The 72089-nt window shown below is 43.4% G+C and overlaps 1 long non-coding RNA gene across 2 annotated transcripts; it reads right to left on the reverse strand.

Annotated features, from left to right (window-relative positions):
- Positions 1–29418: 29418 nt before the first annotated feature.
- LOC109280832 (uncharacterized) lies at positions 29419–46104 on the reverse strand. 2 transcript variants are annotated; one of them, XR_009461049.1, is made up of 3 exons: positions 39885–46083; positions 37260–37508; positions 29419–29481 (listed from the first exon to the last, which is right to left on the reverse strand). It is a non-coding gene; the product is annotated as an uncharacterized LOC109280832 (long non-coding RNA). The 2 variants fall into 2 exon arrangements; XR_009461048.1 differs by lacking the exon at positions 29419–29481 and having other exon boundaries at positions 34592–37508; positions 39885–46104.
- Between the last annotated feature and the right edge of the window lie 25985 nt (positions 46105–72089).

The following is a 72089-nucleotide window of genomic DNA, read 5'->3' on the forward strand; positions in this document are numbered from 1 at the left end:
ATGGCACAATATTTCACCATCAGGCAGAAATGTAGGCATCTTGATATTCTTAGAGCTCATGCTCCAATATATAAAGTCACTCAGTATGGAGTTAATGTATTGTGCCTTTCATCTCAAAGAGGAGAAATTAAATATGGACAATTAAAATTCCTTGCACATGATTACAGCAACATAGCATTTAAAATGTATTTATGAAACAAAAATACTAGATTAAAAAAATGTGGTAAGGCAAATATTACCCGTTCACTGTTACAGAATGTACAGCTTCACCTTCATACATTCCAACTGCAGCTAAATTATGAAGTCAGAATCCTTTTTTAAAATGGGAATTGTGGGCAACCACTTTTGCAAAATATTACATTTTTCAAAAGACAAACGAATATTCATTCAGAGATACATACAAGAGATAGGCAAAGGCCTCTTCAAGAGGTAGACCTCTACCACACAGTCCACAGAATGATGGGTTCAGTATATGAATCTTTTTTACAGAAACTTATTACAATTTGGTCTACAGTTTGATTCATCCACAAACTTTATGCAACTGTATGCAAAAATCTTTATGCAAACTGGATGCAAAAATCATAGGTGACCTAGCTCCCTCAATAGAATTAAAAAACAGATTTTTCAACAAATAGCTCAATGGTTTAACTTTGTCAGCCAGCTACCAAAGAGCTCCTTTCCACATCTCATTCTTCTTTTCCATGCAACTGGACTGGAAACTTCAGATCAGAAAGCAAAAGTGCCATTTTCTGCCTTCTGCATTTGTTGCAGGAAAGCTTTCTTTCCTCATCCATAGAAACTTTGACCTTCTTCAGAAAGAGGCCAGCCACTCTCCTTGCAACATCAGCAATTCAAGCTTCAGTACTGTCCATTTTAATCTGTTTGGTATATACACTTCAGATTATTAAAATAAATATTAGGACGTGTCCCAGAGCACAGGATGTCTGAGGTGCTCCAAAATCACAGGACTCTCTGGAAAAGTCAATATTGAAGAAACTAATTTGGGTGTAGGACCCTGAACCAACTAACTAAATGTGAATGAAGAGATTATACCACATTTCCCAAATATAACAAGGATTTGGGGCATGTTTGCTTAAATTTGTGGATGGATCTTCTCCTTCTCCTTCAAAAATGTGGCCTTTACAGCATACAATGCCTCACTTTTTCAAAGATTTATACCGCATCTGTATACTGGGCTGTAATATAATGCTATACAACAGGCAATATAAACCCAAAATGTTTCTCTGAATCTTCTTTTTTTAAAAAGGGCTAAAGTCTTTTCTTAGTTACACTAATACAAATCTAGAGAAACTCAGGCGAACTAAGTAATTACTTTTGGTCCACAACAAGGTAAATGATGTAGAATCAAACGTATAGCATAAAGTATTTATAAAATCGTATCTTTGAATCTAGTGGGCCTCAACGTCACAGCCAAAATCACTGCTCAAAAAGTTCTGGCTGCAGGATATTATCCATGATGGAGTCTCAGCTTCAAAATTCACTCCATGCCTCTAACAAAGACTACAGTTAATGGTCTTCAGGACACAACGTGAAATTCTGTTTACTCCAGCTCCTCTGAGAAAAGTGATGGAGAGAGGTGTGTCAGCTTAATGCTACTTGCCTACTTTCTTACTTTCAGTTCACCCTGTAATGGAATATGGACCAATATGTGTCATGTTGGGCCTTCAAAGGGGCACTCTGCATAGTGAAAGACAGTGAGCTAGTCCTAAAAATATGACTATGTGAAGAACATTGGGAGAGGGAGCTTCAATATCCAATTACAAAGGTAGTTTTAACTGACAAATGTTTTCAGTCCCTTGTGAGACTATGCACATATACCTTTTATTTTTAACATTTTTCTTATCAAAATCTAAAAAATATTAAAAGTTTGATATGGAGTGAAACATGCCATCGGTTCTATGATGAATAAGAAATAATGAATGCTTTACTTTCTACAGATATAATATTTTTCCCTTTTCTTCTAACTCCATCTTTCTTCTAGCAGGGATGTCCTGGTGTATGCTATAGTAGGTCTTAAGTTGGTATAACATTTGCTTGTATTCCCTTGACCAAAGTTTGGGTAAGAGAAGATTAGGCAAAGGAAATGATTAGGCCAGAGGATGTCACAAAGTGTGAACCATTTTAGAAAATGTGAGAAAGAAGGAATGAAGAAAAACCCAACTATATTAAAGATCTCTCTAGAGGTCACTTAAAGTATATTTAGTGGCTAGACAAGCCTACCTTTATACAAGATATATAGCTCACATATGGAATAAAAATAGGCATATGAATATTAGCTAGAGTAACACCTATTAGAAATTAATTTATATTTTTCACCTTATTTAGTAAGCTTTTCAATATTGAGCCAGGTAATCTGGGTTCCTCTCAGCATCTTTGCTCTCCAGCCTTGAACTCCAGTTCTAACTGAATAGCCCATCTGCAGATAAGCTAAGTTAAGCATTCTTTCAAAGCTTAATTTGAAACGGAGATGAGAAGTCCTTTTCACTAACAGGCTGGCCACCTGATAGATGATTTAAGACTTAGGAGACTTAGAGGTTTTAGGACTAAGAGAAATGAATCTTAAATTCTCTCAAATGTTAAGATTATTAATTATTTAGATGAATGTACATTATATAAATCTTAAGCTTTTGCTTAATATGCTTTCTCTGTACTGTTTAGTCTTTTATATCTTTTCTTATTGAAATTTTTATTAAAAATTTAGGTATCCTTATGTTTTGGGGTATTTAATTTTGGTGGGACTGGCTCTTTAAAACTTTTTTGACTCAGATTATATCTGAGGGTGAACACCAACTATATAATTATTTTCTTTTCTCAAGAGAGAAATGGTGATTAGTTAGTCTGTAAAGAGATGTTGCCAAAGGAAGCATATCAGCTGTGCCAGGATGTGTCCCAGCATAGCTGATCCACTTCTTTGGATGAAGCAGATGTCGCCCATTGTCCACAGGGTCAGAGCCCTGTTGCTCCCAAAACCCTGCTGCTTCCCTGCAGAGACACATCCCACGTCAGGGTGCAATAGCACAATACAAACACCTGGGGAATCCTCTATCAAGGTATTCCTAGGGTGTGCCAATGGGGAACCCAGGCAGGCACTTCTGCATCTTCAGGACCCCAATACTGCACACCCTAGGAACATGAATTCTTGGGGCATGCAGGATTAGTCCCTGAAGCCCCAGGAGTACTTGTCTGGAGGGGCTAGAGAGTGTAGGCACCTCTGGGCTTCCACTGTCTCCCAACCAAAAGCAAAACAGACATCTACCGCAAAACAGTGGTACAAATATATACTAGCTATTATTGCTGCCACAGTTTTTGGCATTTTTGACACAATAGTCATGGGCATCCATTTTATTCACCTTTGTGCCACCATAAAAATTTTGTGGTGGCACAAAGACGATATCTGTTTCCAACCTTACAGCTCAGGTGAAGGATCCTGTTGAGGTGCTTTCTTCACTGTGTTGCCTAAAGATAACCTCTTAGCTATTTTTGAGCTAAAACAGATTGAGCCATTCCAGGAACCAGTAGCAGCAGATATGCTGGTTGAAATTAAATGAATTTATCTTTGCCTTTTTGTTTTAAAAATTTCCCCAGGCAGTGGGAATAGGAACCCGTGAATTTCATCCACAACGCATCTCTTGTTCCTGGCTATTCATCTAATTAACCACTTACACTTTTAGGGTAAAAGGCAGTAAATAAGAAAATAGCATCAGTTAAAACATTTCCTACAAACTAAAAACCTTCTCGCTTCTGGCCAGATAAAAATGTCATTAACCCATCCATGATGAGGTCTTTAACGTTATCAGGAGCCATTGAATGGAAAGTATGAATCATTCTAAAAGGATTTGACCCAAGACTCAAACTGTTTTTAAAAATCTGCTATGCCAAACCTCATATACCCAGGCATAGTTTTCAAATGACTGGGTGGAAATTGTCCCTTTGTAAAAATAATTATGCATCTTATAATTAATTTAATTTAACTTATTTAATTTCTTCATAATACACTCTATGGTAAGCATTAAGCCCTTCTGGTTGGGTCAATATAAACACCAAGATTGTAACAAAACAAAGAACCAAACGATGATTTATAGAATATGAACATGCAAAAAGATCTGGCATTTCTTGAGCACTGTTATAGAAGTTCTTTTTATGAATACTCATGCAGATACTTATTCAATCATGTCAGACAAAATAGGCAGGGAATGGGAAAAGTCATACATACTCAGAGATTGAAGAAACACCTGCATTTTTGTTTAATTTACTGTACAAGAGCTACTTGAAAAGTCTTCCTTACCTTGAAGTACCAGTTGAATTATCAATCTTTGCTTCTCATTCAAATATCATAATAGTAAGATCGTTTCTTTTTCGCCTTGGTTAACTGTTATCCAAGAACAGCAAGGAGAACAGAACATTAAATAATGGATCTGAAAAGGAAGGTAAACTATCAGCTGGTTACATGTATATGGGGCAGAAACCAATATCCAAAGTGGGTCCCTTGGTGAAAAGACTTATCTCCTGAATGTCAGCCATCATTATGGTATCTACTTCTCCAGCTCCCATTACAGATTTTTTATTCTGGTGGGAAATACCTGATTATTAATCTCCATAAAGATGTTTTTTGCAATGGTCTCTCATTCATAATCTTGTTCCCTTCCAGCTGACCCAAAAAGCTGCAGTGAGAACCATTATTCTTTCTCATCATTCAGATCATATAATGCTGTTCCTTCAGTCCCCTCATTAGATGTGCCCCATTTCCACAAGTTCCTTTTCATCATCAAAACTGTGTACAACTTTACTCCTACTTACATCTATGCTCTCATTTCCTTTTATTTCCTTTTCCTTCTTACTAAAATCTTCCCCTAAAGATTTCACTTGTTTCCTCCCTTCACTCCAATCATCACAAACTCTCATTTTGCCCTTATTCTTGGTATATTGTCACTGCTTTGTGGTCAAAGAGTCTGAACTCAAATCTTAGTGCACAGGAAAAAATGACATTACAGCCCAGTTGAGCCATTAACCTGGACATAAAACTAGCTGCATTGCACTACTTGCTCCACAGAAGGAAATATTTATAATAAACACTGCACAATATTTAGTTAGAACAGCTCCAACAAGGGGGATTGAGACAGCCCAAACTGAAATACCCAATAGAATGACAGACATAGATTAGATAGATGAAAGATTTGATAGTTGATTTTCTGCTTCCCAAGTAAATGATCTAACCCCTGGACAGAATGCAAAAGGAGACCCATCACCACCTCTTTCTCCTCCTGACCTCCACTCCTCAAAAAATTTTGAGAGAATTGATGCCTCTTCGATTTTTGAAAAAAAAATGCTTAGACACTTAACTCCAGAAGATGGATAATGGCTGTGAATCCCAAGTGAAGATAGGCCTCTCCCTCCATCCCAGACCTAAAGGAAAGTAATTCTCCAGAAGCTGCATGGCTGCATGACTGTCTTTGGCATTTCCTACTTGTAACAAGGCAAGGACAGCCCTGTTCCCTTGATGTTACAAAGGTGCGAGTGCGGGGGAGAGTCGGGTCAGGGACAGGGAAAAGTTAATTACTTAGTAGACACAGTTGCGAAGGGGATTGCACCCAGGGTGAATGTTGACTGATCAGGAGCCATCAGCTATTTAAGTCCACAGCAGGGAGGTTTCCTTTGCCCCCTGGGGCAGGCATGAAGAGATTCAGTGGGGACGCCAGGAGCAGCAAACCCAGCACTAGAACAGAGTGCTGATAAGAGCGGTGACCGGGTGAAGGTAACCACAGTGAGCAGCGAAGCAAGGAGGTGAGGGAGAGAGAAGAGACTTACCGGATGGATCCTCCTACTGAGAGAAGATCCCACAGAGAAAGGATCCGCTGGTACCTGCAAGAGAGAAAAGAAAGTGGGACTGGAGTCGAGCTGACTGACTCAGGGGAGAGGGCTGCATCGTGGTGGAGGGCGAAAGGAAGACCGCAAGCTGTGAGAACAGCCAGGGTTCTCTACAACCTGCGGTGAATTCACTAATAAACCAATTTTCTTTTATCCTGTTTCTGGGGTGATTTACTACACCCTCACTCGTTGGGGAATTAACTTCTTATTCTTCCATCATTCCAAAGCGTGGCAGGCAAGCCCCAGGGAGAGAGCTTTCATTATTCACCCCCACCCAGCCACACTACTGATTAATTTTAGTGGCTCCCTGCTCAGCATGTTGTCTTTTATTAATCCCATTTTTAGGTGTCAAACTTTCCCTATTCCTCGTATAATAGAGCTTACCTTAGGCTTGTGATTTCCACTAGCCAGCAGGGCATATACAAATTAGGGACTTGCATTCTGATCATTGTGATATGTTTGGGTATGGGCACTGTAAGGTAGCTAGAGTGTGGCTTTCCAGCGCATGGGCTTCTCTGTGGTAAGCATCTTTCTGCATGCACTTACTACACGATATATGCTCTTTACATGTATTACAGGGTAAGAAATTGCACACCGCCATTTATTACAGAGCAGCTGTCATGCTATAAATTCCTATACTTTACATTAATGCAAGGTTTGTACTTGTATTCATTCTAAGATTACAAGATGATTCTTTAAACAACTCAATAAATTTAGCCTACATTTAATTCTTATTCCAGATGACCAGTAGAAGTTTACTATTTACCAAATGTATTGCTTATGACCAAATGAGTCAGCAAACAGCTTTAAAAAACTGTTACTTGAAGCTCTGCATTCTAATTGCAGTAGTTAAAACAATCACAAACAACTTGAGGACTATAATTTTACCACTGCTTGCTGAATCTTCCAAATTGAGGACTATTGATCTGCAAATGTAGATGATTTTCTTCTGATGATGGCTATTAACTGTATACGGTTGTATACTCCATTACAAATGATGAAGCAGGCAAATACGTAATAAAGGATTGTGATGCATAGTACATTTCCCAAACTTAAGCTAAGCAGAACTCTAAACCAGGGGTGGGCAAAATGGTGGATCCAGCTGGCAGCTGGACTCCATTTCCCAGCATCCCCTGCCCACATTGCTATGGCCAGTTACCATGGACACCGTAGGAATGGCAGGGTCATGACAGTGCAGGTCCAGGGTTTCCATGGAGACCGGCCCCAGCAGTGCTGGTAAGGCGCGTGGCTGGGCAGGGAGCTGCTCCGGGGCCAGAGCTGGAATATTGCAGTGGTAAATGCATGGTTGGGAGCTTGGGGCAAAGATGCAATCTGGTACCCACATGCCCCATATTCACCTTGTGGTCCACTGTAACCCCAAGATCCTTTTCTGGAACTCTATGTCCAAGACAATGATTTTCCATTTTATACTGGTGCATTTTATTGCTTCTTTATAAATGTAATATTTTGAATTTCATTCTATTTATAATGAACCCACTTTGTAGTAGTTAGACCACATTTCCTTAGCTTGAGAAGACAACAACAAAGCCTCACAAATGTCAAACTATAAAAAACATCTTACGATTGCTTTGCTAATTTTCTTATTATAACCTTGTTAAAATTTCCCATGTTATCTTATCTTACTAGACTTTTATCCGTGTCATCTTGCTCTTTATATGTATCTACACTTTTGTGTACATTCTCCACTGAACCTAGCTTAAAGCCTCCTGACTAGGTTAGTGGGTTGATGTGTAAACATTTCCTCTCCCTCCTAGCTAAGTGGGATCCCATCTCTGCTTTTATATATACAATTGCTCTTTGACTTTTCTTGAGCCTGTCAAGAAAGGACATTATTAGTGTACATTACCTGGTGATTTTTAAGATGTAGACACTTGCCCACTTGAAGCTAGACTGAAACCAGTAATCCATTAGACACTTGTCAGATAACAATGATAATGACAATTTTTGGATGTGGCAATCTAATATTCATTTGAAATAGTAACTTAAAAGTAAGGAGTTCTCCTTCAGCAGCCCACAGATAAATCCAGTTGCCCATCCTGATATTTTTACTAAGTGAAACATTTTGGATCACATCACTTAAATTTCTTTCAGATATAAATCTCAAATTGGTAAAACTACCTATGTGAAATACATATCAAGAAATACCTTAGACTTTATTAACCTAAGTGATTCTAGGAATGGCAGGTTCTTATTCTACTTGCGGTATTTTAAATTAGACCCAACTAATGTATGCACTAGTAACAATATACAAAGTGAATTCTATTCACTGAATTATGCAATATATTTATAAAATACATCCTGCATCTTTATTCTAGTGTTGCATGACTTATTTTGATTTTTAAGTTTTTGCTGAAACAATTGATGAGAAGCCCTTAAAAGAATTTAGATTTCTAGAAATAATGATAAAGAGCTTGCTGAACAGGTCTTTACCAAAACAAGATTGCTATGAGTAGTTCAGTACATAAAGATTCTGAAAAGCTCATTAATTGAAGCTGTTAAATCATTTTTAGTTAAAGACAAATAGCCTTGGAAATATAAAAGACACATTAAACTAGTGTATAAAACAGTAGATTTAAATTAAGTGGATAAAATAATGCCTGTATTTAATTATCTATGCAAGATAGACAATTTAGTACCGGATCTTAATTTGAAGGCTGCCTTTGGAGTAATGTATTGTTTAAAAACAGATTTTTTAAACAATTAACATTTACACTTAATCACAGTCATTTCTTCATCTTTCTTCTCATTAAGATGAATATCATATTTACTGCAAATATGCAAATTCCAATTACCATATTATGAGATTTAAAACACATTCCTGCTGGTTTTGTAAATAAAACTGTAACTATGCTACAAAGGATCTCACACTCCTTTAATATTAAAGTTAGGAACTGAACTTCTTTCCAAATTGTTATTAAAAAAAAAAGCTCTGTATAACAAAATACCACTAAACTAACAGTATAGTATCTGAGAGTGACATTTTATCTCTTACAGAGACATGTTTTAACTGTTGGTACCATACCAGCAACATGTAGGTTTGCATGGAGTTTCAGTCTATATGAACCTGAACTTCCAGCTTTTTTCTTTATTCATAGGTACTGGCTCTCCCACCAGCACTCTTCCTATGCCTCCAAGACCAGAACCAGTCATTATCTTTTGGTTGTCTTCAATAACAAGGTAGTAGCCTGCATCATCTTGTAAACTCCTGGAATAGGTAATCCTTTAAATATTTCCTGAGTCTTTAATAAGAATTGCATGGATATGCTCATCATTATGTTTTTGATAAGTTCCCCATCAAGGACTACTGGCTTATTGAATACAAAAATGTAAATTCTAGGGGAGTAACAAATACCCACTCCACCCTGTATAATGTTACTGGAGTGAAGAAAACACTTCTCCAACTACTGTCTAGTTTCTGTTCTGAGAGTTTTCTGACAGTAATAAGTGAAGGTGAGACCCTTCCCTTTCTGATGGCTCCTAGTAACTTCAGGGCATCTCTTTAGTTGTCTCAACAGAAAGCCAAGTGACAGCAAGAGAGTTTTTCTCTCCACTCCTGCCAACTAGCAGTTCAAGTGGCCTGTGTTCCACCAGGAAAATTTGCCACTTAACAATCCATGGACAGGAAAAGTCAAGAGGGACATGGGCCCGTTTCCTCCTTGATCATCCTGAAGATCTGAAAATGTAACAGGAAGCAGGTTGTGAAAGTTTTATTAGCCAGTGTCAGGATTTTTTCCTGAACTTTGCCAAGCTCCTGAACATAGGCACACCTCCAAGTCACCATGATTTGGGGGTTTCATAACAACTTAGTTGTTTCTTAGTTACAAATTGTACCTGAATAATTATAAAATTGGAATTATAATTGCAATTGGAAGAGAAATATCCAAACAGTCCAAGTTTAAAAAATAAATGCCAAACTACATATTTTGTATCCTATTACTAAAAAGAAAAATCATTATTCTCTGCTCAAATTCTGTACTAGGAGAGATGAGCTCTTTCTTGACTGACTTAATTATCTTTTTTCATTAGAATTTTAAAATTAGAGGATGAAAGGAATACAGTAGATTTAGCATATTTGGATTTTAATAAAGCAATTGACATTATGTCTCACATTATCTAACTTGAAAAAATAGTTCATTGGCTTGAAGCAATAATGTGATGAATTATGACCCAGAGCATCTCTTTTAATTACATATTCCAATAAGTATCAAAATGTTATTTATGTGCTTGACTTCTGCTTGTGTGCTACATTCACACAGTTTCAATTCACTCCACTACAAAGGGAAACAAAGCCATAAAAAGAACCGGGCAATTATTTTAAGGAGAATTCATGGACCATCATTAAAAAAAGAACAATACATTTGTTTCTTCATACAGTTTACATACATTTTAGGGCTTGTGAAAGTTGTTCAATCAACTGCATTGAAATTAGGTCTTTTATCTATATGAAAATATGACACAGCTGTGCAAAATCCTACATATTTACCCAAAGTGCCTAATCTGTTCTATGAAAGGGTCAGCTTTCTAGTTTGGATCAGGAAAATAGCTCAATCACGAGCTTCAGGAATCCTAGCAATTATAGTGAATCCATCTAATCTCTGGTTTCAGTTAAGCTCGCCAACAAAACAAGTTGCTTGATGATTTTCAGATGTGGATAGTTACCCACCAAAACTTAGCTGCCACCAAGTCCTTTCAAAAGAAATCATTCAACCTGCAAATGATGATGACTTTTGGATCCTGGAAACCTGGGATTTATTTGAATCAGTGACCTAAATTAAAAGAAAAGGTGAAGTTAAAAGCCAGTGATTAGAATTTTTTATGATCTAACCACCCCAGCAATACAGGTGCAATCATAGGGGCATCTCATTAATAGGCTGTATTTGAAGCTTCTGCCAGCTGAGACAAGAGTTTTACAAACCAGAAGACTTAATACTTGATTGAACAATATAGTAATAGATTTCCTTCTAAAATGGGAGTGCCTCTTTTCTTCTTAAAACAGACTATTTTAGGAAGTGAGAAAAGAAAAAGAGCAGTAAGCTATACTGTCAGTTATAACCAGGGTCACCAAAGGACCTTAATTTCTAGAAGAATGAGAGTTGGCTCAGTTCTGTTTCTGTAACATACCAGAAGCAGCTATCCAATATAGCTTGCAATGAATCCTAGGGATAGGTGGAAAATAAAAATGCATGTAGAGTCAGTTTGCTGTTTCTGCACAACAAACTATGCATGCGCTTGCAATGGGGTAAGGGAATAAGAATGGACAATGCAATCTTAGTACTCATGCAGGTATTTTGTCATGAAGTAGGGATGAAGTACCTGTTTTTTTCCAAACACTTCTAGCACAACCTCCACTTGGGACCAGACATAACTCATGGATCCTTCATGTTAAAGTTTCATGTGAAAGATACCCACTTTAGACATTTCTTATCTTGATTAAATAATTAGCTGCCTCTTCCTGTAATATATACTTTGGTGGATCAATAATATCTAAGGAAAGGATGGGGATATTCACTAGCCACAAAAAACCATTAAGTTTTTGGAAAAAAATAAATACTGCTGGTTGCTCTACTCACTTTGAGTATGGACACAGGTACATTTGAAGCCTCCTGAAAAGGGGAATGTTTCAAAAGCTGTCACCTTCTAATTGTTATGTCTGGATGAACTAATGTTGAAGTTGTAGCAGTTGGCTTCTATAAATTTTATAGCTTCTACAGGTTGAACTTACCTGCTCATTCATTAGAAGAGAAACACCCATCTTCTGAAATGATCTACTAGATAATCTGAAAGAAGAATACAGTTAATTTCCTGGCCTTCCATACAGGTTTTTATCCCTCAAAGAGAAACCATTCAACCCTTAGTCTGGATTTACATTCTAAGAAATATATTAACAAACTAGATGTTGGAAAATGTAACCAAAATAAATAGAACTAAAAAAGGAAATAAGCTTGGATGAATTCTTAAGAGAGCTAAAACACAACCATTATGGTAAAGGAAGAGACTGAAAGAAAGGCTAAGCATCACAGTATGAAAGAAAAAATATGCAGAGGATAATTAAACTATAAAACAAAGAAAAGGAGTTAAGTAACAAATAATATTATGTACAAGACAATTGAAATTTAAGAAGCAGAAAATAATTATGAAGGAGTAAGGCAAACATTCTTATTTCATCCCATCCTCCCTCTACTCTTTTTCCTGCATGTTATTTATGTAGTTTGTTATTTTCAGGAGACATGAATTAGTCCATAATATATGAGACAGCTGTGAAACGCTATAGAAATAATGAACATCCTGCTAACTTCCAGGTCATAATTCCAGAATTTTATATAAACAAAGCAGTTTAGGTGTCTGTATCAAGAGGTAGGAAGATCATTTTCTTGTGGGAAGATCATTTTCGTTCCACTTGGGAATGAATGACACAGCCAGGGGCAGCCCAGACCGCATCATGAGAGACTACAAGGCTCTAGGGGCAAAGCTCAAGGAGCAAGGGGCACAGGTGTTTTTTTCTTCTATCCTTCTAGTGAGCAGATGCAGATGGCACCAGAAGACATGCATCGGGAAGGTCAACCGGCAACTTCGGAGCTGGTGTTACCAGGCGGGCCTTGGGTTCTTGGACCATGACCCGCATTTCCGCACAGAGGACATGCTCAGGCAGGATGGGCTTCATCTCTCCCCAAAAGGTAAGGGGGTTTTTTCTTCCAGGCTGGCTGATCTCGTACAGCAAGCTTTAAATTAGGTTCACCGGGGGACGGGGATGCAGAGGAACATGAGGACACTTCGCCGTCAAACCAGGTAATGTACACAGGTAGTACCCAGGTAAGTGACAGGGGCCAGGACAGGCTTAGGAACAAGGGGGCAGCACAGGCACCTATAGGAGGCCTCAGATGCCTCTACACAAATGCTCAAAGCATGGCAGGAAAGCAGGAGGAACTTGCCCTACTGCTAGCTAGCAAAAACCCAGACCTAGTGGGGATCACAGAAACCTGGTGGGATTTCTACCCATGACTGGGTATTTGACATCGAGGGATACAGGTCATACAGGTGAGACAGAGCAGGGAAAAGATGGGGATGCAGCACTATATGTCAAAAAGCAATAAATATCCTCAATGATCAGGATAGGGTCAGTGGAGGGGCAAAATGAGGCACTCTGGGTAAGAATGCAAGGGGGGTGTGAGAAAAGGGACTTGATAGTGGACATCTACTACAGACCGCCTCACCAGGGGGACAAGCTGGATGTGGAATTCTCAGGTCAACTCATGGAGGCAGTAAAAGTCAAGGGATGTGGTTGTCATGGGTGACCTAAACTACCCAGACATCTGCTGGGAGGAGCAGTCAGCCAGGTCCGACCACTCACATAGGTTCCTAGCTGTGATACAGGACCTCCACCTAACCCAGGAGGTGCATAGTCCCACCAAGGGAAATGTCTTGCTGGAGTTGGTCCTTCTCACAGGTGACGACCTGGTGAGGGGTCTGCAGGTACTCGGCCACCTGGGTGACAGTGATCATCGCCTGCTGGAATTTAGTATCCAGTGCAGGGTGGTGAAAGCAAGCAGCAAGGAAGAGGTCCTTGATTTCAGGAGGGCCGACTTCTGTAAGCTAAGAAGGTTAGTAGGAGAGGCGTTAGGATGTCGGAGCTTCAAAGAGATGGGAGTACAAGACAGATAGTTGTTCCTCAAGGAGACGATCCTCTGAGCTCAAAGGGAGTCAGTCCCAATGTGCACCAAGCAGGGCAGGAGTGCTAAGAAGCCCCCATGGCTCAGCAAAGGCATCCAGGGATGACTAAAGGCAAAAAAGGAGGCATACAAACAGTGGAAGCAAGGGGCTACCACCAAGGAGGATTACACTTCCATTGCTCAGGACTGCAGGGAGGCTGTTAGGAAGGCCAAGGCAGAGATGGAGCTAGGGCTAGTGACCAGAATTAAGGATCATAAAAAGTACTTTTTCAAATACATAAGAAGTACGGCAGTGGCACTGAGTAACGTGGGGCCCCTACAGGATAAGCTTGGCAATCTGGTGATTGTGGCAAATGAAAAAGCTGACCTCTTCAATGAGTTCTTTGCCTCCATATTCCTGAACTGGGACTGGGACATCTCCCCAACTAGAATTGCAGATGGACCCAGGGGAAGCACCGCCATGCCTAGGGTCAGGGATGACCTAGTTAGGGGATTTTTGGAGGGGTTAGACGTGTTTAAATCAGTAGGTCCAGATACTTTTCACCCAAGGGTGCTGAGGGCATTGACGGAGGTCATAGTGGGGGCCCCTGGCACAGCTCTATGAGTGCTCATGGGGCACTCACAGGTACAAGAGGATTGGAAAAAGCCAATGTGGTCCCCATTTACAAGAAGGGGAGAAAGGAGGACCCTGGCAATTATAGGCCAGTCAGACTTACCTTGGTCCTTGGGAAGACCTTTGAGAAAATTATCAAGGAGCACATCTGCAAGAGCCCAGAAGGGGAGGTAATGCTCAGGGGCAACCAACATGGGTTCAGCCTGACTAACCTGGTTTCTTTTAATGATCAGGACACAAAATCTCTGGATGAGGGTGTCAGGGTGGATGTCGTCTTCCTGGACTTTAAGAAGGCCTTTGACACTGTTTCCCACCACATTCTCTTAAAAAAAAAACTAGTTGACTGTGGCATTGATGCCTACACAGTCAGATGGGTGGCAAATTGGGTAGATGGTCACATCCAGAGAGTGGTGATGGATGGGTCATTTCGACCTGGAGGGATGTGGGCAGTGGAGTTCCCCAGAGCTCGGTCCTGGGGCCTGTACTGTTCAACATATTTATCAGCGATCTGGATGTGGGTGTGGAATGCACAGTGTCCAAATTCGCTGATGACACCAAGCTGTGTGGCAAGGTGGGCATGGTGGAGGGGAGGGACAGAATCCAACTAGAACTAGACAAATTACAGAGGTGGGCAGATGAGAATAGGATAGAATTCAATGCAGACAAGTGCAAGGTACTGCATCTAGGGAGAATGAACCAGCAACACACCTATAGGCTGGGGTACACCCTTCTTGTCAACATGGTACAGAAAGGGATCTTGGAGTCATGGTTGACTCCAGGATGAACATGAGCTGTCAATGCGAGGAAGTGGTCAGTAAGGTTAACTGCACCATGTCATGCATCTACAGATGCATCACAAGCAGATCCAGGGAAGTGATCCTTCTCTCCTATGTGGCATTGTTCAGGCCATAGTTAGAGTACTGTGTCCAGTTCTGGGTGCTGCACTTCAAGAGGGATGTGGCTAGCATTGAGAGGGTCCAGAAGAGGGCCACTCACATGGTTCAGGGGCAGTGGGGTAGGCCCTACAAAGAGAGGTTAAAGGGCCTGAACCTATTCAGCCTCCACAAGAGAAAGCTGAGAGGGGATCTGGTGGCCATTTACAAACTCACCAAGGGGGACCAGCGGGAATTGGGGGAGGCCCTGTTCCCCCGGGCACCACCCAGGATTACTAGGCATAATGGCCACAAATTGTTAGAGAGAAGGTTCAGGCTGGACATCAGAAGATGTTACTTTATAGTTAGGGCTGCCAGGCTCTGGAATGGGCTCCCAAGTAAGGTGGTACTACCTTGGGGGTCTTCAAGAGGAGGCTGGATAGATATTTGGCTGGGGTGATATGACACTGGCACCCATTCCTGCCATGGCCAAGGTTCAGACCTGATGATCTGTTTAGGTCCCTTCTGACCCTAAGCACTATGATACTATGTTAGGGACACTGGGGAGTGGGAAATGGACAGAAATGGAATTGGTAATAGGAAGAAAAAAGTAACAGTGTAAGAAGCAGAGGATGGTAAACAGGAATTTTTTTCTCACAAGGGGTAACATATATGAAAGAAGCAAAAGAGGTTTAGGTTGGATATTAGGAAAAACTCTCTCACAAGGAGGGCAGTGAAGCACTGGAACAGGTTACCTAGAGAGGTGGTGGAATCTCCGTCTGTGGAGGTTTTTGAAGCTCAGCTTGACAAAACAGTGGCTGGGATGAGCTAGTTGGGGATGGTCCTGCTGGGATGGTCCTGAGCAGGGGGTTGAACTAGATGACCTCCTGAGGTCTCTTCCAACCTTAATTTTCTATGATTCTATGATTCTAAAATGTTTGTAATTAGTGGGATTGTAACACTTCATGTATTCTTGTTGTATTTTATTTAAATGAGGGCTGTCCAACTAGCAGCCCACATGCAGATCATGAGGGGTTAAGTTGTAACCTCTGAACTCCCACCTGGGTGCCACTCCCCACCATCACTCTAGGTACTACAGCAGCCAATCTTCCCTCCTCCAGCTTCAAATTTCTGGCCCCAGGAGGTGGGGCAGTACAGTACAGTATGGAGAGCTGGGTGAAACTGTGGCCATGTGGGTGCATGGTATAGCAGTGAAGTGGGTGCTTGTGTAGATACATGGTGCAGCAGGTGACACCTGAGTGGGTGCATGGTGCAGCAAGGAAAGGAAGGGGACATCTATGAGGTGTGGCCCGCTCTGCTGGAGTCCATGCATCCTGCAGCCTCCGTGGCATGTGGCCCCAGCTGCTTGGAAGTTGGATAGCCTGGAATTACATAAAAAACAGAGGATGTTGTATTAAATAAAATAGTGATCAAGTTAACATGTGAAGGAACAATAAAGAAATACTCACCAGTCTGTGTGAAAAACAACCCCAGATCTGAACAGGACCAAAGCTTTACTAAGCCAATAGGGCTTATGCATATGTATAAAGTACAAAAGCATATACATTACATAACCTTTCAAATTTGCACTTAGAATGAAACATGGTATAAAACTGTCAACACAGCACACAAATCAGAATGATTTTTTCAAGGGAATATAAATGACATTCTTGTCTGTTTTCTGCAAATAATGTTATAAAGATGTATTTTCAAACTGTCTCTCTAATGACTTGCTACCCTAAAACTGCAATCAAAAATCATGATTTGTCAGTATTTTTACCAAAATATGGAGCCAAAAAGAATAAGTATACCACAGAGTCATATAAATGTATGATGACAAATCCTCAGTCATGTTAGACACAGTATAAACTTTGGGGCTACACCCTTATTTGGAATATAAAATAAATTAGTTTAGGTTTCAGTATTGACACACTGATATGTAAGGCCTGTCAAACCTTTCCATCTTGATCTTTTAGAAGAAAATGGATGAGTAAATGCAGCTGATTTGGGATTGTGGAGAGTTCACACTAATCCCATGGAGTCTGTAAACCACAGTTGAATAATGTAGGTAACAACTAACCTGATTATTCCTCTTTTTGTACTTTCAGTAGTGACCCCGAGTCCCACCTGCCACATCTTGTTGAAAAATTTATTTTTTTCGGGAGGCTGTAACATAAACGCCACCGAGTAATAAAATATCAACCTAATTTATCAAGGTTTTGATCTTCGCTCACAACGCGGGAATCTTCATTTATTTATTTTTCTTTTTAAAAAAAACCAAACTCACAGGGTGTTCTCTTTACGCTAAGATTATTAGTTATCTATCTAATTTTTATATTTTTTTTATTTTTAGGTCTCAGCGTCTTCTTAGCTGGCTGGATTAATGGAAACCAAATTCTGTTTATTTATTTGGTGACAGCTTGATGTTTTCTCCAGTAAAGGTAAGTATTATGTCTCTTATATGATTTTAATATTAAACAAATTTAAACAGCATAAAATACGAATAAGGTTTTCTTTTCTTTTTTTTCTTTTCTTTTTATAGGAACTTCTCAAAGAAAACAGGTTGACTTCACCTTTAAATACTTTAAAGATAGCTGGGCTTGTATCTTTCAACTTTCTTCTTTTTATTTTTTTATTTATTTATATTTTCAACCTTTCAAAAAATTTTTACTTATTATCATTGCTCTCTATTGATTCCTCCTGTCTGCTCCTCTGTGCTGAACAGGACCACACTCTGGAAAAATTCTCTCCCTTCTTTTTTTTTTTTTCCTTTATTCTGCAGATGTCATATCCTGTTCTCTTCAGCTCACCCCTCAATGCTGCCTCTCCAGCGCTGGCAGCCCACTCCTCCTCCTGATCGGCTCCCCACATCATGTGCTCACTCCAGCCCGCATCCAGGTCTCTCCTTCCTTCGCTCCGCTTTCGGCAATGTTCCAGCTGCATCAAGCAGCTGATCCGGAAGCACGGCTTTCTGCCATCCTCTCACCATCTCTGCCGGCTCTCCCGTTACTCCAATGCCGACTCTCTCTCTCCATGACAGGGATAAATAAAGTGCCAGCGTATTATAGCTTTATGATAAAGTGGTTTTATTAATCCCCTTTTATACTTTGGGGGGATTGGGACAGGGAGTTTAAGGCCAAAATTTACAGAAGCATCCACCAATGTTATATGCTGCAAGGAGAGTATACCCAATGTGAGATGTCTAGGCTCTCATTCTTAGTTTTTCTAACCAACTACTCTTCCCACTAAATTCAGGGCAGTTATAGGTGTTCAATTCTTTTATTAATCAGGATTAGGTATTATAAAGAAGACACAATTAAAGAGCCACTCAGGAAAGGTCCTACAAGGACAGATTAAGGGATCTGGATCTCTTCAGCCTCCATAAGAGAAGGCTGAGAGAGGATCTGGTGGCCATCTACAAATTCGTTTGGGCAGGGGGACGGGAAGCAAGGTATAGGAGATACTCTGTTTATCAAGGCATCCCTTGGAGTAACTAGAAACAATGGCTACAAACTGACAGACAGCAGATTTAGACTAGACATTAGGAAGAACTTCTTTAAAGTAAGGGTTACCAGAGTCTGGAATGGGCTTCCAAGGGAAGTAGTGCTCTCCCCTACCTTGGAGGTCTTTAATAGGAGACTCAACAAACACCTGGCTGGGGTCATCTGACCCTAGCAGTCTTTCCTGCCCAGGGCATGGGGTTGGACTTGATCTACTGAGATCCCTTCTGACCCTAAAAATCTATGAAATCTATAGATATATTTACAATTTAAATCAATTTGGAAGTCTACCAGTGCCTCTATCATCATAAAATGAATTCTAAATATCTATACACTCTTACATTTTCGTTGGGTTGTTGTTTTTTTTAATCATAGAAAAAAATCAGAGCTGCCCTCCCCACTTTGCTCACCAGGATATGGGGCACTGAGCAACACTGGAATGCTAGTGCCCTGCCCCTGCCTATGTCTTTGCCCCTGACTCCCAACCTACAGCCCACCAGTGCCCCTCACTCCTGACCCACAGCCCCTGCCTGCCTCCCCCTAGCTCCCTCCCAGCAGCAGCTCCATCCCAGCACCAGGACATGGGTCTACCTGCAGCTGTCCCACCTGATGCTTCGTGGCTCTGAGCAGTGCCAGCCCTTGCTGTTCTGCTCCCTGTGCCTGTGCCCAGACCCCAGTGATTCCCATATCATTCCTGGGAAGCCCTCAACTGGGGTCTCTGGTGCGCCGGCTCAAGGAGCTCCAGGCTGCAGTCCAGAAACTGCATGCTATCAGGGATGGTGAGCAGGAGATTGACTCCTCCTGCCAGGCCCTTCTCCCCCACGAGGCAGAGGGTAGGCCACAGTCTCCCTCCAGGACAAGGGAAGACTCAGGGACCTCCCATTCTGTCCAGCCACGGGGTTGGACCAATGTGGTCAAGGGCCCCAAGGCCCACCGCACCAAGGCCCCCACCCCACTGGAGCTTTGCAACAGGTACAAACCTCTTGCAGCCCCAGCAGAGCCTGCTGAGTTGCCAGCTTCTTCAGGCAATACAGGAGCTACTGTAGCTACTGCCCCCGCTCTCCCCAAGACAAAACGCAAAGTGTTTGTCGTGGGAGACTCCATCCTGAGGGGGACCGAAGGGGTAATCTGCCGCCCTGACCCCTTAGCCCGAGAAGTTTGCTGCTTCCCAGGAGCACACATCTGAGACATTGCGGAGAAGATCTCTAAACTCTTCCAGCCCACTGACCACTATCCCATGCTCCTTATCCATGTGGGCACCAATGACACGGCTCAGAGTGCTCCCAGCTGGGTCATGAGGCACTACAGGGATTTGGGAGTGGGACTTTAGGGTCTGAGGGCACAGGTGGTGTTTTCTTTGATCCTCCCTGTCTCAGGCTATGGACTGAGGAGGGAGAGGAGGATACAGGTAGTGAACCAAAGACTGTGGTGCTGGTGTCATCAGGAAGGCTTGGGCTTCCATGATCACAGCCCACTCTTTGGTGAGAGGGGCAGCGAGCTGCTGGGAAGGGATGGCCTCCACCTCTCTCTGCTGGGGAGGAGGCTCTTCTCAGCCAGACTGGCTGACCTGCTTCACCGGGCTTTAAACTAAGCCCTCCAGGGGATGGGGGGACTACCACCACTGCTGGCCCACAAAGCAACCCTTGCAAAGCCAGCAGACTAAGGTATTTAAGGCAACTCATCCCTGCCCCAGCTCTGGAACAATCTGTAGGCAAGGGCCCCCCAAGGGGACACTTGCATGCCTATACACAAATGCCAGGAGCTTGGGGAATAAACAGGAGGAACTTGCCCTCCTGCTAAATTCAAATAACTATGATGTCATAGGGATAACAGAGACCTGGTGGGATTCCACCCATGACTGGGCCACAGGTATAGATGGCTGAGAAGTCAGAAGAGACTGAGTGGACAAAAGGGACAGGGCTGTAGCTCTCTATATCAAGGAAAGCTACGCATCCCTGCAAGCCGACATTGTCACCCATGGTGGACAACTTGAGACCCTCTGGGTTAAAATCTGTGGGGAACATGGCACAGGGGATACTATGGTGGTTGTCTACTACAGACCCCCTACCCAGGGTCAAGACCTTGACCAAGAGTTTTCCAGAGAATTGGCTGAGGCCATGTGCTCCTGGTGTATGGTTGTCATGGGAGACTTTAACTACCCGGACATCTCGTGGGAGGAGTGCTCAGCCAAATCTGAGCAGTCGCAAAGCTTTCTCTCATGCGTGGATGACCTCTATCTGACACAGGAAGTCTACGGGCCGACGAGAGGTAAAGCACTGCTTGACCTCGTACTGGCAACCGGGAACAACCTAGTCAGTGACCTAATGATCAAAGGGAAGCTGGGTGACATTGATCATGAGCTGATCACCTTCACCATCTGCCATAAAGCTGGCAAGTCAGTCAGTAATACAGAAGTACTTGACTTCAGGAAAGCTGACTTTGACAAGCTAAGGAGGCTTGTCGGTGAAGCCCTAAAGGGCCACAACCCAAAGGGGAGGAGAGTTCAGGACATGTGGTTGCTCCTCAAGGGAGCAACCCTGGATGCGCAAGCAAAGTGCATCCTCTCTCAGAGGAAAGGTACCAAAAGGGCACAGCAGCCCCCTTGGCTCTCCAGGGAATTGGTGGACCTCCTGTATCTTAAAAGGAAGACCTACAAAGGATGGAGGACTGGAACCACCACTAAGGAGGAATACTCTGCTCTGGTCCAGACCTGCAGAGAGCAAACCAGGAAAGCCAAGGCTGCAATGGAACTCCAGCTAGCTACAAATATCAAAGATAATAAAAAGTCCTTTTTTTGGATATGTGGGGAGCCAGAGGAAAAGCAAGGGCAACATTGGACCCCTGCTAAACCAGATGAGACAACTGACAACCGATGCCCATGAAAAAGTAAACTTGCTAAATGGGTACTTTGCGTCAGTCTTTCATCAGTCCCATGGAATGCCCCTGCCCACCGTGGGTCAGAGAGGCCTGGGTGAGGGAGATTCGTGACCCTTCATCGAAGCTGACCTTGTGAAGGAACACGTTGACAGGCTGGATAATTTCAAGTCAGCCAGCCCTGACAGTTTACACCCAAGGGTACTCAAGGAGCTAGCAAGCATCATAGCTCAGCCCCTGGCACGGATCTTTGAGAACTCCTGATGCTCTGGTGAAGTACCCAAAGATTGGAAGGAGGTCAATGTTGTGCCAATCTTCAAGAAAGGGAGGAAAGTAGATCTGGCAAACTACAGGCCCATCAGTCTGACATCTATCCTGGGCAAGGTCTTGGAAAAGATTATCAAAGAGGTCATCCTTAACAGACTAGCTGACGGCAATATCCTGAGGGATACCCAGCATGGGTTTGTTGCAGGTAGGTCTTGCTTGACCAATCATATTTCCTTTTACGACCAGGTGACCTATCACCTGGACAAGAGGGAAGAGATTGATGCCATATATCTTGACTTCAAAAAAGCCTTCGATCTGGTATTCCATGATCACCTCTTGACAAAAATGGCTAACTGAGGCCTCGACCTCACCACAATCCGCTGGCTGGGGAATTAGCTCTGCAGTAGGACCCAGAGGGTGGTGGTTGATGGGAGCCAATCGTCTTGGTGTGCAGTCACCAGTGGGGTCCCTCAAGGCTCTGACCTACGGTCTATACTGTTTAACATTTTCATCAATGACTGGCCAAGTTCACCGATAACACCAAACTCTGGGGTAAAGCATCCACATCTGAGGACAGGAGGGCAATCCAGGCAGATCTTGACATGCTCATGAAGTGGGCAAATGAGAACCTGATGGTGTTCAACACCGAAAAATGCAAGGTTCTCCACCTTGGGAAGAAAAACCTGCTGCATGGTTATAGGCTCGGCAGTGCTACACCGGTTAGCGCTACAGATGAAAGGGACTTGGGGGTCATGATTGACCACAAGATGAACATGAGCCTTCAATGTGATGCTGTGGCTAGTAAAGTGAGCAAAATGCTGGCTTGCATCCATATATGCTTCTCAAGCAAATGCCGGGACGTCATTCTCCCACTGTACTTGGCCTTGGTGAGGCTGCAGCTGAAGTACTGCATCCAGTTTTGGGCTCCACAATTTAAAAAGGATGTGGAGAAGCTTGAGAGAGTGCAGAGCAGAGCCACACGCATGATCAGAGGTCAGGAAAACACACCTTATGATGAGAGGCTGAGAGCCATGGGACTCTTCAGCCTAGAAAAGTGAAGGCGCAGGAGTGATCTTGTGGCCACCTATAAGTTAAATCAGGGTTGCTCATCAGGATCTGGGGGAACTGTTTAACATCTTCATCACCGACTTTGAGATGCCACAACAGGCACATGCTCGCTTATCTGGACACAGCCTTAGAGTCCAATCCAAGCGCCAACTATATCACATTAAGGCAGACAGTTAAAAGATCCCATTTGGAGTGTGGCTTTCTGACCAGATCTGTGCAGTGCAACACAGCCTGGAATATCTGCAGTGCTTTGTGCTTTAGCCCTGTCCTGACAAATTTGTCTTATGCCAGAACTCCAAACCCAGCATTCCTCCTATGACAAGAGTCTCTAGGCAGTTCCCAGGGGACAGATTTCTAGCCGTCTTCTTCAGTACATGTTCTGAAACAATTCTCACCACAGCCAAGCCAGCTACAGGACATGAAGGACGTTCCTTTATGCCACTCTAACCCTTTTACATGACATGAAGTATTCAAAGCAGGGATGAATGTCTTATATATAACTCTCCTTCTGAATCTTGAGAAGTGTGCTCAGTATCTGTATGCCAGGGCATTTTCAACCAAACATCTGTGAACAATTAAATTTGACACTTGGTGCTTGTTGAATTACTGTATAGCTCAAACCTTTCTTCTTCTGATAGCACTGATTCCTGTGTACCCAGAGACGTAGTGAGGCTACAATCCTGCTAATATTTGGTGGCATCCTATGATGATATCAACTACTTAGAACTATTTAGTCCCTTCCATTTTATCCCTACTGCTTCTGATGCTGATGGCATAATATGAAAAGAAACTTATAGTGTGACAAAGTCATTTCCATGCTACTTTAAAATATTTAGGATCAACCTCCCCCCATATCATTGCAATGTTTACAGCCTTTAAAGTAGAATACTATGATGCTTCTTTTTATATAATGGTGATAATTCACTACAATTACCAAGTAGTCTCAGTAAGTGGAATGACATTAAAACTAAGCTTTGAAAAAAATGTTATCTAGCTAAGTTATCAGCTGTCTGTGTTCTGAATGTCAGAGCAAACATATCTGTGTTGATTGTGCAGTAAAAGATGGCATCTCTCAGTTATGATAAAAATTAGATAGATTTCTCTCTCTGAATGTCTCTTAACTTCTCATTAAAAATTCTGCCACAAGCCAAAAGCTTCATGAGCAACATGAAGCTACAGAAATTCATTTCAATGTAAATGATCATGACTAGCCAAAGAAATGAAGGTCTCATCTGCATTTTACCCTTTTTAACCTGCCTTCACATGTTTTTGAAAGAAGGAGCATGTAATTATGAAGTCTAGAATGTATATAGAAATTGCAGCCAACAGAATTTTTTTGACTTGACAACAAAGTGCTTCAGATATAAGGGCCATGTAGCAAGCACAGGTCAAGTTGATAGATTTTTCATTTATCTTCTTTTATATGCAGTCCAGTATACATTGTTGATATGTAGTATCCATTTTCAACCATTTGTAGTATGAAAAGAGATAATACCTATTTCCTGTTTGTAGCCATTTCATATTACCAACACTATTTTGCACTAAATAATGAAGTTTTCAATTAGCCTTTTAGACCTCAACTCTTTCCAGAACATTTTAGGCTCAGCAAGCAGTAAATGAAAATTAAACATAAATATATTGATAGCATTGTATTTAAGGGTGAATAAAAGAAATTGTAGTCTTGTTAGTTTCAAAGTAACAGGAAAACACTGTTCCTGCTGAAATGACTATAAATACTGCTAAACCCTTTCTACAAGGTTAATGTAAATATTTGCTGCTTCCGTTTTCCATGTTTAAAAGGCATTTACTAAATATTTCGGATTCAGTTTACAATTTATTCCTGGGACTAATTTTCCAATATACCCAACACAAATGTCATACTTCGAGGTACCTATAGTAGGAAACCTAAAATTGAAGTGAAAACTTTGTGTCTTTTCTTTTACTAGCTCACATATATCCATGGCATATTCATGGAAAATTAGAAGAAAACCAAAATGGAAAAAATCATTTTGACTTCTTCTACTAACAAGTATATCTTTAAAGCTTCTAATGAACTAGAAGGTGACTGTATACAGTCAAACAAGTATAAGGAAGAAACCAGCCAAATACAACTAACCCTTAACCAAGGAACCTGAGCTCAAGAAGCCTGAAACCCTCAGACAAGGTTGTGCTACCAAACATATTGTTTCCTCAGCAGAAGAAATGTTTAGTCTGATAACTATCAGTGGCTTTAACATCCATAAAAATGGTGAGTTCTTCAAATTATCTCAGGATGTTTTGGTCAGTATCAGACTTTGGAATTGTCCCAAATGGTGATTGCAAAATTATCAGCACTGATGCAGAAAAGCCTATCAATAAATATTGCTTATCTTCTTAAAGTAGATGCCCATACTAATTCAAGACATTCCAGGATTATTCTGCTGCCTATCAACAAGGATCAGGGCAAGCAGCAGGGAAAATACCGCCTTCTCTGTAAAACCAAATTTATTACATCCAACTGTTTTTGTATAGATTCTAAATTACAATTTTTATAACTTCTATCTTGCTTTAACTTCCTACCCTTTATATAAACTAGGTTATTGTAATTTTATTTTTGTATAAAATATTTAATAGGAATCTGTAGTTGAATGTTGTAAGTATACTGCAAATGGTAGGTCATAAATCCAAAGACCTTTTTTTATGAAACAGTAATAAATTATAGCGTCTTATAAAAGATCAGAGCACAAATGTTGTTTAAAATATTACTTGGTACAAATGTGATCTTATCTGCATGGAGAAGAGGAGGAGGACCTATAAGATATGTGTTTTAGGAAATTCTTAACTTCAAAAGAATGTAGAGGCTCTCTGGTAAGATACTTTATGAAGGAATGCTAAAAGAAATTATGAAAAAAATCATGAGAATAGCAACAATTTGTAAAAAACTGGACCATCACCCCCGTCACCCTAATACACAGGGGGGAGGGGAATAAAGCTTTAAACCCTTAGAAAAATTCTGCTGAAAGTAACTTATTTTCTAAGCACACTAAAACCAATTAATCTTTTGGAAATATGTATAGAAAGTGCTGTTTACTCCTAACTCCTGTTTCCTTTCAGTTATTTAAAAACACCTTGTTCCTTAACTATAAAGTTCTCTTGAGATGTATATTGCAAACAGAGTGTGTGCACAAGCCTTGATATAATAGCTATCTGAGTTCCCTTTTATGTGAATAGTGAGGCAGTTTATGTAGAAACCTTTATTGACAAAAGGGTTTTGGAGGCCACATCTGGTCACTATATAGCTAGGGGGGAATGACCTGGCCACCACCCCAGGCACTGAATTGAAGGGTCTCTGCAAAAACAGCAGCAGATGCTGCTGGTAACAAAGCCACAGACACTGCATGCTGCCATGCACTTGGCACCTTGTTACAGTACTTAAGAATCCATTTAAACCTAAAATGTGCTATCTTATAAGGGCTAAGCTACTTACAAAATTCAGAAAGACAGCAGCCAACACTTTCCAAAGAGTGTTAAGAGAATACAATACCTTCATAATGGCTAGTTAACCTTCAAAACTTCCTTCAAAAATAAAGTTTAAAAAAAAAAAAATGTATTTCAAAGGACTGAAAAACTTTTATGAAGTAAAGGTGTTAGAATTTATTTGAAACAGAACCGCAGCTCCTACTTAGCTCATGAAACTCAAGGGATCTCAGAAAATAAAGAAAAGCAAAGAAAGGAAAAGAATCAAAACTCCATATTCAAGATGCTTTGAGAATTTTCTGCCACAAGGACAAAAGCAGTGGAACTATCAAATTGATGAAAAATTATAATAGTACTGAATATGTATGAACAAATTGCCTACTCATGAGCTGAAACTGCTAAGAATTCAACCCAGGAAGGAGATGAGCCATCGAAAGGATAACTGTTTGTTTCAATCCAATCTGGCCTTGGCCTGCAGCAGGTCCCAGAGCCCTACCCAGGGAGCAGCCTGGGCCACAGCACATGCAGCCAGTCCTGCCACCCTCAGGTGCACAGCAGGGCTGGGGTGGCACAGTGGCCAAACTCAGCTTTCCAGCAGGCCCAGTGGTGGCAGTGCCTTTCCTGCTGCCACTGCCAGTGTCACCACAGCTAACAGAGCAAACCCCACTGCCCGGGCACCTCAGCCCATCTGCCCTGCACCCACCTCTGGGCGTGCCACACAGAGCAGGCAGGTAGGCAGGGTCTCCATGAAGACCATGGGTGGATGGGGAGTAGCATCTAGAAGTGGCATGGGGGTGTGGGGCTGAGGCAGGGCTTGGGTCAGAGCCACGATCTGCTGTTGCCTGCATGTTCCTGTGATGGGTGCCGGTGGTCGACAGTGGGGGGAGCAGGTTGCAGCTCTGCCCCAGGCCCTGGGCCTGCACTGTCAACACCCCATGATCCTGGCTGCAACCCTGGCCCTGCCTGTCCATCCTGCTCCTAGATGCTTCTCCACACCCACCTATGGCCCCATCCCATCCACCCAGCTGAGCATGCCTAGCCCATGTGGGTCCTAGCCTGGTTTCCATGGAGACCCCAGAATTGGGGCTGGGATCACTGGGTGGTGACAGCATGGGGCTGGGTCCCAGGGCAGAGCTGCAATCTACTTCCAGGTCTAGTAATCTACTACTTATGGAGTTTTGATGAGCTGTTGTTGGGGAAGGAAGGAGGGTGCTGACCCAGCTGGCAAAAGTTCACTAAAACTCCCTAAGTGGTCTTCAGGCCCAAATAATTGCCCACCCTAATCCATTGGCAATGCATAGGGGGTGCACGCATGTGCACATGCACCCCCTGAGATTGGCCCTGCCCCCCTGAGAAAAGTGCTGGTGGCACTTCTGGCCACAAGCTGCTACAGCAGGAGAGAGGGGTGCCCTGGGCTCGCAGCTGATCCAGCACAGCAAGCAGGTAGGTAAGGTTTCTTTCTTTAATTTTGGGCTGTGGGGAGGAAGATCAAGCCCCCCACAATGCAGGAGGGAGCAGGGTAGGGGCATGGGGAAATCATTCACCTGCACCCCAGGCCCATTCCCTGCTGCACTGTGGGGATTGCCCCATGACCCAGCCCGGTCAGGTTATGGAACAAGCGGAGCTCGGTGTCTCCTGCAGAGTCGCAGCACCAGGGAACACATGCCCCCCCCCACCCTGATCTTTGCATGGGGCAAGGGCAAGCTGCAGCTGTGAGGCAAGCTGGGCTCTGCCTGCTCTGTGCCTCACTGCAGCCTTTGAAAGTGGCGTAGCACAGCGCCATGTGCCTCGCTGCCCAGCCCACCCAGCAGTGGGACGCACATGGTGGTGCGCTGCTTTCAAAGGCTGCAGCAAGGCACAGAGCAGGCAGAGCCCAGCTCACCTCACAGCTGCAGCCCACCCTTGCCCTATGCAAAGACTGGGGGGGGCACTTGCCCCCCTTGATTCCCCAGCACAGCGACTTTGCAGAAGCCACCATGCTCTTCCCAAGGATGACTTAGACAGGACAGGGCAGGGAAGGGTGGGCATCCCGGGGGCTCCGTCTCCTCTTGCCCAGTGGTGCAGCTGACTGGCCCAGCTCCATCTCTGACCCTGCCCCCAGCAGTGCAGGGCTAGGGCCAGACCAGGGCTGGTGCAGGGAGGCAGCCAGAGCCAGCACAGGGCTAGGGGGAAGTGGACGCCAGCACTGGGCAATGTCCCCTGGGGCAGGGGAAGGGGCAGCAGCAGGGATGCAACAGACCCCAGTCCCAAGTCTAATCCCTGCCTGGTACCAGACCCAGCCTCACTCCCTCCTCCCCTATGGCCTTTTGCCCTCCCCTGCCCCTTCCCCCACAGATTTTCATGTGGAGGGGGAACCCTCATGTGGAGTGTACATACACACGCACTCAGCTCCCCCCCCAAAAAATGTTCTCCCTCTGCCTCCAGCCCCCCAGTTGGCAATGAGCCACTGCGGGACCACCCCTGCCCCAGTCAGCAATCAGCCACTGGTGCCCCACTAGTATTAGGAGGTACCAGTTGTCCATGCCGCAATCTATATCTATCAACAGAGAGAGAGAGATTTTTGTTTTCATTTCAAAAGATGCTGACTCTCCAATGAGCTGTATGGAATAACTGATGAGCTCCGGGTGAATACAGAAGAGCCCTTTGAATTAAGAACTTCAGCGAACAGCTGAATGTCTTATCCTTAATTCAGCATCCTGCTGCAAATTAAGTGGTTGCAAACAATTTAGGATCTACAGCAGCTTCACCTTCAATGTCTCTTCTCCTTGATCACCTCTAACGCTGCTGTTGTAGTCCTAATATTAAAGAAGAAAGGGCAATAATCCACCAGATCTTGAACTACAGACTTCTACTATCTCCATCTCACAACAGGTCTATAGCATTGTTAGATATTATTTGCTGTGGATAACTTTACGTATACTGATTACATTTTATGAGAATTACATTAATGCCAAGTGTAGGGTACTTACAAAGTCCATTCTAGTACTAATACAATTACTGGTTTCAGGAACATTCTCTAGAGTTAAGCGGGTATTATCAAGAGGACTTGTAATTTCTTTAGGATACACTTTTTAAGGATACCCACTGTTCTTGAGGCAGAGACAACCCAAATTCTTTTCAAATAATATTACGCACAGCCTTCATGCATAAAACAGTATCATAAGGATACACCACCCATTTTATTCCCCAAGTTACCTGAAACATGCAACACTGCTGTCATTTAATAAAGAAGTTCATTCTCCCGTCTTTTAAAGATTCTGGGGGATAAAAATGAAAATTTGCATTAGATAAGTGCTGATTATTCTGTCATGTTAATTAATCTGTTACACTTTCATTCCCACATAATTGCATCCAGAAAGAAAAGAAATAGTAGACCATCAATAAATATTATGTAGCTGTTGCCATTAAGAAAATCTGGTAGGTTTCTTTTTCTTATTTAGGGGTAAAATAGGGAATGAGGGATGTACATGAAAGTCTTTTATAGCTCTGCTAACATAAATTGACAGTCTCTTTCATAATGCTGCCAAAATGTAAATTCTTGAGTCTATTAAAGGCTAAAAGTTTCATCTGTATAAAGATGACAAAATACATCACACTTTAATTGGCAGAACAGCTATAATGTAAAGGAGATGTGGTTTAATTAGAGCTCTCCCTCAATAGGTTGAGCTTGCCAATGTAGTTTTAATTATTTCTGTCTATTAATCCTAGTCACCTATTACTATCACTATATATTACATCAGAAAGCACTCCCTGCTGTAAAGTATTTTGACTTTTAACAAGGAAATACTACTAACTTTCTCCCCTCTACATTCTCTGTCCCATCAACCTCCAAAAAAACACTCTGGCAATAAATTCACATTAATAATTACTGCCCAATGGGACTATAAATCCAGTAGTGAATTATGAATAGTTAAGTTGAGAAATATGGCAAAATTATCTATTCACTAAGCATAAGAGCAATAGGCCAGATCCTCAGTTACTCTGCAATTGTGTAGCTCCACTGACCTCAGTAGACTTTCATTAAACAAGCTTATGGCCCATAAACCTGAAGAACATGACTAGTGACAATGAACGCAAACTTCTTGGGAGTAATTCCATTGATGTAAGCACACACACATACATACATATATGATTTACATAAGATCAAGGTCATAGTTTCATAGTTGGTCGGGTCGGAAGGGACCTGAGCAGATCATCAAGTCTGACCCCCTGCCATGGCAGGAAAAAGTACTGGGGTCAAACGACCCCAGCAAGGTGTTCATCTAACCTCCTCTTAAAGACCCCCAGGGTAGGAGCCAGCACTGCTTTGCTTGGAAGTTGGTTCCAGATCCTAGCTGCCCTGACTGTGAAGTAGTGCCTCCTGATGTCTAGTCTGAATCTACCCTCTGCCAGCTTGTGACCATTATTTCTAGTCACTCCTGGTAGTGCTCGGGGGAACAGGGACTCCCTCAATGCCTGCTGGTCCCCTCTGACTAGTTTGTAACAGGCCACTAGATCCCCCTTCAGCCTTCTCTTGCGGTGGCTGAACAGGTTCAGGTCCCGTAGCCTCTCCTCGTAAGGTCTTCCCTGCTGTCCCCTGATCATGCGAGTGGCCCTCCTCTGAACCTTCTCAATGCTGTCCACATCCCTCCCGAAGTACGGCGCCCAGAACTGGATGCAGTACTCCAACTGCAGCCTGACCAATGCCGCATAGGAGGTAGAGGATCACCTCCTTGGACCTGCTCGAGATGCATCTGTGGATACATGACAAGGTGTGGTTGGCCTTCCTGACTGTGTCCCCACACTGCCGGCCCATGTTCATTTTGGCATCAATAATGATTCCAAGATCCTTTTCTGCCTCTGCACTGATGAAAAGGGAGTTCCCCAGCCTGTAGGTATGCTGCTGGTTCTTCCTCCCCAGGTGCAGCACCTTGCACTCGTCAGTGTTGAAACCCATCCTGTTCTCATCTGCCCACCCCTGTAACCTGTCTAGGTCCAATTGCAGCCTATTCCTCCCTTCTAGCATGCCCACATCCCCCCATATCTTACTGTCATCAGCAAATTTGAACAGGGTGCTTTTTACCCCCTCGTCCAAGACACTGATGAAGATGTTGAACAGTGCAGGTCTGAGGACCAAGCCCTGGGGGACCCCACTGCCCACATCCCTCTAGGTTGAAAATGACACATCCACCACCACTTTCTGGGTGCGGCCCTCCAGCCAGTTAGAGACCCATTTGACTGTGTAGGTGTCAACCGTCACAGTCCCCAAGTTTTTTAATGAGAATGGGGTGAGAGAGAGTGTTGAAGGCCTTCCTGAAGTCCAGAAAGACTACGTCCACTGCTACCCCTGCGTCTAAGGATTTTGTGACCTGGTCATAGAAGGCCACCAGGTTGGTCTGACAGGACCTGCCTCTAATGAACCCATGTTGGTTGCCTCTAAGCATAACCTCCCCTGCTGGCCCCTCGTGGACATGCGCCAGGATAATTCTCTCAAAAAGCTTACCCAGGATCGAGGTAAGACTAGATGATCAATAACTCAGAATAACAAACATAAAAAGATTATTGCTAAGTGACTGACCTGCCCTTGGTGCCCTTTAAACAAATAATAAATAATAGTTGTTTTAGACTCCTATCAGCAGAAATGTTAACTACTGCTATTACAGCAATTAGTTAATTAATTAATTGTTCCTTTTTGTAGCAAATATTGGCATATGTGTGATAAATATCAGGCATTCAAAATGATAGCATCTTTGTGAGTGCTACTGGCTGATACCATAGCCATAGCAGTCAGTATTCCATGTAATCATAGAAAATTGTATTTTAAAATAATACTTCCAGTAACAGCCATACCCAAAACGGGAACACTCAGTGATATCAGGGAACACATAAGCCAGAGCTCTGCTTTTGCCATATGTAAGAAGAAACACTAGTACAAAGTAGCACAGTTGCTCAAAATGCAAACATGCTTTGGGCCAGGGACAGGCAATTATTTTGGCTGCTTCACAAGTTTTGGTGAGCTGTCAAGGGCTGCATGGGTAGCCCTTCCCCTTGACAGTTGCCCTGCCCCTTGGTTGCCATCTTGGGACCAGAAGTCCCACCCTCCAGACCCTGACTTCTGACATCAAAAGTCCCTCCCCTTGCTCCCAGAAGTACTCCTTTTTGGGAGGAGGTAGATTGGTCTTAGAACTGGAAGTTACACCCTGTCACATGGTCTGTGTCATAAGAGCCACCCACCCAACACCAAACCTTGCCCCACTCACCACATCTCTCCCAGAATCCCCTGCTCTCATCACATAATCCCTGACATCAGAAGGTCTACCCCTTGACTGGGAAACACCACCCCACCACAGGGCCCACCTTCACAGTGCATGGCCTGCTCCTGGGGCCCCAAGATTTTTGCCCTCTAGGCCATTAGCACAGGCACAACTTGTCAAATAGCAAGGGGCTGTGACCCCTCTAACATCCTGCCCCATCGCTGAGGTTTCAGGGGTATTAGACCTCCCCCAGAACAGAGCCATACCAACTGAGTCAAGGACTGCACACACAGTATCTTTCAGAACAAATCATTTTTAAAAGTATAGATAAAGTATCATGTACTAAAAATTAAACATCTACTATAACAGATTTTAATTTTATTAAAAAATAAATTTGAGTACTGATCAACTTAATGTACCTTAACCCAGCCCACCCCATCTGGCCCTGTGTGGCAGCAAAAGCTGGCCAACCCCCACCTCCTTCACTGGCACCAGCATAACCTGGCCCATCCCAGCCTACCCCATGCAGCACAGCAGAAGTGGGCCCAGGCCCAGGTTCCCCTCACTGGTGCTGCAGGACCCGTCCTGTCCCAAGCAGTACAGGGCTCAGCAGCGGCTTCCCCTTCCTGATGCTGGCCCAGCCTGTCCTGAGCAGCATGCAGCTCAGCTGGCTCAGCCCTGGCTTTCCCTCCCTGGTTCTGACCCGGCCAGACCCGACTTGTTCCAAGTAGCATGCGGTTGAAGCCTAATCAGCCTCTGCTTTCCCTCCCTGCTGCTGGCCTGGGTGGCATGCAGCAAAGCCACAGCTTCCCCTTACCTCCCCTGGCCTATCCCACCTGGTCCCAAGTGACACGTCTCAGCTGCTGCTGCTGCACACTGGTTCCCCACGTGCCTCTCAGGATAGGATGGGCCTAGCCAGGTCGGTACTGGCAAGGAGAAGCAGTGGCTGAGCCATGCACTGCTTGGGACCAGCCCAGCCAGGCCAGAGTGGCACACGGCTCAGCCAGCTCAGCTGTGCCTTCCCCTTACCTGAGCCCACCTGGCCTGACCAGTCCCAAGTGGCATGTGGCTCAGCCACTGCTTTTCCTCATTGGTACCAACCTGGCCAGGCCTGTCCTGGCACATGGGGAGGCAGCAGCTGGGATGGCTTTACCGTATGCTGCTCAGGACAGGACAGGCCTGGCCAGGTCAACACCGGCAAGGAGAAGCAGCAGCTGAGCCATGCACCACATGCCACTGGGCCAGCTGAGCCACATGCCTCTCAGAACCAGCTGGGCTGGGCAGATGCAGGTAAGGAAAAGGCATGGCTGACCCGAGTGCTGCTCCGGCCTAGCAGGACTGTTCCTGAGTGGCTCATGGCTCAGCCACCACTTCTCCTTGCTGGTACCAACCTGGCTGAACCCATCCTGTCCCAAGCAGCACAAGAAAAGCAGCGTGCCGCTCGGAATGGGACAGGACTGGATGCTACAGGCCTGGCTGAGTCAGCACCAGGGAGGGAAAGCCGCAGTTGAGCTGGTCCTGAGCAGCACATGGCTCAGCTGTTGCATCTCACCAGTACCTCCTCACTGGTGCAGCGCAGCTCAGCCCGGCTCCATAGACCCCTGCCAGCATGTGCCCCACACTCCTACAGCCCTGCTCTGGGCCCAGCCATCACTGGCCCTAGGACCCTGGCGCAGGCCCCGTGCTCCCACACGCCCTCTCATTTCCACTCCCCACCACTGCTGCTTTCCCCACTATCCTGCCTGCCGGCTGTTCTGTACCACATGGCTCCTGGCTGCATGGACAGTATGTATGCGTGTGTTTGGGGTACTTGGGATACCCGAGGGAAGGTTAAGGTGAGAGAGAAAGTATAAGGAATGAAAGTTGCTGGAACCAGGATTAGAACCGGTAGACTAGAGAAAAAATGGGCTGAGGAACTGAGACTTGGGGTTACTTAAGGTCAAGTGGCCCCAGGGTTACTCAACATCACTGATGCAAGGGAAAAAGCCCAGTGGCAAGGAGGAGACAGCCAGGAAAGAAACTGAGGCAGAAAGCTGGGAGTTTAGGGCTGGAAACTGAAGCAGAAAGCTGGGAGCTTGGGGGGGCAGATAAGGGGTGACAAGAAAGAAAGTCAGAAAACAGACAAAAACCCAACTCAAGGTTTCAAAATAACAGGTTTATTAAACAGACAACACACTACACAGCCCCATGAAGTTATTGGTTCCCACATACACACACACAAGCACTCAAAATGGCAGCAGGAGAAAGAGACTCAGTGGAAGGGTTGGAGTCCAGGTGGGGAAGAGAAGCAGAGTCCAAGTCCTTGGTTGAAGAGAGGGTGGCAGTGATAGCTACCTATCCAGGCTGGAAATGGGTCTTTGTCCAGCAAGTGTTGTCCAGAAGGAAGTCACCAGCAGGGCCTCTGGGTGGATAGGTGGTGTGGCATGGTGCTGGTCCAGATGGAGAGGGTGTCCCAAGGAGTCAGTCTTCACTACCTCTTTTTATGGGGCAGACTACCTCTGATCTCCTATGGGGAGGGCCTGTCCAGGCAAGGTCAGTCCTGTTCCAGGGGATTCCAGATGTTCTTACTGAGCATGTCCAGCCTTGGCACAATGGTGGGTTGCCTCATCTTTTGTTTCTTGAATGCTGAGGGTGGTTCCAAGGGCTGGGTCGTTGGTCCAGGTATTGGTGTTGATGGAGGGAACTATTCAGAGGGAGCTATTTTTAGACCTACTGCCTTTGTCTCTCAAGCACCCTTATTCATCCCCGTTCATTCAGGAACCAAGTTACATAGGAGGGGTAGGTATAGGTTACACAACAAGGCATAGGGACAAGATGGAGGCATAGGGACAAGATGGAGATTTGACAGACAAAATGGAAATTTGACATGACATATGCTAACTTGCATATGTAGGCCTAAATCATATAGTATCAGTAAAACAGTACTATAGAACAGTAAAAATCAATATAAACATAATAATTATACAATATAAAGAAGGAGAAAAAACAAAACAAATAGAACTTGCTACCAAAATAAAATGCTGAAGCTTATCCTATGTCTTGGCTCACTTACACTTATCTATAGGGAATAAAGAGGGAGAGAAAAAGTCAGAAATGGTTGGGGAAGGGAAGGGAATGCAGTTTAAAAGAAAAAAAGAAAAAGAAAAACTGGGGGTTTTGCTACACTGGCTCCTTTCATCTTTGAGGGGCAAATAAATATTAATTTTCTACACTTTTTAAGGGTCCTGCAGGCTGGATAGAATGGCCTGGTGGGCCAGATCCAGTCCATGGGCTGTACTTCGCCCACCCCTGCTTTAGACTCTTTCATTAAAAAGAAGCCAACAAACAAGCCCCTGTTTTCCCACATTCTATCCAGCTACCCTAACTCTCTTCTCCCTTTCATATCTAAACTACTTGAATGTGTTCTTTACAAGCAATCTGCAGTCTCTCCTGCATTTCCATTTTGGGCCTTCTTAAATTTCAGCACAAAGTTTCATGATGCACTTTGGAATTTCAGGTAGTTTGGGATAATTTCCTCGTGATTGTGCCAAATCCAGGAGTCTAGGAAGGTCTGCATGTGGATCACTGCCCTCCATCAAAGGAGACAGGGGCTAGACATGCAAGGTGACTCAGCTGAAGGTCCATCAGTGGAAATAGCAATTAGTTATTATCTAGTCAAGGCAATGCTGTCAGCCTGAATGAAGAATGATGAGAAAGGAAATACCTCTTGAGACATGAAAAATATTTGTACTCCTCCCTCTGGATAGCTATACTGAGAAGGACATTTTAGTTTAGGTTTATCAGAAGTGTAAATCTGGATTTGTTAAACAAACTGTTTTTTGTTTGTTTTGGTTTTAATTTGGGTTTCTTTCCGTTTTTAATAAATCTTGGTTGAGGTTAGTGTTGTAGAAGGAATTTCACATATCCTTAAAAGAATATAACAAATAGCCTCTAATGAGAAGCCCTGAATTGTAAAACACTTCTGGAACCTAGAGTCCTAAGAAACTGTTAGGCAAGAGTCAGTGATTATAGTATATTATCCCAATGAGTTGTGTTGCTATAAGGCTGCCATGGGCAAACCCAAATAAATAAGCTAAAAGAGCAAGGAAGAGATGCGAGTTGGTAGTGGGGTCTGGAGACTATAGTAGCCTGGGCCAATATTGATAGTGACAGAACTCATCTGCACGACATGCCATGCTTATGTTGCTCAAATCACACACTAACGGAAATACCGTAGAGAAGTGGTGCCCAACCTTTTGGCCCCATGGACCAGATGAGCAATGCCAAGTTGGTCTGCAGTTCCAATCCCTGTGTGAACGACCTGCCCTACTGTGGCCCAATCCCTGTGTGCGGAGCCCTTGTGCTCAGGGCTTAGATATTTGACACTGGGGAACAGTTATGGTGTTAATTTCCACCACTTTCCTGGCACCAAACTTTCAGACATGTGGGCACCCTCACAGGCCAGATGGCATAGTTGAATCCCCCTGAGTATTGAATACCGCTGCAAGAGTTATATTGAATCATGAAAACTGGCTTAACCAACATCCCTCTCCATCTCATACTGGTTGCCACCAGTCAGCCATAAAGTAAAACAGATGGCAATTTTAGCCAGTCCTGCTTTAGGAACAGCACCTTCACAGTTCTTCTACCATTATCATCTTCTAAAGTCTAGACCTGTACCATCTTCCCTGGGATATCCAATACAGTGCTCTAACACATGAAGCAGAAGTTAGTGACAAAGTGAATTTCTTGTTGCTCATACAGGAGTGGCTATACTAGTAGTGCACACCAAAAGAATATTATTGTATGTACTATGTCCATACCTAAATGCTGAAACTGGTGATTGGTGGTCATGATGCTCCTCATAGCCAAGTGATACTAGACGACGGAAGAAGAACAGGCATTTCCCTGGTGCATCAGGATGAGCTGGAAATTGGTGATGTGGCACTATCGCTGCTCTGAGTCAATTTTTTAGAAGAAGCCACTATAATTGGACGCGTTGCACCTTCTCCATTACCACACCTTTCTCCACCTTCCTTAATTTGTTCACACTTCTACACCTATTTTCTCTCCTGCAGAAGAAAAATGTTATAGTCAGAGTACTATTATTCAACTCTTTTTATACTGCGATGATGTCTATCTGAAAACACCATAAATGATTCATTATTAAATCCCCATCACAGCTGTATTTGAATGCATCTACAGAATAACTAAACAGTCAAACTTCTCACGCTGGAATTCTAGACCTAAATTCTAGTATTTATATTCTTCACATGGCTTACAATTTTCACATATTTCTTTAAATAAACCATATCAAGGATTCAAAGATTCTAAAGTTACCCTTTGACTGAAAGTTGCATGCTTTTTTTCTAAACTAGGAAATTACAAGCAAGATTAAATCACCCTAGGGTAGATGTCCAAATGACTGAGAAAATGCTCAAACAGTAGTTATCAATGATTCACTATCAAACTGTGAAGGTAGGTCAACAAAGGTCTCACAAGACTTGCTCCCAGTCCCAGTTCTATTCATTTTTCTTGTTAATGACTTGGATGAGAGAAGAGAGAGTATACCTTACAAAATTGCAAATGACATCAAGGTTGGAGAATTTACCAGGACTTCAAGGACAGGATTAGAATTCAAAATACTTTTCATAAACTGAAGAAGTGATTTAAAATCAACAAGATAAAATTCAGTAAAGACAAAAGCAAAGTGCTACATGTAGGAAGGATAAATAAAATGCAAAAATATAAAATAGGGAATATATCTGGCTAGGCAGCAGTAATTTAGAATTGGCTATAGTCCATCATAAATGGAATATGAAGCAAGAATGAAATGCCAAAAGAAGGAAAAAAAACCTTATATTTGGATATGTTCACTGGAGACTACAGGAAGTAGTTAGTCTATTCTATATAGTAGTGGTGAGGCCCCTTGGGCACTACATTTTAAGAAATGTTGACACATTGGAGAGAATCAGAAATGATATGAGATTTAGAAAACATGATCTCTGGGGAAAGGGAGAAGGAAATGAGTTGTTCTCATCTATAAAAGAGAAGACACAAGTAGTCATCCATCATGTAAAAGGTGATCAGATGGCATTAGTTTGTAGCATAGATAATTTCAGTTAGATATTAAGAAAACCCTTCTAAATTTAGGGGTACTGAATCACTGAAAGAAGTTAGAAGCTGCCAAGGTTTTTACAAATATGCCAGACAAACATCTGTGAGCATCGTGTTGGCATATTTATCCTGCCACAGAACAAGGGATTACCTCTTTATATTTCTATAATATATCAAAATATAGGTCTTTTCAGGTTTTTAATTTGTTTGTTTACATTTAATTTAAAGGATATAGTTTTCATTTAAAAAAAATGAAAGACTACTATATTTTCAAAAGCACACCATGTGTCAGAATAGTTCTTTCAAAGCAGATAATGCTTTAAAATGGCTTTTTGGGGTCTTCTCTTTTGCTGACTAATGAAAAAAATGGCCAATATTTGCTCTTAGTTAAATATGGATCATTAAAAAAATTATTGGTAGATGTGTTTTAATGATGTTTGAGAGGTTGGTTTATATCACTTTGTACAGAATAAAGTTTACTGAAGTGGAAAAGATCTAATCACATGTGGTCTATTTTCAAACAAAACTTCCAGCATAGACTTTGGCCTGAATGGAGAATGAATGAAGATTAAGGAATTGTCCTAGAGTTTGTAAAGGTAAATGTAACTTTAGCTAATATGTCATTTAATATTTATATCATATGCATGCATTTAGTTTTAATTTTAAGGAGTTATAAAATCACCTGAATAAACATAGTTAGGCCCAGGACATTGAAAACCAAGATCAAAATTGAAAGTCAAGACCAACTGAAAACCAAGACAATAGTTGATGCTGAAAGAAAAGTAAACAAGACAGGATGTAGCCATATGCAGAAAGATTGAAGACTGGCTAATGGAATTCCATCAGATACATGTTAGCATGTATCATTCACAACCTAAATGAAATAAATCAAAAACTTTCAGAGTCTATCCAACGGTAGATGAAAAGAAATGGAAAATGCAACACTAGCCTTGAAATATAAGCAGCTGGTGCCCAAATTTTATCCAAATGGCTACCCAGTAAGACAGCACTCACGGCATTTAAGAAACCTGTTCCCTACTCTGCTTAAAACCCACTTCACTCACATCCCAAAAGAATGCCTTACCATCCTGATAGAGCATTTTGGGGGAAGTGGAAGGCTCTCAGTCTCTCCTGTTGATGCTGTTTGTGATTTAACATTTGGCTGAACAGGGCCTTAACCCAAAGTCTCCCATTTTAACTGTCCTGGACACCAGGCCAGTGAATCACTCTCATATTCTTGTTCTTGAGCAAAATGAATATTTCAGAATGATATCTAAAAAAAACTCCATCAATAGGAAAAGCTGAAGGAGACCTAATTCAATAATGCTTACCATCTGGTGATTAGACAGGCATTCTCCTTCAAGGTAAATGAGGTTTGATCATATCCACTCTGGGAGAGGGCACTGAATGACTAAAGGGCTACTGATTAAAAGGAGGACATCATCTCTACCATCTGTAGATATTGAATAAATGGGGTTTTGTCACTATCTGCAAAAAAAAGCCAAAATTATTTAGGAAATATAGGTCAAACTTACATGAACTGAAACCATATTTGAAAGAAAAATTACTAGCTATCAAAAAAATTAACCCAAATGGTAGTTACATGGGTAGGGGATGCATACCGTGTGTGCAGGATGCGCCAACTTTGCTGGGCAGGTATAGAACTCTGCACATACATACTTGAGAGTGAGACACAAAATTATGGCCTGGCAACAAATAAGAGGGGAAAAAAAAGTGTATTTCCAGTCTTTAATCCAATAGCCAAATTGTTAGGGCACTTACCTCAAAATTAGAGATCCAGATTCAAGGTTCCTTATCCCCCTTTGACTTCACAGTATAGTGGGATATAACCTACTATATAACTGTAACCAACACATGTCAGGCAATATCCAGTCCCCTTTTCTAAGCTTCCTCTTGAAGCTGAGCCACTGCACCATATTCATTGGATAAAACAAATGGAAAAAACAGTGGAGAAGTGTCTGCCCCATGGGAAGCAGGGGATTAGACTAGGACTCAGGGGTCCCTCCTTCAAGAGCAACATCCATTTCACTGAGCCACGGTGAATGTACGCTGCAGAAACATTTTAGCATAAAGAGCACACAGAAAGATGATAGATACAAATAAAGCATCCAAATAAAGCATCTAATAACAACAGTTACTTCCTTATGCTTGCTTAATCATATTCATTTCATCTCCAATCTATTCCATGTGGTAGGAAAAACCATAGATTGCTCCAATTGCCAATCTTCTGCTAATTTAGTCACATTTAAGTGTTATTGTTCTGTAATACAAGAAGTTAGAATTAAAAATGAAATTGATAGATGTAGTAAATAAATACTATTTAGTCATTCACAACATAGTATTAAACTTCAGAAAAATCCAGCATGTACAATTGTTTTAATCTCTTTAGACTTTTTAAAATTCAGACTCATTTCAAGGCAGATGAAGTGTACAGGTTGTGCTTCTCTTACCAAATATCTGCAGTAGAAAAAAAAAAAGAGAGAGAGTTTGATATACAAGCCCTAAATAGCATAAAACCACCCAGAAAAAATGGAAACTGTACTATGGAATAGTAAGCAATAAATGCCAGTTCTCATTTTCCCATGTTCACATAACTTCTTACGATTAAAACAGGATTTCAATGTTAATGAACCAGGAGCTGGGTATTTACATGCCTAAAGTTGCAGACAGACATATAATGACGTTTTTGAAAGCACCAAGTTATGTAATGTCTATTAAAATTAATATGAATTCAGGATATAGACACTTTTAAAAATCCCAGTATCTTTAGGCGCACATCAATCCTTAAAAATATAGTTCTAGTATATTAGTAAGATTTAAAGTTTCTTACTCAAAAGGGGATGGTAAATAAATACAGTAAGAAAACAGAATAAAAGGGAAGGAGAACTGAAGGCATACAAAAACTGGGATGGAAAAAAGCATAGCAGCACAGGCAGTTGCATTCTATAAAGTTTCACCATGTCTGTGATATATAAAACGTTATCTTGCAGAAACAGTGGGCACAGTTGCTTACAGATACCACACATGCTGTATTGAATTCTTATGCTGATTAATAAGGTGAAACTCTCATATCTTACTAAACTGTGCTAACTAAACCAGTAAATAGTGATCCCTGAATGTCACCCATTGTGCCGGTGTATATATATCCAACTGGATCCTCCAGGGCAAGATGACTGCTTTATGCAACCTGAATTGCATCAGTGTTGAACTGATATGAACATTCCTCCATACAGAAGTAAATCTGGATGCAGAAGAAACAATACAAAAGATCCTGCTGACAGTACAGGGCACAAGCTCAAAAAAGTGAACTTCATACCACCTTTATATTTCCATCCCAATCTTGCCAGGTGTTGTCCTTGGTCATATCAGAAGTTCTGACTCCAATTAAACTGCATGAAGAGAAGGGGGATTATTGAGTGTGGAGAGGTTAGAAGGGATGTTGGGAGGGGTGTGTAAGGAAATGTTATAAATCTAGCATGCTGTTTTACAGAGGGTGTCACACTATACATGAATATACATTTTATTATGGTATAAGAACTACACATCCAGTAGAACAAGCTCCATTCATTACTTGAGGCTGATTCAAACATATTTGAGTTTATTCATGATGCTTCAGAGGTGGTTAGAATATATGGTCAAATGCACATACACTATATCAAATATGTTTATTGGAATCAGTTTTACAGCTTAATCTATAGACTGCTATTTGTTTGCTTGTGATACTTCTCACTTATTTCAAAACAAGTATATTCATAAATAACAGGACCAAACTGCAAAGTCAAAAACACACACCAATATTGTTCCAGTGTTGTATTCAATACTACTATCCAGGTATCATTATTCAGAAAGAAAAAATAAACTAAATACTGTGTTAATGCAAACCAATTCAATAGTCGTTCAAAAAAACAACCATACTATTGCTCCATGCTGCAAAAGTGTTTTCATGTCATGTTTTCTAAGGATCCTCATATACCGCAGCTTTTACACAGAAATTGTCAGAAAGCACTTGATGACATTAATGCAAATGTTTTTGTCTGTGTGATTAAATAAATTGCATTGATTTTTGTAAGTGCATGAAAGCTTGCTTAATAACTATTCTCCAACCATTTAGGTTGGTCTAATAAAAGATATCAAATTCACCCAAGGAACCTTGTCTGCCTATATATCAGGACTTGAGATAAACTAGCATAGGTATGATTAATGGTTGATGACTGATGGCCATCCCAAAACTGGATTTCTTCTACAGAAGATAGAATCATTAAAGAATCAGTATTAGTATTAACATTTAGAAATTTTATATTTTTAGAGTCAGCATAAAGCAAGCTATTTTAATGTGATGATATGACAAGTTTATGTACTCAGTTTACAATAGTGAGTAGCTGCATCTTCCCACACAAGTGTATTATTGAAACAGTTGTTAATTATATGAGTTTTATACCTTCCCCATATGTGCCTGGGTCTGCCCCCCCCCACAAAGACAAGATAAATGGACTAGAAACACCACTGGTCTGAATTCATTGTCAATGCTTATTTTCTAAATCTCCTTACTTTTATATAATCTATTAAACGCTTCAAATAAATCCAGTCTACTCATAGGGCTGAGCTAATTGAATGCTAGTGACTTAGGCTGCAGTTGCCATGACATTTTTGATACATTAGCAATGATTTAAATCATGCAGAAATGCAGCTTGCACAGTATATTACAGAGCATAATAGTAAATATTTTCACATTCATAGCAATGTTTGTGAATAAAACATGTTAATATGTCAGTAACTTAAAATTGTGTAAACAAGGAATATTTCCATTGGAATTCATCTGTTAAACAGTGGAATGTCAATGAGATATCAGAATTGAAGTGGAATGGAACTTCCTGCTGGTATTTTTCTATTACTATTAATATTCTAATGAATTTCCTAAGTATATTTTCAGTTGCATTCATGGGTCAAGGTACTGCCCAGAATCACATCTAGGTTCATAGATTATCCTGAGTGAAGTTTCCCAGCTCCTGTGAATCCAAAGTATAATGCTCTTCAGGACAGTGACCACAGTATTTCCAGAACATATTATATTCTCTGACAAAAGAGATTTATCCAGTGGTAGACCACATGCTAGCACCAGTGACCATGTAGGTATTGTGATTAGTATTGCAAGCATAATGGTGACAGCTGGTTGACAGCTGCCAACAGTATTTTAACATATCCTGGCTGCTATTAGGTGCCAGGTCCTACCAAAAATTAAGGAGTACTGTAGAATAACAAATCACTGCGGGCCACAGCTTGCAATCATAGCACATCAAATAATATGCTACTCTGCTGAAAAGGGGATGGAGAAAAAATATGCACCAGAGCCATTATTACTATTATATACATTCAGGTAATTAACTGTAGCGTTCTTCCTAATTCTCCCAGTGAGTGAAGTCCGCACAGTGAGTGCCAGCTGCACATAAACACACACGTGCACATCCCTACCTCTGAATGCAGACTGACTACATTCATGAGACAAGAATGCATGGCCAATAAAAATGATTACTCTGCGGCAGAGAAACATGCCTTGGCAATGTAGCTTACCAGGTTACATTATACTGACTTCATTTTTTAAGTTAAATATAGTGAAATATCAGTGTGGTAATGTAAAAAACAACTGTGAGTGCTGACAGCAACCTCAAGTCTACTATTTCCATTGGTAAAGTTCTCTGTCCCAGTATGCAGAACTGCATCAGTTCCTGTTCACTGAAATCATAAAGCCAGTGGCTAAGCCTGCATGCTGAGATGTCCTTTAAAATATGCCTTACCATCCCTTTGTGTAATTTCGTCTGTCTCATTGCCTACCATGATAGCTTGCATGGATGTCAGGGATAATGGTATTAGTTTACCTATTATGTTGTAAGCTGGTTGAAATATAGGTTAATACATTTGTGACAAGGCTGCTTTCGTGGCAGCAAAATCACAGGTGATAGGTTAAAACCCTAGCCAATCCTATTTCTGTGTTTTCTAAAAAGGTTGCCTATAGTTTTTCCAGCATCCCTAAATGGGCAACTGTGGAAAGTGAAAATGTATCGCCATTAGCATCATCTTATTACCAAGATTTTATTACAGCCCATGTCAGCAATCCACCGATGGGCTACGGTTTGCAGAAATAGGGCTATTGAACACTGACATCAGAGCACAGCCGGAATGGACTGACACTGTTCACAGTTGTAGTGTTAGATAGCCCTACTTCAAAAAAGCTACTGAGAGTCTGATGGGTATCAGACTGGATAACAACACTGGGTATCAGTCTGATGGGTATACCAGGACTGGATAACAACACTGCTTAACCATGATTTCATGCAGGTTCAATAAGTGTATCTGACAGCCCCTTTATCATACTACGAATATAAAGGCTGCACACAACAAACACTAATGAGTTGTCTATGTTTCTGTGAATCCTGTTTAATTTTTCATGACTAAAGCTCCTATTTGTCTACAGCACATGATTTAATATTGATCCCTATTACCCTGTTATTTAAAATCTGAGCACTTTCTCTGGGAGTCCTAGCTTTCTCAGATCTTTTGCACTTCTGTTAACATGAATACTGCAATATTAGCTGGCATCACCAAATGATACTATTACAAGCTTTGCTTTAATAATTATTTTAATATTTAAAGATATGAAATATTCTCTCTTGAGGAAATTCTTTTATCCTTTTTAAGATGAACCTCTCTCTCTAGTTTTGTCTACTCTGCCTGACCATGTCTCCTCCTACTGACTGATTTTCTTAGTCACAGAGTTGCTGCCCATATGCTATGACCATATGAGCAAGCGAATGAACAACAACAACAAAATCAGAAACCTCCAGTTATAAAGGAAGAGCTAAAAATCAAATGAGAGCTGTCAGCTGCTCAAAGTGAATTGGGATGCTATGAATTTTTATGAAGAGTAGGAAGCATTCAGACAACTAGCAGAGATCATTTGAAAAGTCCACTAAAAGCAAAAGAAAGAGAAAATGTAATTTAGTAAACCAAGTTGGGGAAAATATTTGAAGTGTTTCGTTGAGTGCTTGAGATCTGTAATAACTGCTATAGTTTTCAAATTACCTATATCTGTTAAATACATCTTATCTAGTTTATAATTAGATCAGCTTGTTTTGTAATTAGCAGTAGCCCTAGGAATAAAATTGTTATTAACAGTTGGTCAGAGCAAGCACCTGTGGTTCTTCCAAATTTACAATTAGAAGTGATGATACCTGTTGCTGTATCCTTTCTGGAACAAGTCTAACCTGGTTTATCATAGAAAATCAAAGAAAATGAGGGTTGTAAGAGATCTCAGGAGGATGTCTAGCCCAACCCCCTGCTCAAAGCAAGACCATCCCCACTTAGATCATCCCAGCCAAAACTTTGTCTATACAGGTCTTAAAAATCTCCAAGGATGGAGAGTCCACCACTTCTCTAGGTAGCCTGTTTCAGTGCTTACTACCCTCCTCATAGATCCATAGATCTTAGGGTCGGAAGGGACCTCAATAGATCATCGAGTCCGACCCCCTGCATAGGCAGGAAAGAGTGCTGGGTCTAGATGACCCCAGCTAGATGCCTATCTAACCTCCTCTTGAAGACCCCCAGGGTACGGGAGAGCACCACCTCCCTTGGGAGCCCGTTCCAGACCTTGGCCACTCGAACTGTGAAGAAGTTCTTCCTAATGTCCAATCTAAATCTGCTCTCTGCTAGCTTGTGGCCATTATTTCTTGTAACCCCCAGGGGCGCCTTGGTGAATAAATACTCACCAATTCCCTTCCGTGCCTCCGTGATGAACTTATAGGCAGCCACAAGGTCGCCTCTCAACCTTCTCTTGCGGAGGCTGAAAAGGTCCAGTTTCTCTAGTCTCTCCTCATAAGGCTTGGTCTGCAGGCCCTTAACCATACGAGTGGCCCTTCTCTGGACCCTCTCCAGGTTATCCGCATTCCTCTTAAATTGCGGCGTCCAGAATTGCACGCAGTACTCCAACTGCGGTCTGACCAGCGCCCGATAGAGGGGAAGTATCACCTCCTTGGATCTATTCGTCATGCATCTGCTGATGCACAATAAAGTACCTTTAGCTTTTCTGATGGCTTCGTCACACTGCCGACTCATGTTCATCTTGGAGTCCACTAGGACTCCAAGATCCCTTTCCACTTCCATGCCACCCAGCAGGTCATTCCCTAGGCTGTAGATATGCTGGACATTTTTCCTCCCTAGGTGCAGCACTTTGCATTTCTCCTTGTTGAACTGCATCCTGTTGTTTTCTGCCCGCTTATCTAACCTGTCCAGGTCTGCTTGCAGCTGTTCCCTGCCCTCCGGCGTGTCCACTTCTCCCCATAGCTTTGTGTCATCTGCAAACTTGGACAGAGTACATTTCACTCCCTCGTCCAAGTCACTGATGAAGACATTAAAGCGTATCGGTCCAAGGACCAAGCCCTGCGGGACCCCACTGCCCACACCCTTCCAGGTCGAAACCGACCCATCCACCACGACTCTCTGGGTGCGACCCTCCAGCCAATTTGCCACCCACCGGACTGTGTAGTCATCCAAGTCACAGCCTCTTAACTTGTTCACCAGTATGGGGTGGGATACCATATCGAAAGCCTTCCTGAAGTCTAAGTATACAACATCCACCCCTCCTCCTGTGTCCAGGCATTTCGTAACCTGGTCATAAAAAGAGACTAGATTGGTCAGGCACGATCTGCCTGCCATGAACCCGTGCTGGTTTCCCCTCAGCATAATTTGTCCTGCCGGGCTCTCACAAATGTGAGCCTTGATAATTTTTTCAAAGACTTTACCAAGGATGGAGGTGAGACTGACTGGCCTATAGTTGCCCGGGTCCTCCTTCCTCCCCTTCTTGAAAATGGGGACCACATTGGCCCTTTTCCGGTCCTCCGGGACTTGGCCCGTGAGCCACGAGCATTCAAATACTCCCGCCAGTGGCTCTGCAATGATGTCGGCCAGTGCCTTCAGCACCCTCGGATGGAGCTCATCTGGGCCTGCCGACTTAAAGGCATCCAGTTCTTCCAAGTGACTTTGCACCATCTTAGGGTCTACGCATGGAAGTCTGGCACCTTGCTGCTGCCTCTCTACAACCCCAGTGAGAGACTTGTCGTGCCCCTCGCTTAGGAACACTGAGGCAAAGAACTCGTTGAGGAGTTCAGCCTTGTCCCCCCTGTCCGTCACCAATTGTTTCTGCCCATTTAGCAGGGGTCCTATTCCTCCCTGGGCCTTCCTTTTACTCCCTATATATCTAAAAAACAATTTCTTGTTGTCCTTTACTTGGGATGCCATCCTCAGCTCCATGGTAGCTTTGGCCCGTCTAACTGCCTCCCTACAAGCACGAGCAGAGGAGGTATATTCGTCTTTGGTGATCTCTCCCTGTTTTCACTTTTTATGTGCTCCCCTTTGAAAAACTTTTTCCTAACATCTAACCTAAACTTCCCTTGCTGCAATTTGAGACCATTTATTCTTGTTCTGTGATCTGCCAAGTTGGGGAAAAAATGTAAAGTGTTTATATTAGTAAAGGCATGCCAACTGAAGAGAAAACATATGCTACACTATAACAGGTTTGAAGAATATGTCTGTTATAATAGCGGAAATTATAGAAAAGGTGGTAAGAAGTCATCTTTTATGTCTAGCTTTGGCACCTGGCCTGGAGAAAGGAGGAAAAGATTGTGCCTTTAATCTCCTGAGAGGCATCATTCTAAGTCACTCATGTTGTAACACTTACAAGCTGTTTGTAGGTATGCTCACCATTTTCTAAACCGTGTTAACTCATTTGCATCACACACTACAAATCAAATTTCAGTTTGAATTAAGGGTTAATAGACAATTATTGACTATCATGGCAGGGGTTCCTGGCTATGCACAGTCCATACACTTGACAGCCCCTTAACAGACCCAATTCACAGCCTCTTTGTGTGTGGGCTTATGCTTGGAAGAAATTAAGAGATGATAATAAACCTGTTTAACCACTGCTACATTATTGCAATCCTACTGACAGTGCTGTTCCAGAAGCTGTAATGGGTGCAATTCACTGGCAATTGATACTTAGTTATAGTGAGATGCTGTTGGCACATTTGACTTTGTAAAGGTATTACTGATAGCCCCTGCTGTGTTGCAACAACCTAACTGAGTGTCCCTTGCAGGGACTGATGTTTGCAGTGCGTATCTGCCAGTTCTTACAGACTCATATATACATGTTAATTAATACAGTTTAAATTGCCTAATTCGGATTGCCCTAGTCTGCATGAACTTTAATCCTCATTCAATGAGGATTAGTTCATTCAGACTGGAGCCAATTTTAATTCAGGCTACAGATGTCCATAGACATGCTGGGAGGCTGCTCCAACATGCTGTAATTACAGCATGTCAGAGCAGACTTGATTAATCGAGTCTGCTGGAGCATGCTAATTAGCATGCTCCAGCCAGCCTCCATGTCTCAAGTATCAGCATCCCCAACACTCCCTCCTCACCCCTGGAGTACATGTAAAAATGCCCCATGTGTATATAGTAACAGCTGTAGTCCAGATTAAACCTAGAAAAACCTAACAATAAACATTCACAGTATTCAAACCTCTATCCCTCCCTATTTCTGTTTCTTTAAAGATAGTGCTAGACAAAAGATTAGCCATGGTGAAATGATCAGAATGGTCATCCAGCAAAATTGTTGGCTTTGGCACACAAGCAACATGAGAGTTTTCCAACACAGGTGCATAACAATCCAGAACTTCAATCAACTTAAAATGAGGCAATGCTATTGAAACCAAAAAAAGCTATATCAGTTTACTTTAACTAGGAATAGACATCACGCATAAACCAGTTTAAGTGATCAGAAACTGGTTTAAACCTATAACAGAACAGGTGTTCAATGCACGTGGACCAGTTTGAAAATGGCTTAAATCAATTTAAGATAAACCTGGTTAAATGTAGTATGAGACTTAACTGATTTGGCTCAAACCAGTTTATACAATGTCTGTTCCAGACCCCTTGCTGGTTTAAGATAAATCAGACACCCTCAACATCCTAGCGTGCTTTCAGGGCTCTCCCTGGCTGCAGCTCACACAGATTGCAAGCTGCTCCCTTCCTCCCCCTCACCACTCCCAGCTAAGCAGGAATTCCACCCTCCCCTCTGCCTTGCAGAGAGGGGTCTGTGTATTAGCTAGCAAACCACATGCTGGCTAAAGTCCATGCTGAATCAGCAGGCAGAATCAACAGGTAGCTGGTAATGTCCCTCTGTTGTTTTCTTAATGGGGTGATAAACACCAAGTTAGGGGTGACAAACACTGTTATCAATTCCCTGCTGGGCTAATCAGAGTGCCCTACCGGGGCCTGGCCATGCCCCTCCCCCCCAGCTCAGTTCTGTGGAAGGGAAGGGAGGGCTGCTGTAGTGCCCCCCAGCTTTTAACCTGAGCCACTGCAGGCATGTGCCTGCATTTCTGGGATGTCTGTGCCACTACAAACTGGTTCAGCCTAGCCAGGTTAGACTAACCTGCAAAGATTGAATGAATTCAGGCTCAGGCTTTTTGAATGTCTGTCCCTAGCACTAATGTTCAGATTCTCTGCCCTTTCTTGTGCTGCTAAAAACCAATGCTAGCATGATGGAAAGATTCAGTGTCTACACATCCTGTATATTCTCACATGTCTTGATGCTGTTACTGAGAGGAGCTATTCACTGAAAAAACAGGATTATATACTCAATCCTGAGGATTTCTAAAGGTACATAGCTACCAATTATATGGTGGTCAGGCAGCTACACAGAAAAAAATGTTCATCTGAGGGGCAAAGATTGTCTCTTTGCACAGTAAGTAGCATCTTTAATTACATCACTTCATGGAAATAATTTTATCCTCATACCAGTTCATTTGTCCTGGATTATTTTAGCCCCATTTGTTTATTGTCTGTCCTGAAGCCTGGTGTATGCAACAGATGAATAGAGGCTAAACCTCTCTGCTCTTTGTGTGAGACTAACTTGCAGGCAGTGGCCTAGTAAAATATCTTCATACCTGTGGGAACATACACAAATCTAATATAGGTTCCCTATATAAATAAATACTGGGAAATTATCTCCAAACTTCAGAAGAACAATTTATTTAAACACACACACACATACACACACACACACACTCCAAACCAAAATTAAAGGATGTGTACATTGTTGCCCTTGAGAACTCAAGAAGGTCCCAGTCACTGGTGTGTTCCCCATTTTCAGCAGTTCTGTAAAATGGAAACAGTTAAATCATAAACAAATTTCATGCCATGGATTTAATCTGAATATATTTTAAACTACAATAATGTAACCATTAAAGCTAACCAGATCTACTCCTCTTAGTTAAAAGTTGATGGCAAAGTATTTCACTTATGCCCTAAAGCAGTGCATTTTGTCCCATTTGCTTTTTACAGCTTCCATTCCCAGATAGATAAACCAGTCAAATACCTTCCACACTAAATTCACATCATCTGCCCAATATTTTTACACAGGGTGTGTACAGGTGTTCACTGCACCTAGTCTGCATTCTCACAGCATACTTTAAGCCATATGAATATATACCAGGAGCAGTGCATACAGATATTTGACAGTCCTGGGAGCTGCGCACGGAAATCAGAGTAAATAACTCAGAGTCAGGGAGGGGCAGTTGGTATCAGGAGGTAGCTAGCAAGTGCCCCAGGGATGGGACATGTTGAGTCCAAGACTAGGGGGGAGGGGGTTGGCAGGTCTGTGAGGGATGGTCTGTCCTAGGGTGGGGAGATCAGAGGCTAAAAATAGCCCAGTCAGGGTTGGGGAAGAAAGACGAGCAGAGCCGTGGGGCCGAGGTGAACAATTGGACTTTCCCAACTCTGGGGCTACACTGCAAATGAATACAGGCATTCAAAAGATTGGGTTAACCCATCCCTGATCTAAATTAATTCACTTTCTCAGGTGAACTAACTTATATTGGGCCCACCATTTTTTGCCCAATTTAACCCCTCTGAATGTCTGTATGATTGAGCATTTAGATTGACCTAACTACTACGGTCACTGACTTCTACTACAGTAAATCTAAATACAATGCCTGTATGTACCCTTAGGACCTTGTTACACAGTAATTATGGGTGGTTTCTGGAGCTCTTAACTCTTAGATTGTCCTCACATTAACATCTAAAACTAGTTTTAAGCGCTTATTGTAAGGCTTAAAGTTATACCACTCCAGGGAAGGTTTCCCTCTGATCCATGTTACCCAGCTCATGTTAGGGCCTTCTTACACCTTACACTTTGATCTGCACAAGTGTTGATTGGTGCTAGTGCTAGCTCAAGTTTGGAGCAGTCACACTTCAGGCCAGCAGGGCCTGGAAGACTGAAAAGTAAGAATACTCCTCCAACCCTTCCCAATCTATGCTTCCCCCTTTCCTCTGCCCCTGGGGCTCCCCTGGTTCCCCTTCCTGCCCCTTGGGTTCTCCCCTGCTCCTTCCACCCATGCCTCCTTGTAGCTGTCAGGCTGCTGATCCCCCAGCAGCAGAGGGGATCCAGGGGAGCCCTGGAGGGCCGGGGGAAGCCAGAAATGGGGCACTGGGGGGCAGAGGGGTGGGCAGGACACCCTGCTGGCCTGAACATGTGAAAGCTCCAAACTTGAGCTACAACTGACACCAATCAACATTTGTGTGGCTCACAGTGGGTGCATCTACAAAAGATGTTAACTGCAGAGCTGCCTAATTAGTTCTGCAGCAAAGTCTCAGTGTCTACACATGCAGCCCTATTAGGCTGCAAGAAACTAATCAACGCAGCCATAGGCTAGTACTTTTAAACACAAGTACTAACCTATAATGGCATTATTAGTGCACAGCAATACATGTGTAGACACTGATGGGGGTGGCTGGGGGCATGAGAGTGCTTCAATGCAGGGGCTGCCTGCCAGTTAGCCCCATACTGGAGCACCCTTTTTTTCAAATTCATATTTAATTCAGTAGCTGGATTTTTTTTTTCTTTTTTTTTGCTCTTTAGCTCACACATTTAGCCCTTGCATGATTTTTATGGTATATATTGGTTTTTTAGTCTTTGAAGTCTCTTTCTTAACACGGATGTTTTAAAAGTACAATATTCCACTGCAAATTTGCTCTGATTGCAAAGCTATAAAAGGTTCCTAAAGTTTTTTATTCGAAATGAATTACTAACATTTGGTACAGGACTGCCAGGTTTGAATTCTAGATCTTTTGTATTGCCAGAACAGTAAACTTTTTCCTTGCAGTTTTTGCACTAATCAGCAATGCACTCTGTGAAGAAGCTGTCACTCTACTGAAGAGTTCTGATGACATAATAAAATACAAGGCTGCCATTTCAGTTGAGATCCTTTCTGCAATTCCATCCACTCAAGCTGTCAATTAAAATTTTGTTTTACTGTCAATCCAATGCCAGTCTGTAGCAAAAGAGCTTTCTAACTTAAGATTCAAAGTATAACAAAATTTCAGAGTGACACTTTAACAAAGGAAACATTCTGTCATCCACATATTATCATTTTAAAGATAATATTCCATACATACTTGTGTGAGGGTGGGGATTTTTAGGGGGAGGGGAGGAGGGCCAAAAGGGGCAGGATTAATATAATGACCAAAGATGTAATTACCTGTTGACTTTAGAGCAGATCCCTGTCTCCAAGAGTTATGCTAAGTACACAGATTGGATGTGGGGAAAAAACAGTCACCAGTCAATATCCTGGTGATAATATACCACAATTAGAGTGAAAACAGCCCTCAACATCCCTTACTTCAATATTGCCCTAAATTAACTATCTAATACCAGCCCCTCTTGGCAAAGATTTGCCTGGGTAAAATAAATGTCTAACTTTGTCAGGAAATGGGTGTGAAATGGTTGGTATTAACACTGGGGTCTCTTCCCCCACATCAAGAGATATATAGATCTCCCTCGCTCTTGTGCTGTGAAAATGGTGCAAGTCAAGGACTAGGATTTGACCTTTTATGTCATCTTCTTACCTGTTTTACATTGTGCAAATCCACAACACACAATTTATCCAAGTTACTTTGTGTACTGATTAAGATGTGATAATATAAACCATTAAAATAGCTTCAGACACTTAAAACTGGTACTTTATTCCTGTATCTGTTATTTTGTAAAACACTTCAACCAAAATATTTTTGCATATATATTAACCAAAAAGTGTGGAATTTATCTTATTTACTTAAAAAGAGGAATAACTTGTATAGCCAACTGAGCCTCCATTTGTAGCACTTAAATTATATTGGTAACAACGTAGGGATTTTTTTTTAATTATCTTGACAATTATCACTATTATAAATTAACTGTTTTCACAAGGACACGGCCCTGCACAATGTAAGTCAAGAGCAAAATTACCATTGATTTCAGAGGTATGGGATAAGCTTCAATACTTAAATTTCTAATAATAGCACAGTTGTCTGTAGTGGCATTGATCTGGAATAGAGCTTTCATTTCAAAATGTCTTAAGTCACTTAAAAATAGAACTTATATTTCAATATGTTTTGGAAATATGACCTGAAAGTTCTTAAAATGGAATGATGGTTGTTAAAACAGTGGACTTAATTCAAGGTTTTCCTTATTGAAATATAACAATAATAGAATTTTCTAACTTCCTAATATTTGTTTTAAGTTCTACATAAAGTTTTCAATAATACATGCCTGGAGGTCTGGAAATGCGTATGTAGACTCTCACACTTTCAAATTGTCTATTTTTAGCAAAGAGATGCACTGAACTATAATTATTAAGTTTATACAGTACTTCACACTAACAAAAATTAGGCTAATGGTGCCTCCAATTATATACATTCAAGCCTGGATTACATGGCTATGCCCCAAAGAACAAAATGGATGTGAAATGGGTATTTTGTAGATGAGTTTATATTTCAGACTAATAAAGCACTAGCAAGCCATGGTCATTAAAATGATCTGATGAAGGACCTTTCATAACCAACTTAATGGAGTAGAAGAGAATCTTTTGGAGGAGGGAGCGTGGCCGATTTAGATGCTAGTAGAGGGACTTTTGGGTCTGCATTATTTTGGCGAACATTCTTGACTGTCAGCAATGACAAGTATTTCGTTAAAAGTACCTATAATTTGATATAAAGAACAAAGATCAAAACTTACCAGTCTTACCATTTCCAGCACAAGGACTTTTCTCAAAAACACTAAATATATGTTACAATGAGAAACTTCAGAGACATTCTTTGTTAAAAAAATAAGCTATGAGTTCTCTATCCTGAAAGAGGAACAAGATGTGCTGTACTCAAGGAATCATTGTGCAAGGTGTTTTTCAAGTTTCTGCTTAATGGTAGCATATGACAAACAAATGCACATGAACAACAATAACAAAAGATCAACAACTTGGAGTTGTGACTACTTGATCCAACTTCAACCTCAGGAACAAAAAAGATATCTATTCATTTTCTGGAATATAACACACTGGAAATCTAATGGGGAACCTATATGATTGTTAAAAAGATTCCCTTAAAATACCTGAAGAAAGTACTGCAGGGTGGCAGCTTACAGCAGTGTTTCCCAAGCCTTTGGTGCCTGAGTTATACTTCTTTCTGAATTAAAACTGGCAATATACTTCATTCTTACACCCAAAAAGGGGTGTGTGCATGCATGTTCAAAAGGTATAATATAGTCCATTCCTAGCAAAGGATTAGTCTCTATACCAGTGGCTCTGAAAATGTTTAGTTTTAAGGCACCCACCCATACTTTTTCTGAATTTCACAGCACCCCAACTGAAAATCACTGAGCTATATCTAAATTCAGAAAAGATATGGAGGGTGAAAGAAATATTAAGCTAAAAAGTTGAGAATCACTGATCCAGCTGGTGCCGCATCAGGGCAGTGGGGTCAAGATGTCACCCTGCTGTCCCCTACTCCTTACACCATCTTACCTTCAGAACCCTGTTTTGTACCTTAAGTTAAGGGCCAAGGGCAGCCCTCACTGCTGAGGCTGTCCCTGATATGTGCCCCCATAGAATCATCATAGTATCACAGCGCTGAAAGTTGGAAGGGACCTAAACAGATCATCAGGTCCGACCCCCTGCCCCAGACAGGAATGGGTGCTGGGTTCATATCACTGGCTGGTTCCAGTTAGATGCGGGAGCAGCGAGAGACGCGCGGGTGAAAGCTCGCTGCGCCCCCGCTCCCCCGAAGCCCCCCAGAAACCCTCCAGCAGCCGCTGAGCCCCCCGCTGACCCCCAGCACAGCCGGGGTAAGCGGGGCCCATGGAGAGAGGGGACTAACCCCTTAGTGTGTGTGTGGGAGGCGGCGGCTGAGTGGAGCCGGGCCGGGTCAAGCCCCGCCCAGGCCCCTACTTCGCCCAGCCCCCCAGGGAGCCACGCAACCAGAGCCACGCGAACAGGCTGCGCAAACAGGCGCGCTTCTCTGCCGGCGCGTGAGTTAGTGCGGAGTTCGCACGGGAGGGAGTGCGGGTGGGTGCCGGACCCTGCCTGCGCACCCTCCAGGGTAGACAGCCCCAGCTGTAGCCAGCCTACCAGAGGCATGACATGGATGGGCATGCGCCGCACCCCGAGGGTCCCCTCGGTCTCCGCGGCCCCCCCCCGGCACCTCAGAGACGGCCACCCAGACGGAGCCCCTGGTTCCAGGCTCCACGCAGACGGAGCCCCTGGCTCTTGGCTGCGGGGGCTGCCTGTCCCTTTTTCAGGCTCTGGGGCCTGGGAGCATGGCGACCTCCCCTTGCGAGGTCTGCTGCCTTTTGGCATCTCTGGTGCGCCAGCTGGAGGAGCTCCAGGCCACAGTCCAGAGACTGCGTGCCATCAGGGACTGCGAGCAGGAGATAGACTCCTACTGCCAGGCCCTTCTCCCCTGGGAGGCGGAGAGTAGATCACAGTCTCCCTCCACGCCAAAGGAGGACTCTGGGACCTCCTGCTGTGTCCAGCCAGGGTGGTCAAGGGCCGTAAGCCCCGCCGCACCAAGGCCCCTCCCCCACCAGAACTGAGCAACAGGTACGTACCTCTTGCTGCTCCAGCAGAGCCTGCTGAGTTGCCGGCCCCCACAGGCAACATGGGCCCAACTGCAGCTCCCGCCCCTGCTCTCCCCAAGACATAACGTAGGGTGTTTGTTGTGGGAGACTCCCTCCTGAGGGGGACGGAGGGGCCAATCTGCCACCCCGACCCCTTAACCCGGCAAGTCTGCTGCTTCCCAGGGGCCCACATCTGGGACATTGCGGAGAGGATCCCCAAGCTCCTCAAACCCACAGACCACTATCCCATGCTCCTTATTCATGTGGGCACCAATGACACAGCTCGGAGCACTCCCAGCCAGGTCATAAGGCGCTACAGGGATTTGGGAGCAGGGCTTAAGGGTCTGGGGGCACAGGTGGTGTTCTCGTCGATCCTCCCAGTCTCAGGCTATGGGCTGAGAAGGGACAGGAGGATCTATGTGGTCAACCAAAGACTGCGGCGCTGGTGTCGTCAGGAAGGCTTAGCTTTCATGACCACAGCCCGCTCTTTGGCAAGAGAGGCAGCGAGCTGCTGGGAAGAGATGGTCTCCACCTCTCTCCCCTAGGGAGGAGGCTCTTCTCAGCCAGACTGGCTGACCTGCTCCACCGGGCTTTAAACTAAGCCCGTTGGGGGACGGGGGGACTACCGCCACTGCTGGCCCGCTGAGCAATCCTTGCAAAGCCAGTGGATCACGGCACTCAAGGCAGCCCACCCCAGCCCCTGCCCCAGCCCTGGTAAAATCTGTGGGCAAGGAAGGAGCCCCCCAGGGGGCACTTGCCTGCCTGTACACTAATGCCAGGAGCCTGGGGAATAAGCAGGAGGAACTCATTCTCCTGCTCAGTGCAAACAATTACGATGTCATAGGGATAACGGAGACCTGGTGGGACTCAACCCATGACTGGACCACGGGTATAGATGGCTATACCCTGTACAGGAGGGATCGTGTAGAGAAAAGGGGTGGGGGCGTAGCTCTCTATGTTAAGGAAAGCTATGCGTCCCTGCAAGCCAATATTGGCGACCAGGGTGGACGGCTGGAGACCCTCTGGGTTAAAATCTGTGGGGAACACAGCACAGGGGACACAATGGTGGGAGTCTATTACAGACCTCCTACCCAAAGTCCTAAGCTTGACCAGGAGTTTGCCCAGGAACTGGCTGAGGCAGCTTGCTCCAGGACTATGGCTGTCATGGGTGACTTCAATTACCCGGACATCTCGTGGGAGGATCGCTCAGCAAAATCTGAGCGGTCGCAGAGCTTCCTCTCGTGCGTGGATGACCTCTACCTGACTCAAGAAGTCTATGGGCCAACGAGAGGCAAAGCGCTGCTCGACCTGGTACTGGCTACTGGGGATGGCCTAGTCGGCGACCTAGTGATCGATGGGAAGCTGGGTGACAATGACCACGAGCTGATCACCTTCACCATCCGCTGAAAAGCTGGCAAGTCAGTCAGCAACACGCAAGTCCTTGACTTCAGGAAAGCCGACTTTGACAAGCTCAGGAGGCTTGTCAGTGAGGCCCTAAGGGACTGTGACCACAGGGAGAGGGGAGTTCAAGAAGAGTGGTTGCTCCTCAAAGGAGCGATCCTCAATGCACAAACTAAGTCTATTCCATCTCGGAGGAAAGGCAGCAAGAGGGCACAGCAGCCCCCCTGGCTCTCCAGGGACCTAGCAGACCTCCTGAGGCTAAAAAGAAAGGCCTACAAAGGATGGAGGATGGGAGTCGCCTCCAAGCAGGATTATTCTGCACTGGTCCGGTCCTGTAGGGAGCTGACCAGAAAAGCCAAGGCTGCAACAGAACTCCAGCTAGCTTTGAGCATCAAGGACAATAAAAAGTCCTTTTTCAGATACATGGGGAGCCGGAGGAAAAGCAGGGGCAACGTTGGACCCCTGCTGAACCAGATGGGGCAACTGACAACTGACGCCCAGGAAAAAGCCAACCTATTAAATAGGTACTTTGCGTCGGTCTTTCATCAGCCTCATGGGACGCCCATGCCCGCTACTGGGCCGGGAAGTCTGGGTGAGGGTGATCCCCTGCCCTCCATTAATGCTGACTTCGTGAAGGAACATCTTGAGAAGCTGGATACCTTCAAGTCAGCCGGCCCAGACAATCTTCACCCCAGGGTACTCAAGGAGCTGGCGAGCATCATAGCCCAGCCTCTAGCGCGGATCTTTGAAAACTCTTGGCGCTCTGGTGTAGTGCCCGAAGACTGGAAGAAGGCCAACGTGGTGCCTATCTTCAAGAAAAGGAGGAAAGTGGATCCAGCTAACTATAGGCCCATCAGCCTGACTTCTGTCCCGGGGAAGATCTTAGAAAAGTTTATTAAAGAGGCCATCCTTAATGGACTGGCCAACGCCAACATCTTAAGGGATAGCCAGCACAGGTTTGTTGCAGGTAGGTCTTGCTTGACCAATCTCATTTCCTTCTACGACCAGGTGACCTATCACCTGGACAAGGGAGATGAGATTGATGTCATATATCTTGACTTCAAAAAAGCCTTCGATCTGGTGTCCCATGATCGTCTCTTGGAGAAACTGGCCAATTGTCGCCTTGGGTCCTCCACGATCCACTGGCTGGAAAATTGGCTCCGGGGTCGGACCCAGAGGGTAGTAATTGATGGAAGTCACTCATCGTGGTGTCCTGTGACCAGTGGGGTCCCCCAGGGCTCTGTCCTTGGACCCATACTGTTCACCATCTTCATTAATGATGTGGACACTGGAGTCAGAAGTGGACTGGCCAAGTTCGCAGATGACACCAAACTTTGGGGCAAAGCATCCACACCAGAAGACAGGCGGATGATCCAGGCTGACCTGGACAGGCTCAGCAAGTGGACGGATGAGAATCTGATGGTGTTCAACACCGATAAATGCAAGGTTCTCCACCTTGGGAAAAAAAACCCGCAGCATCCTTATAGGCTCGGCAGTGCTATGTTGGCTAGCACTATGGAAGAAAGAGACTTGGGGGTCATCATTGACCACAAGATGAACATGAGCCTGCAATGCGATGCTGTGGCTAGTAAAGTGACCAAAACGCTGGCTTGCATCCATAGATGCTTCTCAAGCAAATCCCGGGACGTCATTCTCCCCCTGTACTCGGCCTTAGTGAGGCTGCAGCTGGAGTACTGCGTCCAGTTTTGGGCTCCACAATTCAAAAAGGATGTGGAGAAGCTTGAGAGAGTCCAGAGAAGAGCCACGCGCATGATCAGAGGTCAGGGAAGCAGACCCTACGATGACAGGCTGAGAGCCCTGGGGCTCTTTAGCCTGGAAAAGTGCAGGCTCAGGGGTGATCTGATGGCCACCTACAAGTTTATCAGGGGTGACCACCAGTATCTGGGGGAACGTTTGTTCACCAGAGCGCCCCAAGGGATGACGAGGTCGAATGGTCACAAACTACTACAAGATCGTTTCAGGCTGGACATAAGGAAGAATTTCTTTACTGTCTGAGCCCTCAAGGTCTGGAACAGCCTGCCACCGGAGGTCGTTCAAGCGCCTTCATTGAACACCTTTAAGATGAAACTGGATACAGACCCCCACACCAAGGGGAAGAAATAGATGCGGGGCTCCTGAGGCAACTCTCGGAGACCATAAAAGCTAAAGAGGCGGTAGTCATGGGGGACCTAAACTACCCGGACATCTGCTGGGAGACGCAGACAGCAAGGTCCCATCGCTCACGCAGGTTTCTAACTTGTGTACAGGACCTCCACCTGACACAGGAGGTGCATGGTCCCTCTAGGGGGAATGCCATACTGGATCTGGTATTGGCAACGGGAGATGACATGATAGGGGACCTCCAGATCGGTGGCTATCTGGGAGACAGTGATCACCTTATAATAGAATTCAACATAAGACGTCGAGTGGATAAGGTAACTAGTAGGGTAAAAGTGCTAGACTTTAGGAAAGCTGATCTCATTGCACTCAGGCAATTAGTCAAGGAAGCACTGCAGAGTAGGAGTTTTGATGGGATGGGTGCCCAAGAAGGGTGGCTGTGCCTAAAGGAAACGATCCTTTGGGCACAAAGCAAGACGATCCCCGAGCGAGGCAAAAGAGGGAAAGGGGCCAGGAGGCTTCCCTGGCTGACCAGAGAAATCCAGGGCAGCCTAAGGGCCAAAAGGGGAGCACATAAAAAGTGGAAACAGGGTGAGATCACTAAAGATGAATATACCTCCTCTGCTCGTGCTTGTAGGGAGGCAGTTAGGCGGGCCAAAGCTACCATGGAGCTGAGGATGGCAACCCAAGTAAAGGACAACAAGAAATTGTTTTTTAGATATATTGGGAGTAAAAGGAAGGCCCAGGGAGGAATAGGACCCCTGCTAAATGGGCAGAAACAATTGGTGACAGATAGGGGGGACAAGGCTGAACTCCTCAACGAGTTCTTTGCCTCAGTGTTCCTAAGCGAGGGGCACGACAAGTCTCTCACTGGGGTTGTAGAGAGGCAGCAGCAAGGCGCCAGACTTCCATGCGTAGATCCTGACATGGTGCAGAGTCACTTGGAAGAACTGGATGCCTTTAAGTCGGCAGGCCCGGATGGGCTCCATCCGAGGGTGCTGAAGGCACTGGCCGACGTCATTGCAGAGCCACTGGCGGGAATATTCGAATGCTCGTGGCGCACGGGCCAAGTCCCGGAGGACTGGAAAAGGGCTAACGTGGTCCCCATTTTCAAAAAGGGGAGGAAGGAGGACCTGGGCAACTATAGGCCGGTCAGTCTCACCTCCATCCTTGGTAAAGTATTTGAAAAAATTATCAAGGCTCACATTTGTGAGAGCCCGGCAGGACAAATTATGCTGAGGGGAAACCAGCACGGGTTTGTGGTGGGCAGATCGTGCCTGACCAACCTAGTCTCTTTCTATGACCAGGTTACGAAACGCCTGGACACAGGAGGAGGGGTGGATGTCGTATACTTAGACTTCAGGAAGGCCTTCGATACGGTATCCCACCCCATACTGGAGAACAAGTTAAGAGGCTGTGATGTGGATGACTGCACAGTCCGGTGGGTGGCGAATTGCCTAGAGGGTCGCACCCAAAGAGTCGTGGTAGATGGGTCGGTCTCGACCTGGAAGGGTGTGGGCAGTGGGGTCCCGCACGGTTCGGTCCTTGGACCGATACTCTTTAATGTCTTCATCAGCGACTTGGACGTGGGAGTGAAATGTACTCTGTCCAAGTTTGCAGATGACACAAAGCTATGGGGAGAAGTGGACACGCCGGAGGGCAGGGAACAGCTGCAGGCAGACCTGGATAGGTTGCACAAGTGGGCAGAAAACAACAGGATGCAGTTCAACAAGGAGAAATGCAAAGTGCTGCACCTAGGGAGGAAAAATGTCCAGCACACCTACAGCCTAGGGAATGACCTGCTGGGTGGCACAGAGGTGGAAAGGGATCTCGAAGTCCTAGTGGACTCCAAGATGAACATGAGCCGGCAGTGTGACGAAGCCATCAGAAAAGCCAATGGCACTTTATCGTGCATCAGCAGATGCATGACGAATAGGTCCAGGGAGGTGATACTTCCCCTCTATCGGGCGCTGGTCAGACCGCAGTTGGAGTACTGCGTGCAATTCTGGGCGCCACACTTCAAGAAGGATGCGGATAACCTGGAGAGGGTACAGCGAAGGGCCACTCGTATGGTCAAGGGCCTGCAGACCAAGCCCTACGAGGAGAGACTAGAGAAACTGGACCTTTTCAGCCTCTGCAAGAGAAGGTTGAGAGGCGACCTTGTGGCTGCCTATAAGTTCATCACGGGGGCACAGAAGGGAATTGGTGAGGATTTATTCACCAAGGCGCCCCCGGGGGTTACAAGAAACAATGGCCACAAGCTAGTAGAGAGCAGATTTAGACTGGACATAAGGAAGAACTTCTTCACAGTTCGAGTGGCCAAGGTCTGGAACGGGCTCCCAAGGGAGGTGGTGCTCTCCCCTACCCTGGGGGTCTTCAAGAGGAGGTTAGACGAGTATCTAGCTGGGGTCATCTAGACCCAGCACTCTTTCCTGCTTATGCAGGGGGTCGGACTTGATGATCTATTGAGGTCCCTTCCGACCCTAACATCTATGAATCTATGGATGCTTATGTTGCTGGGATCCTATGCTTCTGCAAGCTTTTGGGATCAAAGTCCTTTCGTCAGGCTCTGGGAAAAGTGTAGATGGTACAAGATGGTAAAAAGTCCCCATAGATAAGAAATAAACTTCATTTTTGCACAGAGGGAGCTGAAGATGGAAGGTTGTCCCTCTGGGTCCATGAGAGTGTCTTTGTGAGCTGTGTTGAATAGCTCTTTGATGTGTTGATCAGGTAGAATTCTTTCCCTGGAGATGTCAGATGGCAGGCAGGGAGGTTAAAAAAAACTTCGTTACAGAACGACAAGGAAATTTTAAATCCAAAATCGGCTAAAATTCGGTATCTTCCATGTTTCAGGGGTGTACTTGGTAGCCGTGCTGGTCTGAGATAAAAAGACATAGAAAAAACTAGAACTCTTGATTCCAAAATGAAACCTTTTGTCTTAAATTCCAGGAAGACGACATCTACCCCCACACCCTCATCCAGGGACTTTGTAACCTGAGCGTTAAAAGAAACCAGGTTAGTCAGGCAGGATCTGCCCTCAATGAACCCATGTTGGTTGCCCCTGAGCATTACTTCCCCTGCTGGGCCCTTGCAGATGTGCTCCTTGATAATTTTCTCAAAGGTCTTCCCAAGGACTGAGGTAAGACTGACTGGCCTGTAATTGCCAGGATCCTCCTTTCTCCCCTTCTTGGAAATGGGGACCACATTGGCCTTTTCCAATCCTCTGGTACCTGCCAGTGCCCCACGAACACTCAGAGCCATGCCAGGGGCCCCGCTATGACCCCCATCAATTCCCTCAGCACCCTTGGGTGAAGAGCATCTGGACCTACTGATTTAAACACGTCCAGCCCCTCCAAAAGTTCACGAGGGAGCAGCTGCACATGCTGCTGGAGTAGCTGGGGCAGGTTCAGGGTGCCTGATGGAGGAGGAAAGCAACGACAGCCCAGAAGGAGCAACGGCAGTCTAGGAAGGAGCAGCTGCATGTGCTGCTGGAGGAGCTGGGGCAGGTTCAGGGGCCTGATGGAGAAGGAAAGCATTTATCTCCTCACACAGGGGGATAGCATAGCACACTTCCATTGCTTTCAAGAAACTTTAGCATGACACAGCAGCCCCTTTGGGATTCACCCCTTAGAAACTAAAGTCCGGTGCCACCCTGCTCTATCTTCTGCCTGACTTAAGACTAACATGGCTAACCTACTTTAAAATGCATGCAAAATCTGGAGTTCTACAAATTTAAGACAAAATGTTACATAAAACCAGAAATCATATTAGCTCCCTCTGGCTCACATTTCTTTAAAGCAGAGAAATCAATTTTCCTGATACAAATATGTTGATGCAATTGATAAAGAGACTAAGGATATTTCAAGATATGCATCGTCTTGGATAGAATTCAGTTTCATCTACAATAAAATGTCATTCTATCAAGTATAGTTGCAGCAGTGCGGCAAGTTCTAGGACACTGTACAAGGCTCCTTTATTGAGTCTCTCTCAATCTGGGTAGCAGAAACTGTGCAGAAGGATGCAAAATATTTCTCCTGAGTCAGAGTAGGGTTGAAGAGTTATTGTAGTTTTGACAGTTCAAGAAATATACAAGAGAACAAGGGGTTTTTTTGTGATAACTTATTAGATCAAATGCATAGTGGAGAGAGAAGTTTGACATGCTTTTGGTCCCTTAAAAAGGCTCTTTGTTCCTAAAAGCTTGTCAAATTTCTCTTGCAGCTATATAGTTTGTTCAATAAAAGATATCACACAAAAAAATTCCTGGCCTCTTCTGTCAGACCACAGGTCTTGCAGGTTCCAACAAGGAACTAAATGTGTCTCTTGAGGTCACCACTGAGGTAGTCAGAACTATGATCTGGGACAGAAGAGATCATACAGGAAAAACCTTTTGAATTCTAGGACTTTGAAAGGAATGCTTAGCCTGAATTTTATAAGTTTTTATTTTTATTCAATTTTCTGATTAAATCAAATGTAAGCTAGGAGGTAAATAAGGTGCATGTAACTTTGATCTTTTTAATGCAGCCTGTTTACATTACAGCCTACTACTTCTTAGCACAGTTCAACACAGCATAAATATGTCCTTTCTGGTTAGTGCCTAGTACAATGGAATACAATAATAGAGTACAAAAATGGTTGGGCCCTTACCTGCTACCAACAAATAAAGCCAAACATACCTTAACAACCACTTAAATATAATTTACCTTGAATAGCCACTGTAAATTATCTACAGTGAAATTTTGTTTGTTTGTTTGTTTTATGTTAAAGACCACCCCCACTAAACAATAGTTTCTTGTTTATCCCTTGGGTAGACCCTTAACAAAAAGTTCTCCATATGTTTCAAAGAAAGTAGGTTCCCTTTTTATATTATTTTATGGCTATATTAACAGCTATGTAGTCATGGAAACACATTGTAATACTTATTTAAGGAGAGAAACCTAACACAACTCTTAATCGAAAAGATTAGTATTTATTTTAGGGTATTTATATAAGTTCCCAAGGGCAAAAGCAAATAACCCATACCCACCAAAACTTATCAACAAGACAGCCAAGGGGAGAGGAGGCAACTGTCTACTGATCATATTTGCATTTGTGACATTCCTGAATGGCAACACACCAGCTGTCAAAAATGTAATATACTTTGCACCTATCATGTTTTCACATACAGAAAATTCTGAAGCACTCAGGAGCTGAACCAATACTGCAGATTATGTCAAATATGATAAATACCTTGGAATTTTACTTGACTAGTAAATGAAGTTAAACAGAAATGGTATTGGAATTCCTGAATGGTTGATTGCACAGCGCTAAGAAATAGTCACTTCCACAGATGGGCATATAGTGAGCCAAGAACCACAATAACTTCCACGGAGAAATCAAACCTGGTATAACTCCACTGAAATCAACTGTGTTTGCTTACACCAGAGTAGAATTTATATTAAATCAAAACAGAGTATCAAAGACATAGAAATTCTAAAACAGCAACTATATGAAAAGGGTGATTTTAAGGCATGGGCAAATAGATTCATATACAATTTTAAAAAAATCAAAACATTTTTACCTAAATATTAAATAGAACCTGAACTGAAATCTAAATTCCACTTCCTTTGAGCAAACACTCCCCTTTTGCAACTGAGAAAGCAAAAAAAAGACTGCTCATAAAAGGCTATTCATAGATTCATAGATTGTAAGGGGCTGGAAGGGACCTTGCGAGATTATCAGGTCCAGCCCCCCTGCTCTAGGCAAAAAAGACAACTGAGGTCAAGTGACCTCAGAGAGGTGATCATCCAGTCTCCTCTTGAAGATTTCCAGGGTAGGTGATTGCACCACCTCTGGAGGGAGTTTACTCCACTGTCTGGACACCCTAACTGTGAAGAAGTTTTTCCTAGTGTTAAGCCTGAAACGGTCTTCCAAGAGTTTCTGGCCATTACTCCTGGTTTTCCCCAAGGGTGCCCTGGTGAACAGTTGTTCACCGAGCCCTTGACATATTCCTCTGATGTAGTGGTAAGCTGGTACCAAGTGCCCTCACAGCCTTCTCATTTTTAGGCTGAAGAAACCCAAGTCCCTCAACCTTTCCTCGTATGCCTTCTCTTGCAAGTCTCTGATCGTACAGGTGGCTCTTCTCTGGACTCTCTCAAGCTTTTCCACATCCTTGCTGAAGTGCGGCACCCAGAACTGGATGCAGTACTCCAGCTGTGGTCTCACCAATGCCAAGTAAAGCAGAAGAATCACTTCCTTGGTTTTGCTCGAGATTCATTGGTTGATGCACGCCAGAGTATTGTTTGCCCTGCTGACTACAGCTTCACACTGGCGGCTCATGTTCATACTATGTTCTATTATTACCCCAAGTCCCTTTCAGTTGTGGTGCTGGTCAGTTTGGCACCACCAAACCTGTAAGTATGTTGGGGATTGTTCATCCCCAGATGGAGCACTTCACACTTCTCCATGTTGAATGTCATCTGGTTCCGATCTGCCCACCTTGCCAGCCTGTCTAGGTCCACATGCATCTGCAGGCTATTTTCAAACACAACCATGCTCCCCCATAACTTGGTGTTGTCCACAAACTTGGCTAGTGAGCTCTTCACCCCCACATCCAAATCATTGATAAAGATGTTGAAAAGCACTGGACCAAGCACAGACCCCTGGGGGACACCACTGGCCACTTCTCACCAGGACAACACAACTCCATTCATTAGAACTCTCTAGGTCCTACCCTGTAGCCAGCTTCCTACCCACCTAACTGTCAAGCAAGTAAGCCCACAATCCTCCAATTTTTCCATGAAAACATCATACAATACCAGATCAAAGGCCTTTTGGAAGTCAAAGTATACAATGTCGACCTCCTCTCTCTTATCCAGATAGCAAGTTACCAATCTCATCTCCTTCTATGATCAGGTAAGACAAGATCTGCTCATAATGAAGCCATGCTGGCTGTCATTCAGAATCCTACCTTCTGCAAGTGTATTGAACATAGACTCCTTGATTAATTTTTCCTGAATTTTCCCTGGGATAGAAGTTAGGCTAATTAGCCTACAGTTGCCTGGGTCCTCTCTCCTCCCCTTCTTGAAGATGGACACAACACTGGCCCTCTTCCAGTCTTCAGGGACCTCCCCCCAAGTGCCACAAGTTTTGGAAGAGTTTCACCAGAGGTCCCACGATGATTTAAGCCAGCTCCTTCAGCACTCTCAGATTAAGTTCATTCAGTCCTACCAACTTATAAATGTCTAACTTTTCTAACTAATCATGCAACAGCTCAATGTCAATGGTAGGAAGGCCGTCATTCCCACCATACCCATTCTGAACCTTATCTAGTATGATTTTCCCCTTACTTTGGTGAAATACCAAAGCAAAGTAGTTATTCAGTTCAGTTTTCTCCTGAGTGTCAGTAACCAGCTGTCCTGAGTTGTTAAGCAATGTTCCCATTCTTTCATTTGTTTTCCTCCTGTTCCCTACATACCTAAAGAAGGACTTCTTAGTGTCCTTGATTTCTGTTGCTAGTTTAAATTCAGTCACTGCCTTAGCTTTTCTAATCTGCTCCCTACAAGTGCAGGCCCTTGTTATATAGTCCTCCTTGGGGATTGTCCCAAGCTTCCATTGTTTGTATGCCTCTTTCTTATTTTTCAAGAGGACCACAATATCCCTATTAAGCCAAGCAGAAGGGCTGGTAGGCCCTCTACCTTTGCTCTGCACGGGAATGGACTTACTTTGTGCTTCGAGGATTGTGTCTTTGAGGAACAACCACTCTTCATGTACTCCTTTCACCTTTGGTCTCTGGTCTCACAGCTTTTCCCCTACTATTGCCCTGAGCCAGTTGACATTTTCTTTTTTGAAGTCCAAAACTTCAGCTCTGCTAGCTGATTTGCCTGCCTTGCAACAGACGACCATGATGGTTTTGTGGTCACTGTTGCCCAGGCTACCCTCTATATTCAAGTCACTCACTAGATCATCTTCTTTGGCCAAGACCAAGTCTAGGAAAGCGTTACCTCTGTCTGGCCTGTGCACTTCCTGAGTCAGGTAGAGCTCTTTGATACAGGTCAAGAAGCAATGCAACTGACATGACTTAGCCGAGTGTTCCTTCCAAGAGATATCTGGGTAATTGAAGTCACCCATGATGACCATATCCTGTACGTACATGGCCTCTGCCAATTCTTAAGGGAACTCCAGATCAAGCTTCTCCTCCTAGTTTGGTGGTCTGTAGTATACACCTACAGTTAAGTCTCTCTTACTACGCCCTCCCTGTAGTTTGACCCAGAGGGTTTCAAGCCATTCTTCTTTGGAACTGATGTCAGCCTACAAGGAAGTGTATTGCTCCCTCACAAAGAGAGCTACACCTCCACCTTTCTTCTATCATATAGCAAATGTTTTGGGCAAGTACTCAACGTATGGCAGTTCATAAGCAGAGGACTGGCAGATTCACATGCCCAGAATTCTAATCCTTTATTATTCATGCTCTGTAAATTAAAATATGGCAAATTTCAGATCTTATTTTTAAAATATTTTCATGTCCAAACAAAAAATGTTAAAAACCACTGCAAGATGTGAGGCAGAGCTGCATCACTCCAAAGGAATCACTGGGCAGCATTCAACCTGCAAAAATGCATCTAAGACCCATGTATGCAGTGCAAAGAGCCTTTCCAGTTGCCTAGCCTCACTTCCTACCCCTTACAAATAGCTGGATCATATTTATTTGATTGGCTGTCCGTAAGAAGGAGCCCTGGATCTGCTTACTCCAACCAATCCCCACTCTTTTGTCTTCACACTTCTTTTTAAGTGCCCTGCCACTTCCCAGTGCAATTTTGACTCTCTCAGGCAGACAGAATGGGGGGCAGGTGCTGGATTTTTGTTCCACATCTCAATTCACAGTCAGGTAATAGCTAAGTTCCAATAATAGGAGAGGAGGGGCATTGACAGCTAAATGCAAGTGAGTTCAATTTTTGTGTAGAATCAGCAAAGTATGGGGAAGCGTTAAGGCTGAGTTTTCACCTCCTGGAAGCAGCTAAAACAGTTGGTAAAAGACAATATACTTGGCTCAGACTGCACCAAAGATTCATTTTTTTTAGATTTCTTTTGTTCTGTGTTTAACAGTAATAAGCAACCCTGCTTTCGTCATCTAATATCTTTGTTGAAAGTGTACGTACCTGTAAACAAAGTCTACTGGGATACAGAATTCTGTTTGTGTCAATTTTTTTCTCTCCATTAAAGAAACAAGTTTACCCAGAATCTAAATCTTCTCAAATGCTTGGAAGTCAACACACTCCCTATGCTTTTCATGCTGTGTTTTACTAGAACAAAGTAATGTTTTAATCTTTATTTTTTATTCTCTTATGTTTATTTGAATAGGTTTTGATGAATTTCCTTTTATATAAAAAGAACACCAGCCAGCATTCAATTAATTTTTTAAAAGCTGAGAAATTATTTCCTTCTTATGTCAAATAAGCATGCTGTGCTTTGATTGCTCTAGCAATAGTAGCAGAGCAGACTCTGAGGAAGGAAAATTCAAAATCTGACCATATTGTTCTTAATTTATTTCAGTAATTCTACACATGGACAGTTTTTCAATTTAAAGACTATTGTGTACTATAGGTGTATTCAGTCCATGAACAGAATACCCACATTTGCAGTAACTATAGCTTCATCTTTGTTTTTAATTATCATTTTTCTACAGTTAAGAGTTTCCAACAAATTTAGAACTTTTTTCTTTCCTCATGAAATCCTCATACTTAAAATGTTGCCTGGTCCTAACATGCTTAACTATTAATTATCCTGATTAAAAGTGAAGCCCCATAATGCACACTGATTTTGAATTTGCATTATTCTTCAAATTTTCATTAGTAATGCAATTGGAAAAAGGTGGCTCAATAAAGATTATGAATAACTATTTCTGGGTGGCAGCATTAATACAAAGCATAAACACACAACCCTGCAACAGGAACCTCATAGCAATGACTTTTCTTTAATAAAAAAAAAAAACAGGCAAAAGAATGAGGTACGCTGTAAAAAAAAAAAAAAAAAAAAAAAAAAAAAAAAAAAAATATTCCCAAACATGTTTTCAAAAATAACCTTCATGGAAGGGTCCCTATAATGGAATGAAAGATAGTTTTTCCCCTTATAGCCCCCCAAAAATCATATGTATATGTAACACAAGCTTTTGGGACCTAAAGCTCATGTACAATCTGCAAGGCATGGTCCATAATGAACAGTAGGACCATTGAATCAAGCACAGAGTACTCATGATCCACAAAGTGTCCTCACTCAGCTTCGAATAATACTTGGATGGAGTCTATGTGCCTAAGTACAAAACAGCTATTCAAGAATCATGTGCTCAATCCTCACATAAATGTGGAGGCACTTACAGTTTTGACCAAAAAATTCCCTTTGCACCTGAAAGACCGAGAGCACCCACTATGGAACAGAGCTCCATTACAATTCAGACAAAAGGAAGATTCTCCTGATATCTCTGGTGGGCTACAATCTACTACAATCTGCTACAAACATGCCTAATATACATCAAGAATGCTGAATAAAGCACATAGTGCCAGTGATACAGGCAGACCCTTTCAGTCCTGTCCTTTGTGGATGACACAAAACTGTGGGGAGAAGTGGACACACCGGAAGGCAGGGAACAACTACAAGCAGACCTGGACAGGTTGGACATATGGGTGGAAAACAACAGAATGCAATTCAACAAGGAGAAATGCAAAGTGCTGCACCTAGGGAGGAAAAATGTCCAGCATACCTACTGCCTAGGAAATGACCTGCTTGGAGGCACGGAAGCGGAAAGGGATCTTGGAGTCCTTGTGGACTCCAAGATGAACATGAGTCGGCAGTGCGACAAAGCCATCAGGAAAGCTAATGGCACTTTATCGTGCATCAGCAGATGCATGACAAACAGAACCAAGGAGGTGATACTTCCCCTCTATCGGGCGCTGGTCAGAACGCAGTTGGAGTACTGCGTGCAATTTTGGGCGCCACACTTCAAGAGGGATGTGGATAACCTGGAGAGGGTCCAGAGAAGGGCCAGTCATATGGTTAAGGGCTTGCAGGCCAAGCCCTATGAGGAGAGACTAGGGCACCTGGACCTCTTCAGCCTCCACAAGAGAAGGTTGAGAGGTGACCTTGTGGCTGCCTATAAGTTCATCACGGGGGCACAGAAGGGAATTGGTGAGGCTTTACTCACCAAGGCGCCCCCGGGGGTTACAAGAAATAATGGCTGTAAGCTAGCAGAGAGCAGATTTAGACTGGACATTAGGAGGAACTTCTTCACAGTTAGAGTGACCAAGGTCTGGAATGGGCTCCCAAGGGAGGTGGTGCTCTCCCCTACCCTGGGGGGTCTTCAAGAGGAGGTTAGATAGGCATCTAGCTGGGGTCATCTAAACCCAGCACTCTTTCCTGCCTATGCAGGGGGTCGGACTTGATGATCTATTGAGGTCCCTTCTGACCCTAACATCTATGAATCTATGTTCACACAGAACATGTTAAACCCAAATCAACATCCCATAAAAGGCAACTTTCTACATATTTAATCTATATCAATATGTGTGTGTTATCCCTGTTACACTATTATTTGTAACCATTGTCATTAATAAAATCTGTATTTAGTGCATCTCTTTTTCAGTACACATCTTTATGCAGATTCACAGAACAGATATGAAAAACAGAAAAGCATAGTGAACATAATATTGCACTCTCCTAAATGACCATGCTGCCCATACACTTTAGTTTTCAAAGATATGTTTTAGAGATCTAGAATATACAAAAATGTTCAGAGAAACACACAAGTAATGTAGTCAAAGGAAGAATATGTACATTCAGCATGGTTCTTTAAGCAGAAAGGAAGGGCTAGACATTTTTAAATCTGCAGGTCCAGATGCCCTCCACCCAAGGGTGTTGAGAGAGCTGGTGGGGTCATCGTGGAGCCCTTGGCCTGGGTGTATGAGCATTCATGGTCATCTGGCCATGTGCCAGGTGATTGGAAATTGGCTAATGTGGTCCCAATTTTCAAGAAAGGGAGGGAGGAGGA

This window comes from Alligator mississippiensis, chromosome 3, assembly GCF_030867095.1.
Source record: "Alligator mississippiensis isolate rAllMis1 chromosome 3, rAllMis1, whole genome shotgun sequence".
Classification (NCBI taxonomy): domain Eukaryota; kingdom Metazoa; phylum Chordata; order Crocodylia; family Alligatoridae; genus Alligator; species Alligator mississippiensis.